Source organism: Mytilus edulis, chromosome 5 (assembly GCF_963676685.1).
Source record: "Mytilus edulis chromosome 5, xbMytEdul2.2, whole genome shotgun sequence".
Lineage (NCBI taxonomy): Eukaryota > Metazoa > Mollusca > Bivalvia > Mytilida > Mytilidae > Mytilus > Mytilus edulis.
The window spans coordinates 14,641,797-14,713,885 of NC_092348.1; the positions used below are offsets into that span (position 1 = coordinate 14,641,797).

The 72,089-nt window shown below is 31.1% G+C and overlaps 2 protein-coding genes across 3 annotated transcripts; one reads left to right on the forward strand and one right to left on the reverse strand.

The window, feature by feature from the left end:
- The first annotated feature begins 4,343 nt into the window (after positions 1-4,343).
- LOC139523045 (putative tyrosinase-like protein tyr-1) lies at positions 4,344-36,068 on the forward strand. Of its 2 annotated transcripts, none has more exons than XM_071316795.1 (4): positions 4,344-4,512; positions 24,210-24,449; positions 32,119-32,231; positions 33,094-36,068. In XM_071316795.1, exons 2-4 carry the CDS (start codon positions 24,213-24,215, stop codon positions 33,851-33,853), a joined length of 1,110 nt encoding a protein of 369 aa, XP_071172896.1. In that variant the 5' UTR covers positions 4,344-4,512; positions 24,210-24,212; the 3' UTR covers positions 33,854-36,068. The 2 variants fall into 2 exon arrangements, with proteins under 2 accessions (XP_071172896.1, XP_071172897.1); XM_071316796.1 differs by lacking the exon at positions 4,344-4,512 and adding an exon at positions 11,446-11,562.
- An 18,913-nt stretch (positions 36,069-54,981) lies between these two features.
- On the reverse strand, positions 54,982-62,947 carry LOC139522301 (IgGFc-binding protein-like). The gene is made up of 5 exons (XM_071315845.1): positions 62,859-62,947; positions 61,224-61,277; positions 59,208-60,470; positions 58,417-58,444; positions 54,982-55,280 (listed from the first exon to the last, which is right to left on the reverse strand). The coding sequence occupies exons 1-5, from the start codon at positions 62,883-62,885 to the stop codon at positions 55,048-55,050; spliced, it is 1,605 nt and encodes a 534-aa protein (XP_071171946.1). The 5' UTR covers positions 62,886-62,947; the 3' UTR covers positions 54,982-55,047.
- Between the last annotated feature and the right edge of the window lie 9,142 nt (positions 62,948-72,089).

The following is a 72,089-nucleotide window of genomic DNA, read 5'->3' on the forward strand; positions in this document are numbered from 1 at the left end:
TCAAAAATAAATTTGACAGAAAAATTGTAAAGTTTATAAAAAAAAAAGATGAAGATCTAATTATGATTTTGTTAGACTAAAGGCAATATCACATGCATGCACCTAATCGTCAAAAGTAGAATATTAAAAAGACATCCATCATTACTTTAACAAGAAGCACATACATGTACTAGTAATATGATTAAATACACAATTATGCCACGCTATGTATTTCATTCATACCGATACAAAAAATGGACAATTTGTCAAAATCCTTGATTTGCCACTGATATGAAATGAATGAAATAGTATGTCGTATATTACTTATAAAACAAACCATTCGTTAATATTCTTTTCAACTTCAAAGCAGATGCACATCAGTCTAAGCATTGTTGTTAAAAAGGGAAATAAAAACAAAACTTCAGGTAAAATTTCAACACATGACTCATTATAATATCTTATCATGTGATTAAATAGTAAAAATATAATTACAATCTGTGACATAAATCTATTAAAAGTACAAAAAACACCAAGAACAAGGCGAGAAAAATTTATATTGTCTGATCCTGTCTGGATATAGGTAGTACATGGATTTACATCTATTTACCTTAAATCAAAATTGTGTCATTCAAATCATCAAACGCACCTTTTAATTGACATGGTTGACAAAATGACACTTTTGGAGCAAATTATGATGGCGAGAAGAATGATTTCTGACAGACAATATAACTAGAGGCTTATTTTCTACACATTCACAGCTAACACAAATTTATTAAACAGGTAGCCCTTTATTAATCTTTAACGCAGAACATAGAAAAAATATTTAGCTACATATAGGGTATAACTTAATAAATGTGTAAACTATTTGATTGCGTATGGAAATTTTCTTCACATTCGGTTGTGTATTGGTTCTGTAGAATGTCTTGCAATACAACAGACATAATTTAGATACAGAAATATCGACAAAAAATTAGATTTTATGATTTCGTAAAAAAAAATGAAAAATACACTATAAATGATACGCAAAAAAATTTAAATAAACGCTAGAACCAATATAATATGCGTATATGACTTGTACTCATTAATACTGGAAAATAGATTATTTTTAAGAAAAAAATGGTATCAATTTTAAATCTAGACATATATATATTCATAATTTAACAAAACACTTTATCATAATTTTGTCACAAGTTGTTGAATTGTCATAATAAGTAATTCTAAACTAAGTACATTTAAAAACATGACGTGTAAGAAAGCACGCAAATTTATCTCGGTTTCAGAAACATTGTACTAAGTTCATTCATCACATGCTTATTCGTAATTTTTTACCCAAAACTTTTTGAGACACCCTTTTCTTTAATTTTTGTCCTATTTTCACATTTCCTGAGCAGTGTGAGAAAACTATTTATCATCACAAATGAAAAATCTGTTCTCCGCAAATAATTGGTCGAAATTTAATTATGACGTTTAATAGGTTTTCTTGATTTCTTCTGAATGTCCTATTATGACGTCCTGAAAAAGGGCGACTTTGCCTGATCACGTCACACAAAAAGAACACAACTGTCTGCAAATGTTTGAAATGAAGGGTAAGAAACACGAGAAAGCATTTCCACCACTATAACTCGTGTATTACGACATTTCTCCACCCATAAAAGTTAAATTTTAATATTTAAAAAGCTTGGCAAGCCTTGAGCTTTAAATTTTTAATTTTAACTGTCTCGAGTGTAGAAATGTCGTGGCACACTTGCTACAGTGATGGAATCTATATTTTGAGCGGGGAACATACTATATTGCATCGAACGTGAAACGACATTTCTCCTCGCGTGATTTTTTTTTTTTTTTTTTTTTTTTTATCTAAAACGCAAAATAAAATGTAGCTATGAAGAGCAGAGAAACATCGTTTCTCACGAAAAATGGTGGTGGAATCCGTTGCTCATTTGATTTTTCACAATGTGAATGACGTCACTGTTGCGAAATTAGAAGAAAGCGAGAATAACGGACAACACACACAACATATTTTGAAAGACTTCAATCAGCCATATTTCAGAAAATATAAGAGATGAATGAATTTGTTATTAATCTGATTTTAATTTGTAGTTCAGCACTAATGCTGCATGCAAAATTTAACAATAACCCATGACAAAATAATTTAATTTTGGATGTAACGCGTCTTCTGATTGGCTGACGTTTAGTTGGTTTATCAGTTCATAGACATAATTTTGTCATGTGACGGTGACGTTATCAACGTGTTTTCACGGTTTACTCCAATTTTAAATGGAATTTATGATTAAATTATAAGAAATGAGTGTCATATGTTTTTCTGTCTATTCGAAATAACATAAAACATGTGGTGCACACTTTAAAATAACCTGTTCCTCGGGTTTTTCAGTGTGCTCCACATTTTTTATGTTATTTCTTCATAGACAGACAAAATATTACAGCCATTCCTTAAATGAATAAAGGATCGATATACAACTGTCACCATGTTGTTGACACAAAAACTTATCATTAAACGATGATGATGAGGATGAGGATTGCACGAGAGAAATATATATGTGGTAGACAGTCTGTTATTTTATTTTTTTGTATCATGTATGAATTAACAAGTGTGCACTGATATGTGTCTCATGCTTTACTGATCTTGATTGAAGGTTTAACTACAAGTATCACAAACTCTAAACTAGCACTGATCCATTTTAAATGAAATGAAGGTCTAATGAACCCTACCAAACAGACTACCTCATGCAATCATTCAATACACGGAATGTGTGTATATCCATTCATTATAGCATATAAGAAACATATATGACGATGAAACATAATCATTAAACAATAAACCACGAAAAAGAGGTCAAGCTCAGATGAAATCTGCAAGACAGCATGTCACAAAATATAAATGACCCATTGATTAAAGTATATATTAATCTGAAAAACCATGAAAACTAACATTAGAAATGAACCATGAAATCAAATCAAAGTTAGATGACACCTTCAAGTCAGCCATGCACACCTTACAATAATTCCTTATAGTACCTAAGATATGGACCCCTTGACCTCGAAAATATGACCTTGACCACTAATCCATCAAATGAGATGGAGGTCAGTTGAACTGTGTCGGAGGGATATGAAGACATCAAAAGGACCTCATATACCAAATATAGTTATCATATAATAACTCATATATACATATATTGTTCAAAGCTTTATATTTCAGAAGGCCTGGATGCTTTATACGTATTCAGATATATTATGTCTCGAAGCTTCCGATTGTCAAATATCCATTGTCCTTGACCCCATTTTCCTGTTTTAGTGACGCGTAAACAAATATGTAGTCTGTTATCATGCAAAATAATGTCTTTATGACTTTTGAACAACGGTATACTACTGTTGCCTTTATATATAGTGATTATTTTGCATGACAAAAGACTAAAAATTTAAACCAGTAAAATGAGGTCCAGGACAATTGACACATTACAGTCGGAAACTTCGTAACATGAGATATCTAAATACGAGGTTAAAAGCATCCAGGCCTTCTGAAATATAAAGCTTTAAACAAATAGTTAACATCGCCGCTCCGGTTGGTACTCCCTATGTATCGTATTATATGACTTTCATTTATTCATAAAATTTCCATTAAAAGCACATTCATCTTAATATCCTTTTAAATTGATGGAATTCTTCTGACCATTTATAAAGTTTTAATTTATTGAATGCACAAATCATAACAAAAAGTATAGAAAAGGATCCGTCGGACAACCTTGTAGTATTCCATGATTCGTAAATAATTCCTCATTTATAGATCTCATCTCTACAATTCAGGGATTTGTTGCTGCAATAACTAGATAACTTTTATAAAAAATAAAAACAACACTGTATATTTAAATTGCATGCGTTCGACGAGTTTTCATAGATTTAGGAACGATCAAAATTGAATATTTGAAAGCCAAAGATTTATTAAAGGGATCAATATTTTTTGGTTAAAATGATAATATTTTTGCACACTCCTGAAAAGTGAAATAAAAGTTAGATGACCAGTGAATATATCCATTTTGTTGTTGCAAGCAGTTGTAATTTCCTACGTCTTAACTATAACATGGAGAAAATAATTGTCATGCTCGTGTATTTCTAGTAACACATATTTGAATAAATAATAGTTACATTCAGATTTCCTTCCGTTGATCAACCCCTTTACCAGACTTATTCAAATATTGTGGTTACACATTTTTATCTGATCAGTGTTTCCCTCTAAAACTAAATACCATACTACTATTATAGTTGTTTGAGAAAGGTAATTTTAGCGTTGACATTCATGTTTATGCATGTAAATAAATCTTGTCCACGGTCTCTACCTTTGACAAGAGTGATGATAGATTAGTTCTTTGTCACAGGTGAGCGCCTGCAACAGTCTTGGTCGATTGTCCCGGTAGAGTGTAGGCATAATGCAATAAGTAGAATTTTTACTTTAAAAAATTCCAAAATACATGGTTTAAAAACAGTTTCAGGAACTTAATTAGTGGAGTTACTGTTTATTAGGTAAGTGTGAATTAGAATAATATATGAAGTATAACATCTTCATAATTACATATTACTAGTTGCGTCCCCTGGATAAGTGTATGGGTTTAAAGAAGAGGAATATTTGTCTGGATACACAAAACAGAATAAATAAGATAAAACGGAATAAATTCATGCATACAAAATGATCATTGTTAAAATAATTTTAAGCAGATATAATTTCCATAAATTTCAGCAGTTTTAGAAATGAAAGTGATATTTTTCATTATGTTCAATATATATTCTAGAACATAACTTTTACATTTTTATGTATCAATTGTATACAAATCAATAGTTTAATTTGAGGTTAAGATAGAAGTATAATAATAGCACTGTGATTTAAAAAAAATCGTGTGTCAATTTAGCATGTGGGAAGCCATAAAAGTAGAAATTATTTTTATTTCTATAGCATATAATTTTATTTATACTTTGGTCAATATTTTGATAGTCTATTGTTTATGTATTGTTTGTATCAACATATTTATATATTGCGGACAAACACATGCATGAGATAAGTACCTCAATAATATCCGAAACAAACAAAAACTTATATACAGATGTATTGTATTTTAAATTGATGGAAATCAAATTGTAAGGAAAAGACTATACAGATTTGTTATCATTATAATATAATTCATCTTATTGAATTAATGCATCTTTCATAGTTGACTACGTGATATGTTAGACTGCATATGTAAATGTTAAACACATAACCACAATAAGTCATTGAAAACCATAAAATCACTTAATGATTTTATTATCTGTTAAATGAATATATAGTCTACAATTTTGACATTGACAATTTAACATGGTAAGCTGTATCGATATTAGTCATTGGTATAGAGTTTAGATCTATAAAAAGTTTTGTTTAACATGAAGGTCGGCTTGTTTTCGAGACCTAACATTAAACATGATTTTAAAGTAGAATACAACAACAGTATTCTGCCGTACAATATTTTAAGCCTAAAACGAGTTCATTTACCAGAAAAGACACAGTTTGATCGCCGGTTTCTACTGGTTTCATATACATTGAGGCATTCATACATATTTGTCGGGTTGTTGTCTTTATGAAACATTCCCCATTTCCGTTCCCAATTATAGTGTATATGTATTTCGTAAATTTTTTTAGTGCATCTGTTATTTGAAAATGAAAAAAAAAAACATTATGTTTAACACATGTAGCAAATCTTGACCCTCTGCCCATCGGAGGGAAAGTTAATATTAACATAATTCCAATTACGAAATAGGCCAGGCCCATATGCATAAAGCTACGTAAGTTCATATTTGTTCCGAACGGACGGATTTTTCTGCATGTCCTACGATAAATTAGTACTACGATTGGATATCTTAACTTAGTAGCTTTAGTATACGTGCTCATATAACTCGAAACTTTAGAAAATCCAACAGAATTGTGTCTTCTGTTTTTTTCCTACTTTTTCGATGGAGAATCTTTTATATTTATTGCAACTTTATTATTTTAATTCTAAACAAACCATGTACATTTAAATAGTATTAATTTAGGCAAAAATAAAATTTTTAAAACACCTTCGCAAATAAAAGGTAGGGGATATCAAATTAAAATCTATTTTTATTTTGCTGATTATCTAGAAAAGAAAGACAATTATTATAGTGCAATATGAACAAGAAATATGCATGTCATTTGTATATCCTTAGGGATAATGTCCACGGTGGTTTGTTAACAATAAGACATTTGTTGCACATGTAATACAGATATGTAAACTTGTCATTCTCTGGTATCAATCAATACAAAATACACATGTGTAAAACTGCCTTTTGTGCTTGTTTAAATTTTTTTATTTTAGTTTGTCACGTAGGTCATAAATAACCCACAAAACAAATCGAATTAACACCTTAAGGACGTAATTAGAATTTTCTGGTTTGAAAATAAAAATACCTCTATTTTTTACACTTTGTCATTAACGATAATTCTATGAACTCCCATCATCACCAATATACCAAAAGGAGAGTACAAAAACAAGTCGGATAATAGGGTAGCACAATTAGTACCCATTGGAATATTGAATGTCTGTTGAAATATCAGTCCACCAAAATCAACAAATAAATTGTCGATAAAAAACTAATATCATCTTGATACAGTTGAGACTGGGTTGTATCTGGTGGTGGGTATTTCAAAATACACATGTTGTGCACGCTTATATTAGCGTTTGTGTTTGTTCATTTGCGGATCCAAGGGGGAGGGGGTGTTCCGAGGGGTTAGAACCCCGTTTTTTTTGGTCGATCAATGCATTTGAATGGGGATATGAAGTTGGAACACACACACACCCTTTTATCCTGGGTTAGGACTCCCCCCCCCCCCCCTTTTGAATGGCTGGATCCACCCCAGTTGTTTTCTACTGGTCGATGCTGTTATACTACTTGTCCCCGATTATTAATCAGTGATTATTTACTAACATGATGATAAATAAAATTCCTTATTTCAATCCTCTGTATATCAATTTAAAAGTTATTCAGAATTCTCTTAACACTATTGACCTTGTTCGGGAACTATTTAGTCAGGCCCTGTCGTTGAGCTCTTAGAGTATTCATGTATGCATACAATCATTGCTTTAAATGTTGAGGGTTGAGTGTTCCTACTGGAGGCAATTCGAGACCATTTTGGACGCACCTTATTTCACAAGTGTATTTTTTTATTTCATATTACATAATTTTAATTTTCATCTTACAAAAATAACCGATATTTCTCTCAATGTTATAGAGACTTTTTGAACGAAGCTACGAATTACATTTACAAATTTGTTTCAATTTCTTCTGATTTTGGGATTGATACCATTTCATTGTTTATAATCTAATGTCTGACTTTTTTGTTCTTCATTTTTCTTTTTCGTCGTTTTGTACTTGTTTCAGCTGATAGCGGTAGATGCTTTCGACGTGGACATATCGGCGACAATATTATGTTCCTTTTTTCTGATAGATTAAATGCTTTCGAATAAAAAAAACATGTTTGAGATATTTGGAAAGATTACAAAATACATGTAGCAAACTTAAACAAATCTTCTCGCATAGTCGATCAAAACCTAATTAAACAAATGACCCAAACTGAAAGCTTACGGTATGTGCTTGGCTTATTAGTTATTTCTTTGTATTTTTCTTTATTTTAACTTTCTATTAACTGATCTTTAACATTGCATTCATTAACGTAACATCAGTCTACAATGACGTGGAAGAGACTCAAGTTCAGAGGTCATATAAACATTATGATCTGATATCCCTGATAACAGGAACAACTACATTTACATGCCAAACATATGTAAGTTGTCGTGTAAAGAATACTTGATCATATTGAAATATATTGCCTTGTTAATAAGCAAAAATCAAACAGCACTTCTCAAGAAGACCGTTTATAACAATTATATTATTAGTTGCAAGATATGTAGCTTTTGTGCTTAACGTTAATGAACTTCCTACAAATGTACATACATGTCAAAATATTAACACCGCCAAACCCCCCGCCCCCCCCCCCCCCCCCCACCCCCCCCCCCCAAACCGTATATACTGAAACTGACTTGTAAAAACTCTGTTTAAATTTATAAAAAAAAAAAAGAAGTTTTAAGACATTATTTTAATGCACATTCGAAAGTGGATGGTACACAAGTAATGATTAATAGTTTTTAAATTTATCATTTTGTCTTTCTCGTTTTGAAATAATAAACGCATACAAAAGATTGTATACTTTAAAAGTTTCAGGCTTATTTTTTATTTCCATGTTATGTTTACATGAAAAGATTTGAAGATGTATATGTAAGATTAACATGTGTTTTCTGATTTATGTCACAAATTAAAAGTCACTTGATGTTTTATGTAAACCATAAATTGTATCTGCACTAAGAAAAGTACGTTTTTCTCCTAAATTTGGCAAGAAAAAAAATGTTTCTGTAATTAGTAAGGTACGTTTTTCTTCTAAACTAGGCAAGAAAATGTTTCTGCACTAAAAAAAGTACGTTTTCTTCTTAACTAGGCAAGAAAAATGTTTCTGCATTAAGTAAAGAACGTTTTTCTCCTCAACTAGGCAACACAGATTGTTTCTGCACTAAGTAAAGAACGTTTTTCTCCTCGACTAGGCAACACAGATTGTTTCTGCACTAAGTAAAGAACGTTTTTCTCTTCAACTAGGCAACACAGATTGTTTCTGCACTAAGTAAAGAACGTTTTTCTCCTCAACTAGGCAACACAGATTGTTTCTGCACTAAGTAAAGAACGTTTTTCTCCTCATCTAGGCAACACAGATTGTTTCTGCACTAAGTAAAGAACGTTTCTCTGCTAAACTAGGCAACACAGATTGTTTCTGCACTAAGTAAAGAACGTTTCTCTGCTAAACTAGGAAAGTAAATCGTTTCTTCAATAAGTAACGCACATTTATCTGCTACACTAGGCAAGAAAAACCTGTTCCTACAATAATAAAAGACATTTCTTTGCTATCTTGACAATAAGAGATGTTTTTTCACTAAGAAAAGAACGTGTGTCTCCTAAACTAGGAAGGGAAAACCATTTTGCACTAAATAAATAACGTTTACTCCTAAACTAGGCAACAAAAATGTGTCTGTTCTAAGTAAAGAACGTTTTTCTCCTAAACTAGGCAGGAATATAAATTTCTGCACTAAGTAAACGTTTTTTCTCCTAAACTAGGCGACATAAATTGTTTCTGCATTTAGTAAAGGACGTTTTTCTCCAAAACTAGGCAGGGGAAAAAATTCTGCACTAAGTAAAGGACGTTTTTTCTCCTAAACTAGGTAGGGAAAACAATTGCTGCACCAAGTAAATTACGTTTTTCTCCTAAACAAGACAACAAAATTGTTTCTGCACTAAAAATAGGGCATTGTTTTGCTAAACTTGGCAACATGACTTTTTTCTGCACTAAGAAAAGAACATTTAATTGCTTAAGTACAAAACAAATATGAAGGCAATGTTAATTGTTTTTGCACTATAAATTAGAGGACATTTTCCTTACAAAACTATGATACAAAACGATTGCTGTAATTCATTGTCAGCACTCAGTTTGGTGGGAATCGTCCATCAGTACATCTTGGATATTTAATGCATGTTTTTCCTAAAACAATATTATAATACATGTATCGTTTATATATTCTTTTTATCGTTGTTTCTATTTTTACTCATTGACGAATATCTCACACTTTCATCTGTTCCTTTTCATATTTATTCATAGGAATTTTGAATAATCTTTAACATTCAATTTCTAATTAGTTTTCCTGTCCAAAATCAGGAAGGGTCATCTGTACTTTAGCTTTAAATATGTCCAAGGCTCACTGCTAGTATCCACGTGGATCAAAGATTACGACAGGATCATAGGCTATAGGGATATTTATGTTTACAAAAAAAATCACACTTCATAAGTATAGTACGGTCGAGCTTTTCTTGATTCTGATTAACTTTCATCGGGAGTGATCAAAAACATTGAAATTTTCGAATGGCAAAATAGATTTAAAGATATGTATATATGAGCAAAAGGGATATAAAATTACAGCCACAGTCATACATGTCAACTTAGACTAAAGCCACAGTCATATAGGGTCAACTTAGACTAAAGCCACAGTCATATATGGTCAACTTAGACTAAAGCCAGTCATACATGTCAACTTAGACTAAAGGAATTGGTTAAAGCCACAGTCATATATGTCAACTTAGACTAAAGGAATTGGTTAAAGCCACAGTCATACATGTCAACTTAGACTAAAGGAATTGGTTAAAGCCACAGTCATATATGTCAACTTAGACTAAAGCCAGTCATACATGTCAACTTAGTCTAAAGGAATTGGTTAAAGCCACAGTCATATATGGTCAACTTAGACTAAAGCCAGTCATACATGTCAACTTAGACTAAAGGAATTGGTTAAAGCCACAGTCATATATGTCAACTTAGACTAAAGGAATTGGTTAAAGCCACAGTCATACATGTCAACTTAGACTAAAGGAATTGGTTAAAGCCACAGTCATATATGTCAACTTAGACTAAAGGAATTGGAACATTATTTTCTTCAGAATATCCGTCTGATCTGTAAAGCTGTGTAATATTGTCCCATTTAGGCTGAGTCGGGATTCGAATGGAAGGGGGTTCATGTGGGTAAAATGAGACTCACCCCCTGTCGACGCACTCGGTCTCGCTCTCATTTGGATTCCATTCTATTTCCTCTGGATTTTTTATCTTGATTTTTACATTCAAAATGGATTAACGAGATTTGAAAATTGTTTAATTCGTCTTTTTACTATTAATGTCTTATTATATATAGCAAACTTATTGGAAGTTTGAAAACGGGAAAATTTTGAAACAATAATGACTGCTTATTGCCATTGGTATTTTTCTTAAAACTTCCCGTTCTTCTTTCTATTATTCCTTAAAAAAAATATAAAAAAGTACATTTTCTTTTTTCTTTTCTTTTTTATTTTTGGGGATGGGTGTCGGGGTTGTGTAAATAACCAGACAATGTACTCTAAAGTTTATAGTGTTACATGTAGCTATAGTTGGTGATTTATAGGGCGTAGATCTTTGTTATAATCGAAAAGAGACTTGGTTTACTATTGAAAGGTCAAAGATAGTTTTGATTTTATCATATCCTGATATATACAAGGTGGTAATTAATTAGCAAATCGTAATTGTACTGGACAACCAGGTACAAAACGTGAGGAGAAAATAGGGGAAATGTCAAAACATTATATTTGATATCTAATTCGTGAGGAGAAAATAGGGGGAATTGTCAAAACACTAAACTTGATATCTAATTCGTGAGAAGAAAATAGGGGGAAATGTCAAAACATTATATTATCTAATTAGACAATAAAAACTGTTCAACTGAAAAACACTTCTTATAAAGATGAAGAAATATGTAATTGTTTGCTTGCTTTTTTTGATTGATCTTGTCTCCTTTTGGTTTTTACACCACGGAAATGCATACATCATTACAATTTAACATGTAATTTAGGTTTCTAAAAGCATGAAATTAAACATCTGACCTGCTATTTCTTCGAGGAATATAAGAGGTAGGAACATTTTTAATCTTTTATTTGTATATTTTAAATATCACATATCGCTCTCAGTATATGAATCTGTTTTACAAACCAACATAGAGAACACAACTTTTTTTATAATCTGTACGAATTTATGAAACTTTGTACGAATTAGAGCTTGACACATATTGTTTAGACATTTGTGTCCTGTTGAAGTGTATATTTGTTAGTTGCACTCTAGACGTGTTTTTGTTCATTATTATGTTGGGTTGCTGTCTCATTGACGTTTACACTATATCTCCATTATATTCATAAACAATAACTCTCTTACTTTAATTTCGTTAAAATAAATATTTCACAAATCACAAGTTGCTATGACTTATTTTAAATCAAGACGAATTAAAGGGAGAATGTACATTTTGCATCGTTTATGGTCTTACAGCATTTTATTTTCTACCGTTTACATTCGTTTGTCTTTTATTTTTATTGCGTTTGGCTCAATAGGCATAAAGCAGTAATAGAACTGAAAAATAATCAATAAAACCAACTAATGAACAATTCAAAGAAAAAGAAAATAAAGAAGAAGCAGTCAAACAAATTATACGTTTATATAGATAAAATCGTTACCCATAAAGTTTCAATAACAGAGATCTGAAATGCATGTCATTTTCACCTTTGAACTATTTAGATTCAAACAAAATTTCACTATAAGATGGATATTTATAAGGAATATGTCGGTATGATGTTGGTACCATAGAATACAGTCGTATTCATAGACTTACGATAAACATCATACATATATTTTCAAACATTTGGATCGAATTTTAAAGGAAAAAACGCGGGAAAAATTATTATGAATTAATTTTATTTTGACATTTAAAAAAACAACTTTTTCCTTCATCAGTTATAATGAGATGATCTTCTTTCGCTTTGTGCAATTATTCCAACAAAAATAACATACGCATGCTAAAAGAACAATGTATATTGAAAGATACAGGATAATACAATAAACATTTCTATTAGAGTGCTCCCTATGGAATCGATAACAATCTTTTAAAAGTAAAATTTTTCGATTTTAACACGGGAAATACACTATACGCGAAAATTTCAATTTTAACTCAACCATTGATAAACAATGCAACCCTGAGTAAAATCCCAAGTAATCTAATGCTTTTATGAATTGTTCCATACAAAAATAGGTTAAGGACTTAAATATAATACTTTTTAATACATTCTAATTTATGGTTATGGTATCAGTTTTTCTCCTTTCTTACGATGGATGATAGATGATTCGAACTGACACAGATGTATAACGCATGATTATGTATAAATTATGCACCATAATAGATGTGATTATGGCATGTTATTTATTAGTTATGCAATGGTTGAACGAATTGGCGGTTTCAACCATCTAAAATGCAACACGAGCTGGTTAAAACCAGATGGGAAAGCGTTCACATGGTGTCGATATGGTGGAAATCGCATTGTGCAATGATGAATTAGCGGTTTCAAACATCAAAAGTGTAGCATGGCCTTGTTAAAACTAAGAAAAGCGTTTGAATGGTGTAGATCTGGGGTTGAAGTCATAAAACTTTGCTGAGTGCTTGGAGCACAAAAATCATGCTCGAAACATGAAATCCAACATTTTGATTGGTTGACTTTCGAGTAAGAATACAAAAAACTAACTCGAAAGTTTTATGACCGCAAGGCTTGGTGTGGAATCGCATTGTGAATTGATAAAATAACGGTTTCAACCATCCGAAAAGCAGTACAAGCTTGTTCAGACCAGCCAAACCGTTTGCATTGTATAGAGATGGTGTGAAAAATTAATGGTTTCAAACACCAAAAATGTGGCATGAGCTTGTTCAAACTAGGAAAAGCGTTTGCATGGTGTAGCTATAGTGTGTCATCGCATTGTATGCAATGATGAAATAACGGTTTCAACCATCCAAAATGCAAGACAAGCTTGTTCATACCAGCCAAGCGTTCGTATGGTGTAGCTATAGTGTGTCATGGAACTGTGCAATGATGCATTAGCAGTTTCAAACATAAAAAATGCAGCATGAGCTTGTTAACTAGGAAAAGTGTTTGCGTGGTCTAGATATGGTGTGACAACGCATTGTGTAATGCTGAAATAACGGTTTCAACCATCCAAATTTCAGTACCAGCTTGTAAGAACCAGCTAAAGCGTGTGCATGTTGTAAACATGGTGTGACATGGTAATAGCTAAGTGAAATGAGTATGGTTTTGTCGTGGTGAATTTTTCCTCCTGGGAAAATCCACATGCAAAACCATTACTTTTGTCTCAGGGAATTAAAAGATAACGCTTTGAGAAAGTTACGTTAATGTACTTCATTGTTCTGTCTGGTCCTTAAAGTCTTGTTACATAAAAAATCCCGGAAACTAGTCAAATGCATGCAAAAAGACTGTAGGAATCATTTAAAAAAACGTATCAAACTGTATTTTATTAACATTATACGAAGGAGATGCAGTAAATTCATAGTCAGAAGAATGTCTTTTGCTTGAATCTGAAAAATCCTCGGTTGCGCTCAATTTTAGTCACGTTTATGTTGTGTTGTCACAAAAAGGTATCAACTCAAATATAAAGCAAAACAATGTATCTTTTGCACTCTTATTTTTCTGCTTATTGACATGAAAAGAAATCGGCCATACATTAAAAGATGCCTATTATTTTTTAATTGTTTCTTAATACATTTAATAAAAGGTGTTGTGTTTTTCAATTTGATTTAAAATGTTTGAATACTCCCTAATCACACTCTATTATGGCTACGGAAGGTACAACAGGGTCTGTGTCCCCGATTGCTATTTAATACAGTTAGTTTGCTTTCATTTACAGAACAATATTGTCTATCGTTCCCTTTTCCACCACAATGCAGTTAAATTTGATAGCGTGTACAGCAAGTTGTAGTCTAACGTTCAATCCCTTTTTTTTTTATTGGAAAGCAATACATGTCTTTTTATCTTGCACGACAGATTATTGTCAGTGAATTCACCAGTCATGTTTGAGTATGTACGTCACATGTTCAATTTAATACTGTTATTCACTATTCCGCTGTAGATGGAAAAAGGAGGAACAAACGATTGCACATTCGTAAAGATAAAGGAGTGTATAATTTGATTCATGATTATCACAAAAAGCTCATATTAAGCATTGTTTTCTTTTTGTATTCTTGAAAACTAAAATTTCCATCATTATCTTTGTTTTGTTTTATCTATGTCTATTTATTAGCCGGACATATGTACCCGTTTTCCAAAATCTTGATACAAACTTCATCGAAGTGGTTTCATGTATTCAAAATATCAATTGTTTGAAATATGAATGGTATCTAATGGTGGTCTTCTTGAACGATTTTATATTCCATTTTCCTTTTATCAAACATCAGATTTAGATCATAAGACTATAAGGAACAAAAAAGATGGATTTGAAAAGAACTCCCCTTTTCGAAAACTTTCATTGTTAAAATTTGAAAATATACAGGAAGGTAGCCGCCAAAATTGTTATAGTATTCAGGACGAAAAAGCTCACATTCTAGAAATCGTAACACTATTTATTTGAACTTTGGTGGATAGTTACCTCATTGGAAATCAAACCACAACTCCTTATTCTATATCAAAATATAAAGCTGGAACCAACTTTTCCGAACAGCTTTTCTCAGGCACACCTAAGTAACACCAGATGGCCACAATTAATTTTCTAAAAAAATATTCTCACACCAATTGATATTTTTCTCATTTGCATTTATAGTCTAAATGACAAAAATATATCAAACTCGTATCATGTGACACACGAAAGACAATTTGATGAGTACTTTATTCTTTGATTTGACTTTAGACATAGAGGAGATCTACCTTCTCGTACGGAATGTAGCAAAAAGTACTGTATCACGTGATATCACATGTCCTTGCTAAATCATCGTTATAAATGTTAGTAGTGTAACACTGTCTACATCGAGTTTTTTGCCATTTTTTTGTCTAGTATTATTGTAAATATATGTGTTTGTATGATTAATAAATTATTTGTTATTGTTTATTTCTTGAAAAATAACAAGATTAATGTAGGCGTTGATCATCGTACACTTTTTCCAAATATTTAAACAAAACGTGCAAGTATAGGAAATGTCCCCTAACTTTAAAACTACATATACATGGAATTTTAAAACAATATGAGTAACATTCAAGGGAACCTTTAAAAAATCAGTATTAAACCATTGCACCAATAATATAAGTAGTTTTCCTCATTATTGAATAACCTGCAACAATTACACTTTGGGTGAAAATTAAGGACGTCGACACATAAAAATCTTCAATAATTTTAGATCATGAAAATTAGAAAAATACATGTAACCTTAAATATTACAAAAAAATGAGGGTTTTGAAACACAAGCATTTGGAAACATCAGTGCAATCTATGCATTGTCATCATCTAATTTCAGTTCTTCTAAAAATGTTTTAAATTTTTTCAAATACTCAGTGGTGTCCTGTTTATCTTAACTTCGGTCTTAAGATTTATTACACTTGGTTGGTTATGACCTACAAATTCTTTAAAACTAAACGTGCGTTTAGCCTTTAATTTACGTCCCAGTAACTTCGGATTAATATCTTCTTACGTTGGAAATAATTGACGAAGGAAAATGAAATGAATATAAAAATGCAAGTAGTTCACATGATACTTAAAAATTGTGATAAATAAGCAATCTTACAGTTATTGACAACAAAAAATGTCTGTACCAATGAAAAGAGTGTAATTAAAAGAAGATTAATCTTTCATCGTGATTGATGGTTATACTTTATCTTGGGGCGTCTTCGTAATGGCATCACACCATTTTGTTTAAGCAGATAAAATGTTAACAATTAAGTACAACCATTTTTCATTATTTTATATTTCCTATTATGATCAATACTAAAATAAGGATATACCATTCTTTAATAATATCATCATGAATATATACATCTTCAATTTACAATATGTGTCTGTTATCAAAGCAAATTACTTATCATTTAGTTCGCATCTCTTTTTGATAATATTTTTTTTTACCTGTAACTTTAAACAATCATGGAGACAGTGGACAACCCTGTATGGAAAAAAATTGATCTGAATGAAAAGTAATGAAAAAAGCGTTTTTCACATTTAATGACAATTTTGTCAAACATTTAGCATAATTTCGAAATGGCAGATTTTATTTATATATATGGTATATACAGGTTGAATTACACGTCAAACGTGCCAAATGCAGTATGTTCGACACTACATTTAAGAAAAATCTTCGCACATCATGCCAGTACTATATAAGTCATATGTAAATGTGTTTTAAATTTTAACTAGTATATCATTAGTATGGTTTAAATAGAAATCGTCAAATAAAAAACGACCCCAAAACAATAACCCCTCAGTGGCTGAATACTAATGATACACTTTATTCCGACATAGGTTTGGCAACATTTTAATTCATAATTCGTAACAAGCACTTGCAGTTATTACTATTCAATGGAATACACATGTCATGTATTCCAGCAAGCTAAAAATTAATGACGCTACAATTACGGCATCCACGTTCAAAAATATATATGAACCTGTATCACATGCGAATACTGAATACATTTAGCTGGTTCGGATCTCAAGTACTATCCTACTTAATAGGGACTCGATCACACTAATACGTTAATAATAAAGTTCGCCAATCCTATTTTCATTGAGTGTGACTTCACCGCATACTTCTTACAGCTTACCTTCTTACGGTGTATCAGAGTACTCGCCATTTACCCCCCCCCCCCCCAAAAAAAAACACCGAGAAAAAAAACGTTTTAAGTGTAGTTAGTGTTTGCACACTCAAAAGTATTCTGTGCTGTGTTTTGAGTTTTGTGGATTGTTGTTTGTTTTTTCATCGTATTTAGTTTGGCGATGATGGTGTCTGTTTTTCATCGTATTTATTTTGGCGATGATGGTGTCTGTTTTTCATCGTATTTATTTTGGCTATGATGGTGTCTGTTTTTCATCGTATTCATTTTGGCGATGATGGTGTCTGTTTTTCATCGTATTTCTTTTGGCGATGATGTTGTCTGTTTTTCATCGTATTCATTTTGGCGATGATGGTGTCTGTTTTTCATCGTATTTATTTTGGCGATGATGGTGTCTGTTTTTCATCGTATTTATTTTGGCGATGATGGTGTCTGTTTTTCGTCGGCTTATGCTTTTACATTACCCTTCTTGTATGTTCTCCCTTTTTCCACATTAATAGTTAAATATAGTTTTACATTTAGTTCATGTCGAATTGTGCAATGAACTTAATGTTGTTACATGTTGTTGGAGAGATCTGTGTAAATCATTTTTCTCTGAATGAAAAATAGTAATAAAAACATAATGTATTGAAATACTAAGCATGCAGATACGTTTCATTCTTGAATATGTTTTTGTCAGTAAAAATTCTCAAAGGTGAACTATAAATATATATGTCATAACTAACTCTTGTTAGCAACGTTTAATTAGTAAAACCTTCACAAGCTTTTTGTAAAATATGACACACAAGGTGTTAAAATTAAATAATACTAAAATTAGACTGAAGTTCAAGGTTTATTTTCAAATTCAAATTTTGCTACATTAATATAAAAAAAAACTTTTAGATTTTTGACACTCTTAAGACAAGTCATCAATGAATCATTAATAAAAAAACATTGTAACACGTAACAAACTAATCGTAACACACTTATCGTCAATATATATCAAAGTCCTTGAAAAGGACAAGTTTGTAAGAAAAATACCGCCACAAAAATAAACAGACCAATTGCAACTAAAATGGAATCCTTCGTTGGCAGTCTATTTCGTTAAAAAATATGCATTTTTGTTCAGGAAGAGCTCCAAACGCATTCCAATATACTAGTACTGTGTAAATATGTTTACTAGTCTTTTGGTTTTGGTTTTGGTTATCCTTCGGTGTCTGTCCGTTTGACCTATTGGTCCTAACTTCTCACTTTTTCATATTTACTGCAAATGAAATTTATATATATTTTAAATATTTGAAAATAAAAAATACTGTGAACCAATCACTTCATCCTTTCCTTAAATAAACAAATTTTTCTAAAATGCGTTTTCTAGTACATGCTATAGTTAACTATGTGAGATTTATCACGATCCCGAAAGGAAATGTATAGTGTCGTATGGTATGTAACGGCAATGTCAAACAACAGCTCACGACATCTTTGTAATATATATGTTATGTTGTAGTTATTCTTCCGATTTTATGAAAAACATATTCCAAGAAACAGAAGAATGTGTGTTCTATTGTGATACATAATTCTTTTCAATTTTGTTTTTTGTTTCCTTTTCATTTATATATATTTTTTAAACCTTTGTTTAAAGAAATATGGTCAGAGAATTTCTGATATTTTATTTGCATATTTGGAAAATCTGAGGTCAATTAGAACACCATTACTCCATATCTAATCAAATGTATAATTCTTCATTCCCTTCAACGTTAATAGAAATGTCACAATTAACAAGATAGGTCAAATAAAGTAAAAATAAGGAGATGTGGTATGATTTTCAATGAGGCAACTTTCCGCCAGAGTTCAAATTTCGAAAATAATAGCAATTATAGGTCAAATTTTGACCTTTAGATTACCAGATTGACATACAACCATGCATGGAACAAACTTATTTATAACTTTATGCTAAATAATATAAAAATAAACGGAAAGAACTTCTAACTTATGAAGTGTTATATAGTTATCTATCAATTATAATTATTATAAATGATGATAAACAATTACGTTCCTTGAATACAAATACAGACATCGTTCTTTTATTTTGGACAGTTTTGATAATCCATCACGATTTTAACAAGAATGTATCTCATTTCTCGAAACTTGAACATCCATTTTACATTGTAATTTGTTTAAGGCTAGACTTGTTAAATATTAAAATTAATATTTTCTGTGTCATACTTAAGTTTATGTTACACTGATTTCTTTTCTTCTAACCTTTGATTAAAGAAGTGTGGCAGGCTTTAATTTAAATTTTAAGTGAATCAGCATAATTTCTTAAACATCTAATCAACCTTGAAGACATATGATTCAATATTAATAAACATCGTCGAGGCGGAAGTGAATAATGTTTGAAATCAAATCAAAAGAAAAGTTTTTAAAAAAATACTTCACAATGAACACGTTAATGCTTTATTTAAAGTTGTAATTTGAGTGGTTTTTTTTCTGTCATATTTTAAAAAATCTGCTTTCCCGTTTTTTCTTTGACTTGCATTGTCTATTTAAGTAAGCTCTATTATTATTTTCACAAAAACAAAAATCGGATATTTTTTAACGACAAATGATTCATATCATATCGTTATATCAAAATAGATGTTCGCAGCTAATAATGTTATTTTGGTGATATTGTATGTCGAAATTAGATAACATAGACGTCACAAACTATTGGAACATGACATTTCTGGTTAATCAATACATAAACGTACGAAGCTTCCATAAAATATTTTTGATAAATAATAACGAAATGCATCATATTTATTGAAAAAGCATGTAGCCGTTAGTAAGGAGACACCATTATATCTTAGAGGACTGCAGATAAAGGTACATGAAATGAATTTAGGTGCTAACTATTGAACTTCGTGCATAAAAAGCTAATTTAAAAGAGTCTGTACCCTTATTGTTACAGAAAACATGAAAACAACATCTCAGTTTTGTGAATATGATGTAGTTCTCAGTATGTCAAATTATTTATGTATTTCAAATTTTGATTCCTTTTTATTCGTGTAAATCGTTATATAATGTTTGTCTAAGTGAATTTACGAAAATAAGCCATAAATTTCAAGTAGAGTTCACCGGTACTTTCAATGCGAATTCTGTTATATGTTTTGTGATTATAAATTTTTAATGTTAAAAACATCTTATATATAACGTATTCGTGTACCTTCGATCTCTGCAATGTATTGTAGATTATTATAAGTCTATTCGGTTTTTTTCATTACTTCGTTCTCAGCAATGTGTTGTAGATTATTGTAAGTCTATTCGGTTTTTTTCATCACGTTTTGGTTTTCGACCTTTCAGTTTTCTTACCACTTGACATCTTCACCAAACTTGTCACTGAAATATATCAATTTATTTTAAGAAATGATGAATATTAAATGATGAAATATTTGTCCAACTGGAACAAAATTCCGGAGAAATTTGTTGATGTGCAAATATAGCTAAATGATGCATTTAAAATAGTAAAAGCAGGAAAAGGTTTCATGTACCCAACACGTGTTTCAAGAATGATCTTTATCAGGTACGCTACAGATAAAAATACTTGCTACCATGTTTATAGTTGGATTAAGCGAGTAAAATCATGAAGAGACAACTTTAAAAATTACTAAAAATACATTTTCTAAAGAATGTGGGATTTTATTATTTTTATAAAGATATGTGAAATCTTCGATGATGTAAACTCATTAAAACATGTGGTTATAACTGAATTTAACCACACTTCAAATCACTTTTTACAAATATGACCTTAGGATATCAATAAATGTGCTAAATCATTAAATTAATCGACTTTAAAATAAGGCTTTGTAATCTTGACGAAAGGTAATTTTTTACATTTTGAATGGTCAATCAGAAAATTTCAACGGAATTTGCCAGGTAGGTTAACATAACAAGAGAAAATTTAACTCATCGATTATGCTTGTCGGTGACAAATATCATAACCTTCTTAAATTTAATTTTTTGTAAAGGATAAATAAAAAAATAGCGAAGAAACATTTAAGCAGTTATAATGTTATCATCAAGTTCAAAGAATTACAATATAAAGTCATTGACGAAATAATGAACTCTTAATAACCCTCATCAACTTTGCGCTTTTTTTCTACATTGTATGTTATGCCCTTGTATGTATAACTGTATTACTTTATTTTGATATTCTGTATACCATTATTAAAACAAAGGTAAATTAAATTAAAGCACATATATTATATACTAGCAGATCTAAATTATAAAAGTACTTTGCATAAACTTGTAAACAATTTCACAGTTTACATGTCTTAAGTTTTTTTTTAATTTATCCTGGGTGAAAAAATGTCTAGTTCATCAGGGTCAACACCAAAAATTAGTACAACTTGTTAAAATATGATTAAATAGCGTATTAACGGACTAACAACATACTTATACAAAATGCTATGAAAGCCAAATTAATTTATTACAGTAGTGATTACACAATTAAAAAAAAAAGATACATTATAACTATTTGTATGTTATACGTAACAAAATTATGTAATTCGAGCAAACATATTTAAATATTCGGTATCTTTTTGTTAATTATAGAAATGTTGGGGTGTTGTTTTTTGTTTGTTTTTTATGTAAAAAGTGTTATCGTCCTTTCTTTATAAATATTTTGTAGTTCTACGAGAAGACAGGTTCCAATAAAGTGTATTTACAATCTTAGAATACAAATAATGCTGACAAAGCATTATTTGATATACAAAAATGCATTCTGAACATTATTTTAATGTGAATTTAGTCACATTTGTGGTTGCAACACCCTAATCTATAATTTCATACAACAGCAATAATACTTAAATAAATTGTTTTGTTTGAATTTTCCTTTCGTACCATTCTTTTTGTAGTCATGTCTACGTATCATCGTAAACATATAATAAATTATATAACATAAACCCAATTTATTATAATTGTTTTGGAAAGTGCACAAAGATTACATTGATATTTCCTATCAGTATGTTTGTATAACTATGTTTATTTGTTTGTATGGTTTTTTTTTCTGTTAAAAAGTATACATCCCAAAAGTTATTCATGTATAATTTATGTTGTATGGTATGACACCCTTCTTTGTAATTAATGTGTGGTATTATGAAAGATCAATGATGTCATCAAAACAAAAGACAATAAATATCCTACAATTATACCTGGTGTAATGATAGATGTCTTAACAGACTATAATACCTGCAGTGCACGTATGCAAAAAGTCAACTTTAAATCGAAACATTTCAAGCAATTGGTTAATTGATGCATGCTGAGCGCCAACTAAGCCCTAAAAGAGATAATAGTTATATAGTACCGTTTTTGATAGTAAGGAAGAATTTTTTTCAACGGTTTAAACGCTTCGCATACGATAGTGAAGGTGTATAATGTTTCCCAGTCTGAGTGTCCGTCCGTCCGTCTGTCTGTCCCATATCAGGTTCAGTATTTCAGCTTTAACGGAAGGTTATAGTTTTGATTTAAGATGTTTTTGTGTCACATCATTTTGAAACTTAGTAAGTAAACAGGCTAAATTTGAATTGTGGCCCAAATTACACGGTTCAGGAACATGTAACTGTACTATTTATAGCGCGAGCGAGGCGTGTCTGTACACAAATTAATTAAATGAGTTGAGAAGTTATTTCGGTAAAGTTGTATTTCATCCCCATTGTTTGTAAACTGAGTTCGCAAAATTAGCACACATTCTGAGGGCGTCATTCCTTAGGCTCAAGCAATGTTGAGGACCAAATTTAACAAAAAAATCATCACTATGGAATAGTTTTAAACATAATTTTTTTTTTTTTTTCAATTTGAAATTACAACCGGTTCGCGTCATGAGACTTAGCTTTATAGAAACGACTAATTAAATGTTGGTGTTTTGATAATAACTGTATTTTACTCTTATAAATTTCAACTTGATTTTTACATCCCAGTGACTCTATTTGGTCTATGTACTTGTCAAATATTTTCCGTTGCATACCAACTGGGTTTTTTTCAATATATAAAGGTTAAGAAATTGACAATTGAAATCAATTATGGAAATGATAGTTTTTTGGATTGAAGAATAATCACAAACCAGGGACTTTCCATATTGTATAGAAAGTTCCTGTATAAATCAATCACTCATACATCTCCTTTCAATGTTTAATTTGCTGTGTCATTACCTTATTCCTGGAGAGTCATAATGACGTGGACGTCTCCTTAAAATTCCCCTTTGAATTGTGGTAAATTTTCCGATACATCTTTACATACCGTTACTTGTCTTCAAGGCGTGTGGTCAGTTTTTGTGCGACGATACAATGTAATTTTCAAAATATTATATAATGCTTTGCAAATTTGCACGATTTATTATTTCGTGTCCGTGGTTAGGTACTATTCAATAATTATTTTCTCATCTCATCTCCCAAGCTTGGAGAGAATCTCTCATTCGATTTGGTGTAGAGTACGTTCAAACTTGTCTTCGTCAATAAACCGCAAATAATTTGTTACAATGACTAGGAAAGTTGGGCTTTGCACTCGCTATGTTGAATGTTCTACAGGACTGCTTGCATTAACTATACGGACAACTTCTTTACACATCCTTTGCAAATTAAAGCTTTGAATACTTCATTAAATTCAGTTAAGACGTAAGCAAAACAAAAGTTGAGACTTGCGTCAAAATCAATGAAGCTATGACGACTTCACACTTTGTTTTGTTCCGTCTTCAGTACACTATATAAAACACAAAACAATCGAAGTTGAGAATCGGCTGTCATTGTTTGCCAAATGCTGGTCTCAAAATTTGAGTTGTGTTTGCTTTAACCGTTAACGTTTTTGGTTGGCACCCACTAAACGACTGACAGTCAATACGAAATTATAAATACTTGTAATTAATTTGTTTGTTTGTTTGTTTGTCACTAATTTTGTTTTGTTTTATTTTACAGACGATGCCTTCACTCTATAAAATCTTATTGTTACTACTGGGACTTTTTCCATTATGTCGACTACAGTTTAGATCTACAAATTCCAATAATAATCTAAATGCTAATTTTGTGCAATGGATGAATGGACTATTTTACCTACCGCCGGATGGACAATTACGTGTACGAAAGGAATATAGAACTTTAACAGACACAGAGCGTAATGATTTTCACAGAGCTCTTGTAATGTTAAAACGAGACAGAGTAAGTATATGATGACAGAGTGATAAAACTAACCATGTACATTTCAAGGTAGGGCATAAAGGGGGAGGGAGGGGCTTCTGCACGGAAGAACGCAAAATAAAATTGCCATTTCACGATGAACGCACTATTAAAAATGTCTTGCACGTTGATCTTTTTACCGATTTCACGAAACTCGGTGAATAACTAACCTTTTTCACGGCTGCACGTGAAATGAAAATGGCAAAACACGCTGCACGAAAATAACCCTTTACCACCCTCTTTAAGAATAACTAAAAACAAAATATCCAAAGGGCAAATATGCAATAAACTATACCAGATGTTCTTTTTCAAGAAAAATAATTTAAGCATATTGTCAGTCATGGGGATAATTAAACTAAATATCAGTGCAAAACAGCAAAAGTTTTCATACATTGTGAAGAAGTGGAGAATTGGTGCTCAATTCATCTTTTAATTTCTGAAAACGATTCATCTTAATAACACCTCCTCAATTTTAAAAGGTCTTTCTATTCCCTGAAGGTGTTAAATCTAAATAAAAAAAATGCCTCCTCCTTTTAACATTTTTTTCTTTCAATTTCATGAAATAGATTGAAATAAATCATTCATTCCCCCCTCCCCCTAAAAAAATCTATTCCTGTAGAGTTGTTTTATATCTATGCCAACGAATGGTTATACGCTGTATAATATAATTAGAATTAGTCAACTCTGAGGTTGTAAGTTCGAAACCCGCTCGTGCTGGTGCACTCGACTCCATTCTTAATTGACTAGGATTATCAGTTTTCCTATCGTAGGTCTGTGGTTTTCTCCGGGCACTACAGCTTCTCCCACCAATGGAAACTGGCCGTCACGAAATAGCCCAGTGGTTTTATCAGGGCACCCAGCTTATTCCACCAATAAAAACTGGCTACCACGAAATAGCCCAGTGGTTTTATCAGGGCATCCAAGCTTATTTCACCAATAAAAACTGGCCACCACGAAATAGCCAAAAAGCGGTGCTTAAAAGTGGCGTTAAAACACTGATAATCAAAAATCAAAAATCTAAATAAAATTGTGAAATTTTACTTCCAAATTTCGCAAATATTCGTATGACCATATCATCTTTTAAGTTAAAATTTGATTTATTAATTCTCTGAGACATCTAAAACATTCAAAATAATATGTTTTTAATTAATCTTTGTGTCTTTCAACTTTAAGGCGCATTAGTTTGCAAATTCATTACCATCGAACTGACTCAAACTCTTTAGTTTTATTAAGATATATAAGAATATCTACCAGAATAAAAAAAAATCATAGGAAACAATAAACAATAAAAAAAATCATAACAATGTAATGAATTATTATCTTATCGTGTGTACATAAGAACAAGACGCAATATATTTATATATCGAAATGACAAACGAAGACTACCGATGGTTATGTGACCCGATATAAACATAAATGTTATAAAATAGGTTGACAGAAAAACACATGCAAAGGTAAACTGTCGATTTTTCTAGGTCTGTTCGAAATAATGTCATGTATTTGAAAATATGTAAATAATCGATTTATTTATATAAGAATGATTCCAACCAAGGGTCAAATGATATGTTGCATGCATAAGGACCCAACTGATGTTGAATTGTTGTCTTGTAAGACAATAATTTAGAAGCGATATTTTAAGCATATTTTAAGGGGGCTCGCGGGTATAAATTTCAAATTTTTCTTTTAAAGATAGGATTTCGATATATTTTCTATAAATGAACCTTATCATATACTAAATAAAAAAAACGAAATAAAAAAAATGGGTCACCGTTCATGTGAGCACATGCCTCCGAAAGAAGCATACATTATTGTTAATGTCCTTTTTTTTTCTGTTGAACTAATATGAGAAATAGAAGTAATATCGAAATAGAAAAAGAACAAAATTACAGAAATCGCTTAAATTTTACAATTATTAAGTTTATGTACAGCTTCTTTGAAAACAAGAATAAAAAATATAGGTCACTGATGAGTTAAAAAAAGATATTTCAATTTCAATGCCAAAAATGGCATTTTTGCACCAAAGGGAGATAATTTGGAGATTTTAATGATATTAATATTTTAAAAGTCACCTGGTGCCAAACCGAATCGATTTTTTTGGTTGATTTTTGTACCATATCATAAAAAAATAACTAATAGTGTTATAGATAAAAATTTGTAATGAAAAAACAAATGATTAATTTTTTGCTGAAATTTTTGTACTTGCGATCCCCCTTAAACTAAACTAAACAAACTGGCTACTAATAACGAACACTTATTTTAATATTTATCTTTTTGATTAATTTTGTAAACAAAAATGAATCCTCCTGTTATTCTTTTCTAAATTGTACCTTACGCCCCTTTAGGTTGAAAGGAATTTAAATCAGGGTTTATATTTCTTCCAACGAACCTTGTATAACTGGCAAGGTTATCATTTAGTTTGATGCCTTGTCAGAAACCATTTTACAAATATTTCAAATATTTCTATTGTGAAAAGAATATAATGATATCGTAAAGAGGATGTGATCAAGTCCGTTAATATTAACATGTTATCTTTAAGCCAACATTCTTTTTTTAAGCGGTTTTAACGACTAAACAGACACATTTAAACTTGTTGGATTTGTCTGGTAAATGCATATCAAACATGTCGGTCAGAATGATTGATCACGTGCAATGTAATAAAACTACGATAGAAAGAAAAATTTATTCTGTTTTAACAAGTTTATATACCGTTTAAATTTATATCATTCGTATATATACCTATAAAAAGGTCTAGACAAAATTGATACAAGGTTAAAGAAGTCAAAAATAAATGTAGGTAAACTCGTCAGTGACACTAGGCTTTAAAAAAATGTACGATAGACGCGCGTTTTGACTACAAATGACCCAATACTGACGCTCGAATAAAAAGTTAAAACAGCTAAATAAAGCACGAAGTTGTAGAAAATTTAAAACCCAAAATTCCGAAATGTTTTTGCATATACATCAAAGGTTATCTATTCTTTGGGTTGCAAATCCTTGGTATATCGAAGAATTCGAAGTTTTGTTACCAATTGACATAACAAAGTTATGACCATATCAAAGTTATGACCATATCAATGGTAATTCATGTCAATACAGAGGTACTCAACTATCGTGATACGTGATCGGCCTACTGACCAAACCTTACAATATTAAAGTCAACATTGGAAGTAAAATTTATTACAATTTGGTAGTTTTTATGTTTCAGATTATTACAATCGTCTGATTAGGACTGATTGTTAATTTCCGTCTAGTAGACTTTAATGTTTCCAAAATGTTTGCTATTTCCGCCAAGTTTTACTGATATATCATAAAATATCAATAATATCATATCAATAATATCTGTGGTTAACATAAAATAGTATATAAAAAGAAATTCCTGTGTCCTATAAATAAAGAGAACGAACAGAAGAAGAGGCATAAGGTCGATCATATTCAAAGAACGGAAAGAAACTTCTGAACTGTTTTGTATCCCGTTTTTAGTTTTATATCCCGAACGAAAGATTGTTAGGGCCTCATGGATACTTGATCTTTACGAGAGAAAAAATTGACAGAAGAACCAAGGGTAAATTTCAAAACTCAAAAGTAGAGACAACCACATAGCAAATAATTTGTCTCACAAAATACCACATAAAAACTAAAGACAAACCCAACACAAACCCCTGGCCAGCAAACAAGTGGGAGTGATCTCATGAATCGTACATATATAATGCCCTACTAGTGAGATCCGTTGTCTTACTCGTGGCTAAAACATGTTCGGTGACGAGTTTTGCTCGAAGATGTCTTAATCTAAGAAAAGAGGAAAGGATCGGTTAAATAAAAACATATCCTTTGCATCTGTGACACAACTATTTTATAACTGTTAACCTAAATACGTTGAATCAAAATCCATAAACTGGAAATAAGATGGACAAAACACGAAAAAGAAGACATGGATATTCTTTCCGAGTAGGTAAAGACTGTTAGGTCAAATTTTCTATCGTTAATTGTCCTTTTAGCAATGCCTGCGCATGCAGAATATTTCTGCCAAGTCGATACGATAGTTCAGAGCTTGTGTTTTCTATCATTGTTTCATTTATAAAGGGCTACCACTTTCAAGAAAGAAATTTTAACAAGAGCTACCCATTTTAACGGACGCCATCATGATTTGGTTCAAGTTTATGGATTATCTGTGTCACAGATGACCACATATATGTGTCGTTACTATAATCTGGCTTTGTCCTACATTATTACCGAATGCGACTAATCACCTGGTTTGTACTTGCATGAGCAACATAACAGGTGTAACATGTTATCCCTAGTTTGGTTTGAACTCGTGTTGTTTTGCTTTAATTTTTAAAAATATACTTTGTGCTGTTATATTATGTAATTCACAAAATCAGTTTTTGCTACAAATAATTAATCTTTATCCTAATTTGTGTGCATATCTAAGAAAAGGTGTTGGTTCATAATACAAGTACATGTAGTTCAATGTCCTGGTTCCTTTAGAAAGACACGTATTGTTGTTAATGACAGACCCAAACATGTCTGAGTAGTTTATGAGTTGAACACTTAATTCCTTTGTATTAATGGCTAATTAATATTTCTATTGATACTTTCAGTTAAAGATTTCTAATTAACACAAATGTCTTCATTTAATTTAGTTGGAGACATGCAAATAACCATGCATTGATAGGTATTGCTATTACAGGGGCTATAGGTTCAAATGAACTTCCCATAATTAATTGTAAACTCATCATTGTTGACTTCATTCGCTACTGGTACGAATTATCTGTTTTTGTTAAAGAAAAGAATGTGACATTTTTATTGATAGTTTCCATCAATAATGTTCAATACTGTGATTGTATCTATATAATGTTTAGTTTACATACTAAAGGAACAACTAATATATCGGGCTAAAATTTTCAATTTTGTCAGTTTCGTAAACAAACTCTCAATAGATTACGGTTTCTAAAAGATTTGATTAGTTATATTTCTAATTATAGTTACATTTTTTCCTAACGCTGTTTAGTTTTTATAGTGTTTACAAATTTTCTGAATGTGAAGTTTTAATACGAATGGGAAAAAGTCTGTTATATATAAAAGGAAAATAATAACTGCATTTAAATAAATAGTATTTGCACAAAAAATATTTTGGAGTAAAAATAAATGAAATTTTCCTTCAATTAAATTTCAGTTAATTTTTAAAATGATATCACAATGATCATGTGATGATGTGCATACACAGTCTCCTCATTCTGAAGATAACCATGTATAAGACACACGTAAATTATATTGATTGACAAGGACAGTGCCTTTGTTAGGTGGTATTTTAGAAGTCCTTCCAATTGGTTGAAATTTGAAGTACTTTTCTTAAGATGAAATGATTTTAAATGCAGGTACACATATCACTATTGTAACCGCATTTGGTGAGATGATTAAAACATGGCTGATTAACATATTTCTTAAACTGTCAATTGACAACCTTTATTACTCTTGCATGACTTGTCAAACAGTTGTATATATATCAATAAAAGATCTTGTCAAAATGACCATTGTAAATGACGGTCTTTCGTGGAATAAAAATGACAAGAATATGTAACCTGTAACCCTTTACATTCTAGAACATTAGTAGACATTGTCTGAATCGTTCGTCCAAATTATGTCCTTCCTTTTAAACTTCCAGGTTGTTGATTTTGATGTTTAATCACATCTTAAATTGTCATGAATTTTTGGTTCTTTAGGTTATCTTGTTGACGCATGTAGCACATTGTTTCTCGTATTTTTGCCAGGGCATTGTCAATTTGTTTTCGACTAATTAGTTTATCCGTTTTGAATTTTCCTCGGAGTTCAGTATCATAATGATTTTACTTTTTAAAATTTCTTTGATGTCTTTCTCTTCTCAGTTATTAATAAGGCTTCTCAGTTATTAATAAGGCTTCTCAGTTATTAATAAGGCTTCTCAGTTATTATTATGGCTTCTCAGGCTTCTCATGTGTTAATTAGGCTTCTCAGTTATTGTTATCTAATAGTTCGTTTCTATGTGTGTTGCATTATTGTTTGTTTGTGTTGCACTTCAGTGTTCTGTTGTTTCGTTGCTTTCCTCTCTAAGTTGATGTGTTTCCCTCTGTTTTAGTTTGTAACCCGGATTTGTTTTCTCTCAATCGATTGATCACTTTTGAACAGCGATATGCTACTGTTGCATTTATTTATTCATATGTACAAGTATATTGCAATTTATGTCCTACTAGTTCTGTTTTTTTTACTTGCCTGCATAACTGATTCGGTTACGCATACCTGTCAGAATTGTTTAGATATATTAGTCTCTTTAAAAAATCTCATCTGTTAAGAAACTGTAATCTGCATATTGCTTTTTGAAATAATAGCCATAAATATTTAACCTAAACAATACGAAAACCATTAATATTTTCAAATGACATTAAAAAAAGAAAAATCTTTATCTAAATACGTTTTCAAATTAAACTTTACCCTATATATTTTGGGCAAAAAAATACTAAAGAGAAACAAAAAATTAGTTTGAGGCTAAGAGATAAATCAGACTATCACAATGTGTACAAAATACTGCTCTGGTTTAATCAAAGAATTGTCTGAAAAAGAGGAGGAAGATACCAAATAAGACTTATTAAACTTAAACTGAAAATGTCATGGTAAATAAAAAAAAACCAAGAAAAGACCATCAAGTTTGACTTTCGAACAGCAGTATACTACTGTTGCCTTTATTTATCACTAGTTCTGTACTTACCAAGATTACCATGACAGGTGACACATGTGGTGCGGGATTTGTCGTGATTCGGGTTTTTTTTCAACTTTTCAGTTGTCAGTTTGTTTTCATCTTTTAAAAGAGCTTAAAATTTCCTTTTAGATCATCCGTCTATTTTTGTAGAACTGGAAAACTTGATATTGGCGCAGGCAGTCACAAAAAGCAGTACCAGAGTCACCCCAAACTGGCTGTGCTAAGATAATTTAGCACCTTTTTTAAAACTACTTTGTATTGTTAACTATTTTTAAGCTGTGTAATACTGTTTATCTCAGTCAATTTTAAACAGTTTTCAAATTACATTCATTGCGTTGAAATTGTTATACTAGTACAATGTAGTAAATAAGAATTTCAACGACAGACACAAACAGATCTTTATTGAATTTACAATATTGATGTTGAATCAAAGTGGAGGACACTTATGTCTGGACTATTATATCAGGGTTACAATCAAAGTGGAGGACACTTATGTCTGGACTATTATATCAGGGTTAAAGATCTTTCTTACTTTTTATCAATCAAAGTGGAGGACACTTATGTCTGGACTATTATATCAGGGTTACAAACTTAAACATCTTTCTTACTTTTTATCAATTTTGAATATTTAAGTAATCAATTAATCATAAAATAAAGCCATGATGGATTACGGGCTTAAAATTGTGTACACCAGTACCGCGTTTCGTTTACCAAAGACTCATCATATGACATAAGATATTCGATAACCAAGCTAACATTACTTCGTGTTGAAATATTTTCAATCATAATATCAAACAATAGTATCATCAGCGAAATATATGCTCTCAGACAAGTGTTGCAACGTAAATTATGTGAATACACAATATCATATGTAAAAAGTATTATTAAAATTGACATTATTCTCTTGTTCCTTCGTTTCAGAGCATTGCACCAAATAAATATGACGCCTTAGCTTCACTTCATCATCTTAATACTGCTGCTGGGGCTCACGGAGGACCAAATTTTCCTGGATGGCATAGAGTTTATCTTGTCTTGTAAGTTTTATAAATGTTATACTATTCAAAAATAAATACAAGAAGTTTATTCAACTGTTTTTTTTAATTAAAAGAGAGCTTTCAAAATTTACAAACCGGTTATCAGTATGTACCTAAGAAACGTTAACGTGTTTATCATAGTAATTTCCCGTGTACATTAATTTCATGAGCGCATTGTTTGGGATAAAAAAATTAACTAACATCGACAAATTAGTACTCCTATCACTTGATTGCTTTCACAGGCTGTCAGAGATTCTTGCAGATAATATTGCGGTGAACACCTGAACTTACTCCATAAAATAATTCAATAAATATTACTTCGGATCTGGTTTTGTGTGCTTATGAGTATATTTATACACTAGAAAAACTCGTCAAACAATACACTACTGCATTACGGAATGGAATTTAATTTGAACCTTTTAAGATTATTTAAATAACATTTTCCTGCTGCACTGCAAATAAATCTATATCACATAAAATGGGACTTCTGAAAACTGCGCCAGCCTCATGAATTACTTTGTTTATCTCTTCCAATATTTCGGATTCCGTAAATCTTGAATAACTATCATCCTTGTAACCCTTAAAATATGATGACGATAGTAAATATCTAAATACCTTTAAACTATAACGTATGCATAAACTAACGTACATTATGGCTATGTGTTTCTTGATATTATTTAGTGTCTTGAAAATAGAAATCGCCAATTTGAATAGAAAATGGAAATGGGGTTTGTGTCAAAGAGACAACAACCCGACCAGAGTAGATAGAATATGTGACTGTGCAGAACTTTTTGTTGATTCAACTGCGCTTAGTCAACATGCATTTTGATATTTCATCAACAAATATATTTTCTATTTTTAGGATTGAAAATGCACTGAGAGAAAAGGTACCAAACGTTACATTGCCATACTGGGATAATACTCTGGATGCCAACTTACCTGACCCAAGACTAAGCATTACGTGGTCCCCTCTATTTTTGGGATCCTCGAGAGGAGTTGTACGAACAGGACCGTTTGCAGGATGGAATACACCCTATGGAGCTCTTCGTAGAAACGTCGGTACAGACAGAAGATTGATGTCCTCCACAGATTTAGGCTTGATATTGTCACGACGTTGGTTATGGGAAATCACCAATCCAAGTGCCTCGGATCAGTATAACCTGGAATTGCTCCACAATCATGTTCACGTTTACGTAGGCGAACAAATGAGCAGAATAGAATCGGCATCATATGATCCGGCGTTTTTTACCCATCATACATTTATCGACTGTCTATGGGAAGAATTTAGGGAAAGACAACGAGCAAGAGGTATTAACCCTGGGAGAGATTATCCTCGTATTGTAGGTGACAATCAACATCAGCCTCTTGTACCTATGGGACTTGGAAGACTTCTTGTAATTGATGGAATCAATGATATCTTTACACGCCGTATATACAAATGTGAGAAAAGACCAACGTGCGTACAGGGCACCAATCATTGTGGATCACAGTATCTCAGATGCAACTGGTCCACCCGCCAGTGTTTGCCTTTGATTATGGGAAGATCTGTAGCCCCGCAACGAACAGCACGTCCGCAATGGTGGCAACGAAATGGTATGGCGAACCAAGTATTTGGCAAATAATCAGCATATTATTTTAAAGGAAATGGTGCCATTTAATTTTTAACTTTTGGAAACAAAACGATTTTTTTCGTTTAAAATGGAATAAACAGAAATATTTTTACAGGAGATTCAAGTTTTCCATGAAATGGCAAAAATTGACATTAAGAACAGAATTAAATTACAAAAGTTGTCGGTGCGAAAAAGGCATATGAAAGCAGCCAATGCATTAAAAGACAAATGGAAAGTGCTATTTAATTGTTAAAATGTCAACCCCGTAAGAAGGAGTATCATGTTAACATTTTAATACGTGGTATGCTCATCGACTATATTTTTTATTGTGTTTTGTTTACCATGAGATGGTTAAAGCAAATACAAATTGTAACAGCTTTTTTCCATATTGTTGAACACTTTTTAATTGTGACAAGAAACGTAAGGGATGCTTGTATATTATCATTTCTTTTTTTTTTTTTTTTTTGGCAAAACGGTGTTGTAAAGAACAGATATACAAATGCCGTTGAATGAAAGTAAAACATTGTCATGATTGCTGTTCAAATACATACTTATTCCTTGACAGTTGAATAGTTTTATTATACATGAACAGGAACAATACCTTACATACAGATTTTATATCGTGTTGTGAACTCCCAAGTATTTTTTATCTCTTTTCCGTTTGTTTTTTTGGTTTTGTGAAATGATGATAAAATAAGCTATCAAATATTCACCATATATCCCTTATTGATAACCGGAAGACCTGTACAGATCTTCCAAATTGAAAATATGCCTTTATTTCAAAATTTAGAAAGACGATACCTAAAGATAATATTAAAGTTGAAAGGTTGTCTATTGGGCTCACTATACAATAGTAAGAATGTCCTATTGGGAATGGAGGGTAAAACAGAAATAAGAATATTTTGAGAGCAGACACATTGTTAAATCGAATCGCTATGTTTATTAAACTTTGGCAACCGATTTAAAATTGCCTCTATTTGGTGGCCATTACACTTGTGTGTGTTATTTTATTGTTTTATTTTTTTTATTAGCTCAGTTTTTTTATCATTGGTCTGAAACTTTATATTCCGAATCTTGATTATTTCAACGTTTAGAATATCGAAGTTCTCATTACCTATCTCAAAAGCACTCTCTCATAGCTTTAACAACTTTCAAACTTTCAGACTTACGTTCTTAAAGTTATTACACGCTAAAGCCAGATCCAAATTGCTTGTTTAGCTTACTTGGTAAAGCTTATATCCAAACATGTATGAAGATATCCTCAGTCTTTATTTTACACATTACTTGATCCAAAAAGGAAGTCCCATTTCTTCATCTTTTTTGGATTTTTCTTTTTCAATATTTCAATACATAGATAGTTAATAAAAATCAATATACGAAAGATATTTAATTGTATAAACAATTAAATATTTTGATATATGTGCTGGTTTTATTATCTATATACTATGAACTTTTAAGAATTTCCCAGTCATCAGTTGTTTAAACAAACCAACGTATAAGTATATGTATCCCTTTATTTCAAATCTAAATTCTGTTGAATTAAACAAAAATGATTTTCTATAATTTGCAAGATCATCTATTAAAATGTAAAAAATAATTAAATATTTGAATTATGATACATTGATACACTTCTATTTAGCTATTAGTTTGCCTGTTTTAACAGACAATTATCAAAAAAGTGTACCTGTTAATGTATGAATTCACAGAATTCTCGAGTAGAAGTCACTGTCAGAATATTGATTTTGACTGGGAAATCGGGATAAATACGTATTGGTCTTTTCTATAAAATGATTTTAAACAAACAAAATAATAACCATATCATTGCTTATGTTTTTAAACATTGAACTTTAAAAGTATTTCAATTGCAATACTTTCAAAAGACTGCAAAGCTCATTGACTATCATTGTTAAACACTTTAATACCTTATTTTAAACAAATTGTAATTTTTAAAACTATTTTATGCAATCACAGACATTTGAAATATATAGAAAAACTAGTAAACATCTGATTAACAAATTTGTTATTTGGTGACAAAGGATAATCACGTATCTGCATTTAACAAATTGAAAATTCTGGTTCAAATTTCTAAAAATCCGTGATGATATATTAAAATGCAGATTTTTTTTTTGATGTGATATCATGATTTATTTGTATGAAATTGATGCATTAGTAGTTGTAAAAAGTATCTACACAAGTTATTGATTTAATTAAAGATATAAAATATTGATTTTAGTTTGGTAATTTATAACTAAAAACAAAGAACTTACAAGGACTTCAAAGTGAAGAGAAAAAACTAGTTTTGATGTTGTGAAGTTTCAATGATTCATATTTATATACACAGCTACTTTTGCATAGGTATTATTTCTTTACTAAAAATATGTAGTACTGGAAATTTACTTTTAATATTTAGTATTATTTCTTTACTTTAGAATTATTGTAATATTTAGGTACTTGTATTTTACAGTACTTGATTTGTACTAAATATTTTGGTACAGAAATAATACAATATTCCATGTTTGAAAATCATAATTTTAAGAGATTTTTAATAGAAAAACTTTTAAAATGCTGAAAATATAACGGTAGTAACCAAAAATCTGTAGTACCTAAATTTCAAATACAAATTAAGTACTGTAAAATACAGGTACCTAAATATTACAATAATTTTAAAGTAACAAAATAGTACTGAATATTAAAAGTAAATTTCAGATTTTTAGTACAGAAATAGTACCTATGCAAAAGTAGCTGTGTAGAACCCTTACAATGCTACAGTTAAATATGTAATGGTCTAAGCAGTACAGTTTTAAAACATACAAGGACAAAAAGAACATTATAACAAGTAATAAAGATGATAAACAATGTCCGTACCTAGGACTTTCAAGACCATAATGTATTATTTGTTAAGTTGATTCGGAATATTTATCAACGAGGTCTTGGTGTCTTCTGGTGAACTTTTTAAGAAAAAAAGACGACATGTTCTTTGACACAACCCTGTTTCATTAACTTTCTGCTCATATACTGGTGATGTTTATAAAGTCAGAATATTTACTATAAGCTTTTAAATACTGAATGAACTGGGAAATATCTATTGAATGGTGAAGTTGGTATACTGATGCCTAGGTGGCGGAAATTGATAATTGTCTGGTTTGTCATTGATTTAACGTATTAAATAAAGGCAACAGTAGTATACCGCTGTTCAAAAATCGTAAATCTATGGACAAAAACCAAATTGGGGTAACAAACTAAAACTGAGGGAAACGCAATAAATATAAGAGGAGAACAACGACACAACATTAAAATGTAACATACACAGATACGGACTAAGCATTAGACAAAATCCGATGAGAATAACAAATATAACATCAAAACCAAATACATGAATTTGGGATAGAAAAATACCGTGACACGTTTTATGGTAATGTGAATTCACACTCAAATATAAGAGAAAACAAGCGACACAACGGAAACACAACGTTAAAATGTTACACACACAGAAACGAACTATAATATAACAATGGCCAGTTTCCTGACTTGGTACAGGACATTTTTAAAGATAATCTTGGGTTTATCTTGGTTTTGTGGCATGCCAAACCTCGTACTTTAATGACAATGTTAATTATAACATTGCAATGACAACATAATATTACAGGACTACAATACAATAAATAGGAGAACGTATTAGAAAAGAAACACATGATTAATAGATAACAAAAGGCATCAGGTTTAAAATTCAATACGCCAAAACGCGCCTCGTCCACATAAGACTCACCAGTGACGCCCAGATATAAAAGATCGAAAGTGAAAAAAAAGTACAAAGTTGTACAGCACTGAAGATCAAAAGTTGAAAAATGTTGTGTCAAATACGTCTATGTTTTAATGTTTGAGATAAGAACATCCTTATTATTTAGAACAATTTATGCTATGCAAACAGTAAATTTTATCAAATGAATATAAAAGATATACATAATAAAGCTGAAGTATTAACTAATTACAGAAAACAAAACCCGAATACATAATGCAAAGACCAACACAGAAAAATAGACACACCCGACTTAGTCCAGGCCTCAACGCAAAAAATCATAAAAATGACGTCACATACGAAGTGGTGAAAAGGCACAAAAATCACGTCACATTTGCATCTTTGAAACATCACAAAAATGACGTCACATTGAAAAACTATATCTCAAAAGTAAGATAGAATTGGGATTGATTTAAGATTATAATAGAACTAAATACTGATTTTACATTTAAACACAATGCACATTGCAATACTTATTAATAGCAATTAACTATAATATATATGTCCAGTTTGTTTTGAATTAAACTTCAAACGTAAATTATCGTAGATTACGTTGAACAAAATCAAATCAATAAATGAAGGCGGATTAATTTTCTTTACCATAACACATGAATATAATAGAAAAGACGTCATCAAATTTGACAAAATCCCACGAGAACCACAAATACAACATCAAACTAAACACATGAATTTGGGATAGACAAGTACCGTAACACGTCTTAAAGTAATGCGAATTCACACTCAGCAAAACAGTCACAATCGGGAATAAGTCACGTTAGGTAATTAAAAGATAAGACGACGTAATGACAAACCACAATCTATCATGTGGTAAAAATGTCCTTAGCTAGTTTGGTCAAAGACACATCGTATGGATCAACTAATTCGTGATGGTGTCCATAAAATTTACGGAGTGTCAATTTTAATCTGTCCTCCTCATAACTTTGTTGAAGCAGTTTCTATGTAAGGAGCACACTCCTGTATATGAAGTCTGTATAGTGTGAACAAGCACGAGCATCTGATTAACAATTAAGATATAGCAAACGTTTCATTTAAATCAGAAAAGTGATACGTACTTAATAGTCAATATTATGAATGTAGAATAACCAAGTTAGTTAGGGCAAAGATTTATATGCAAACAGATATGTGGTACGCACTCAGCCGGTGTAGTTATTCGGTTGCCTTGTTCGCATAAATTTTAAATTTCTTAAGTTAGTTGATGTGCGCGTGTTTTTGTTGTCTTTATAATGGTTTGTGTCTCACTCAATTTATCTTTGATTAACATATACCCCCACATTATTTTTCTACATAATCGATCATCATCATATTCTAGCTCGGTGAATTTGGGCACTTTTTCTCTATCTTGGTTGATGAATTCTGATCAACATACAAAGAGAGGAAGTCGTTAACTTATTATCTATATACTCTCCCGGTTAAACTATATACCTTCCCGGGATAAACTATATACCTTCCCGGGATAAACTATATACCTTCCCGGGATATACTATATACCTTTCTGGGATAAACTTCATTTTCATCTTTATCCGCCTTGTATTGTTACATCGCTTTGTTTTCTTATGCTATATTTTGTGGAACAATTGATTGTGGGTTACGTTTTGTCTTTTTCATTTGTGTCCGTTATCTCAACAAACATTGTATTGCTTGAAATACTAAATGGCTTGAAAATACCATGATGTCGAGGATTTCAAAAGAAGAAAACCGACCAAGTGTTAATATCCGGTTGTCTTTATTATATTTAATACAATTATTTGTGAAATTATGATTGGGAACTTTATGCTGGGTATATCATACAATATCAGAACGTGAAGATAAAGTATTGAGCTGTAATATGATTTCCAATGAAAGATTTATCTAACAAACCAACTGACGTGATTTATATAACTATCTGTTACCGTTCGATATGATATCAGCCCCGATATTACATAATGTAAATATTTTTCTCTTTCTTTAATACCTAGGTTTTATTTGTTTATCTTTTAAATCAACATATAATGCTTAACATCGTTGCACGTTTGACAATATTTTATAATAGAAAACCATTCCAATGATGTTCCGTTCTCCGTCACGTTATATAGTACCATTAGCCGACAGGAACAAAACAAAGCAATCTTCATTTATTTGTTTTATTGTTTGTTTTACTTTGCTGTATGCATGTTTTATCATCGTACTTGAACATAGTTGTGAATAAGATTTCGAATTCATACTCCTGGAAAACAATTTGTTCTCATGTGGTCCTCTTGCTAATTGTGAATGTTTCATCTAAATCAATCAATCCATTCTTCGGACTGAAATTAAATAGACATATGAATACAGAGAAGGAGAACCATTGTGATTCCTTTATATTCTCAACTTTTATTAGTATTAAGCATATTTAAAATTATTGTTCTTTCCGTTACTGTAAGTACCATAAGCAGGGTGGGAGAAGAAGCTATAAGTACAATGCAGAACAGAAAAACACAAATTAATTTATTTGTCTTTACTTCTTGTTTGTGTGTTTTACAATGTGATTTACGGTTCTGGATAGTAATGTGTTCCTAGTTGAATCTTTTGAAGTTTTGCATTCTGCACTTTTACAAACAAAACAGTGTGCTATACTGGAAACGTCCATATATGAACCTTCAACTGTTGTAGGTGAATTTTGGTTTCCAATTACACATGAAATGTCTTCTGCTGTGGTCGGTTGTTTATTGCTTTCTATCACAATAATAACTGCTCCTGTTGGTAACGGTGGATTTTGGTTTTTAATAACACCAGTAATATTTTCTATTGATGTAGGCTTTTTTATTTTCTGTAACAATTGTAATTTCTACTGTTGATGGTGATTTCTGATTTTCTTCTTCACTAGGAATACCTTCTAGTTTAAAGGATAGCACCCTTTGAACTTTAAAGTCAAGAGATACATTCTGATCTTCAATTCAGTCACTGTTAGTATTCTTTGATACGGTATTTTTCCTTATGTCGTAACTACAATGCACTTCTCTATTCACGAATGTGACCTTCCGAGTTAGACTTTTTACCGGATTTGTAATAACATAAGCAACACGACGGGTGCAACATGTGGAGCAGGATCTGCTTACCCTTCCGGAAAACCTGAGATCACCCGAAGTTTTTGGTGGGGTTCGTGTTGCTTAGTCTTTACTGTTCTTTGTTGTGTCTTCTTTACTATTATTTGTCTGTATGTCTTTTTATTTTTAAGCCATGGTGTTGTCAGTTTATTTTCGATCTATGAGTTTGACTCTCCCTCTGGTATCTTTCATCTTTCTATTAAACATTTTTGAATTGTAGTTGTCAATAAAACTTTTGATTCTAATGATTTTGGCACGCCTGAAGCTTCTTTCTAGATTTACTTCATGCACTTGGTAAACCGTTATCCAAGGCTTTTCCTGTAAGAACTTTAGTTATGTTCTGTCAATGCAATCATTTAAGCAACTGGGTGAAAGGCTGATATCTCAATAAAAATAGTTTAACCCATCAACATGTGTATGTGTCTTCCATAAATCAGGAACCTTGTTAGTGACTGACTCTATTTAAATCTAAATGATTTTTGTTTTGCAGATTGAAGTTTTGATGGAAGATTTTGTTGGACTTACGTACTTTTATTCAAAACTTTTATACACGAAGCGATTTAGAACTTGATATTCTGTATAGATACCTATCTAATGTTGAATTTTGACCTAAACATGTCTTTCAATGAAGGATTCTTAGTATTGAATTTTCTTTAGAGTTCGGTATTTTTTGTTATCTTTTCTTTGTCATTTGGTTGTTGTCTGATTGCCATTAACCTTACATTACCTTTCATTGACCCTCATCTTCATATTCCATGTCAGTTGATTTGTGAACTTCCCCCTATCAAAGATTAAAGTTGTCTTTCTGGTATTGTTTTACATCTCCACCTTTTTTGTTTTATCAACATTGTATTTACAGAATAATACATCGAATTTTAGGCACCAATGAACTTCTCCTTAAAATAAAAATTAAAGATACAAATATTTGTAGTTTTGGGTGCGGAGGGGTCGAAACAATAGAACATATATTCTGGACTTGTCCATATATATCAAAATTATGGGAAGACCTTGACTCCTGGATATTTGAGAAGACAGAAATAGAACTAACTTTAAATATTGATTTGGTTTTATTTGGTATTTTAACAAAAACCGATAAAAATGACATAAGAAACATAATACTTCTGTTAACAAAATTCTACATTTATAGAAGCAAATTAGCTATGGAACAAACCAATATAATAGCACTTAAAAATTATTTAAAGGAAAACTTATTAATAGAAAAAAATATATTCTATAAAAATAAATTACTCAGTAGGGCAGAAAACTGCTGGAACCCCTGGACTCCTTTATTATTATAAAAACAAAAAACAAAAACCAAATAGACTCCACATATAATGTATATATTTCATATCCAAACAACCTCTGTCTTAAAATCATTATCTGCAATGTATCAAACTAAAACTGCTGTGTCTATTAAATAATATATTATATATCTTCTTTTTAGTGTATATAACTATTATGCATACAAAAGTGTGTAACTTATTTTGTTTATGTGCAAATAAGAAAAAAAGAAATTTAATACAAAAAACAATATATATATATATTTTTTCTAAACCTGTGCATTTGTTATACAGATAATTATGTTTGAAAATCTTAATAGTAAACTTCTTTCTTTTTGAAATTACTGACATGGTATATTTTTTTATTTTTTTCCAAATATTGAAAATTGAATGTATAATACTAACAAATACTAACAACTGTATAAATATGATGTTTACTAATGTTAACGAGGCCGGGATAAGGTACCGGTACTTGATGTTTTAAACTAACAAATGTACAGATTTCAATAAAATATGATAAATTTAAAAAAAAAAAAAAAAACATTGTATTTATGTGTTCTTGATTGAGCCATTTGAGTTTATATCTCATAGTGGTCTTTCTTTATTGTAATGTCATACCACTACTTAAGTTTAGGGTGAAGGTTGGCGCCAGTTAAAATGTTTAAACTCGCGGCATTTGTTTGTACCTGTCGTATGTCAAGAACCTGTTGTTCAGTTGTTGTCGTTTGTTGATGTGGCACGTAAGTGTTTCTTGTTTCTCGATTTTTATACAGATTAGACCGTTGATTATCCTGTGTATAACCATCTATTTTATAATTACTGTTTATAACTTATATAACTTCTCCAAAATAACAAACACATTTTTTTTCTCGTGAACGAATAAAAATTGACCAAAAATCTTAGAATGATGGATTCAAGAGAAAACAAACATTTACATAACTCTGCACTTAAACTAATAGAATCAGAAAATAAAACTGATCTACAGCTTTGAACTGTTTCTCCAAACCTAGATAAACACATGATGTACTTTGTAAAATGATCTTTACAACTTAGATAGATCATTCAACAATGAGGAAGTGTTTTGCAAATCAAATGTAATGAAAACATTCTGAAAGATTTGATAAAAGCACTTGCGACCAGGATTATAATTTAGTACGCCAGACGCGCGTTTCGTCTACATAAGACTCATCAGTGACGCTCATATCGAAATATCGAAAAGAACAAAGTTGAAGAGCATTTAAAATCCAAAATTCCAAAAAGTTGTGCCAAATACGTCTAAGGTAATCTATGCCTGGGATAAGAAAATCCTTAGTTTTTCGAAAAATTCAAAGTTTTATAAACAGGAAATTTATAAAAATGACCACATTATTGATATTCATGTCAACACAGAAGTGTTGACTACTGGGCTGGTGATACCCTCGGGGACGAAACGTCCACCAGCAGTGGCATCGACCCAGTGGTGTAAATAGTTATCAAAGGTACCAGGATTATAATTTAGTACGCCAGACGCGCGTTTCGTCTACACAAGACTTATCAGTGACGCTCATATCGAAATATTTATAAAGCCAAACAAGAACAAAGTTGAAGAGCATTTCAAATCCAAAATTCCAAAAAGTTGTGCCAAATACGTCTAAGGTAATCTATGCCTTGGATAAGAAAAATTCAAAGTTTATAAAAGCTAGAAATAGCTGAAATATTAAATTAACTTTGAAAAGATTTCTCGGCCAAATCATATGCCACTTTAGAAAAGGTTATTAATAATAGAAGATCCGAAGTAACCCATCAACCCTAAACCGTTTAACAAGTTTAGGTAGCGGTATATTTGCTAAAATAAATAGAAACTTCATAGTCAGCCAGACAGACCACGCCGTTGTCATCATGTACAAACGTAGGGCATGATAATATTGTTTGATTGTTGTTGCTAGAATAAAACAAAACAACAACAGCAATGTGATAAAGGAAATGTTTTTCCATACAGAATTATCCTTGTATCATAAAACATAACTACAACAGGTTTTCTCTAAACAATTCAGTGCGAAATGAATGTAAAATTATTCGGAATCTGAATTAGAAACTACAAAACCTCATGGAAATAAAACAAACAAAATAACGTGAATTCGATAATTGACTAATATGAAGTTTACTGTAGGTTAAAGTTAAATGTATATATTAAGTCGGAGGGATTGCAAAATATCAAGGAAAAGGCTTATATTCATCATTTGAGCCTCGGCGGATATGCAACAAAGAAAATATCGCTACTGAAGAAGTGAGAGAAGGGTAATCAGCTTACAGGGTTATTTCAATAAAAAAAATTCTAAATGCACGAATGTGTTAAAAAAAAAACCTGTGCAGCCATTTATCGTACCAATTCTGGTGATTTATTGGGGTTTTTTTTGCGTTTCTCGCAAAAAAACATTTTGGTGTTTTGTCACTCTGACTCATTATTTTGGTTCAAACTTCTAATAAAAGCAATTTACTTACCAACAGAGCCCAAATGACGTACACATTAGCAAAATATTAGTCATCGCACGCCCTTCAACAATAGGCAAACCCATAACCCGTGCTATAGGAAGACATAAAAGGTCCGACATGACATATAATGACCATTTTTTGGTACAAACAATAACAGAAAACCAAATATGATATGCAGCAACAAACGACACCCACTAAATACCGGCTTCTGACTTGGGACAGGCAAATACAGGTACTGACAGTTTTAAACATTTTGCGGGTGCTCATCCATCTATTACGCGAGAGAAAGTGATGTTAATCATACTTTTATTGTTTCATGACTGTTACATCACGTCGAAATACTTCTAATTAAAACTCTTTACATGCTTATACAATATTCTATTCTTTAGCATTACTCGTTAAATCCTTTTTCAATCAAAAGGAAAAATACATGTATACTGGAATTTTATTGTCTAGATGTTTCAATAGGTTTTCTTTTTGTTTGTTTTTATCAAAAACACTTTATTTATTGTCCTAAAATACGTCATCTGACTAAAGGCATACACTGGAACTACAAATCAATTCATAGTTTAGTTGTTGATTAAAAAGTAAATACAACTCGATATGAATAGAGATGTCACTATTATCGTTAAATGTTATTTATGTTTTAGTTCATTGACAGCTTTATCTGTACATATACATTGATGCTACATACTTTTAACAAATTTTCATAGAATAAACCTTCATATACATAAAAACTGGGTAATTGAATTGTAGTTGACGTCACCACTCCCTTATTCCCTCTTCGCTTTCATTTAGACTAACATGTATCATATAAATAAAAAAAAAAGGCAACCGAGGTTCGTATTTGGTAAAACTTTCAGAATTGTTTGCCCTCTATCCTCTTCACATAGTGATTTATTAGGCTTTTTGACTTTTTTATTAGCGCATCACGGATGGTTTTGTTTTATAGACGTAATGCGCATTTGGTGTACCAAATAATCAGCCTGATATCTTTGTTGATTTTCAATAAGAGCTTTTAAACAAATCAGGGTTGATTTCAGATGTCCTAGATGTGTAAACTGTTCTTACTATTGTATTTGAACCTGTCATGATGATCATGACAAGAACATGTCACCTCTTGCAACCCTAAGATCACTGGATGCAAAATTACTAGTTTTTTTTAACGTTTTGTAACAATTTTCCTTTTCTAGATTTTGTTATTTCCATCCAACAAGAGAAACTAAATGTAAAAATTTACGGCAAGGATTCTCGTTTCCCTTTTTGGCACTCTCCTATGATGTTTATAAATCTCAACTTAAATGTGCCTGCAGGCGCATGTCGATTATAATGGACGTAATTCATATACAACTGGTAAATTAATTATTAACAACAGTGTATATAAGTGCGAATCCAGCTAGTTCATTATCACTATCATATGCGAGTATGTCTATTGTAGAATAAAGGATCATGGGAAAACTGTATTTGTTAACGTTTCGAAAATATCAAAATAATTGATTTGAAAGCAAGTTTCAATATATTTTCATTGTGATATGTCTTTTTAATGTACAAAAACAGCATTAAAGTTCAAATAATTGTTATAAAAGCAACACAATATAGCATATCGATTATTGAAAGCGATCCATTTTAACTATAGATGCGATGAATTATCACTATTAGTGATATCATTTCTGATGTAGAATTTTCGAAGATGCGAGGAATTTTTATTGTAGGTTTATGTGATAAAAAAACTTAATTGATGACTTTAGTATTTATGACATTTTCAAATTAAAATACAAACTCCTTGTTCATTCTTTATCAAATATATAGCTATTCAAACTTGTTACATAAAAGCTTTTCAAAATGTCATATTGTATTCTTAAAATTACGTTTTTCCTTAATTATAACAAAAATGCAAAAGACATCTTATTTCATCAAGTAAAGTGTGGAACTTATTTTATAGAGCTGGAACAAATTATATAGTAATTGTCTGTGAAAAAAGTTCTCCCAGAACATATATTCTGCGATTGTTCACAGGAGCAAATATTGGCTCATACTATCAGCTTGGGGCAAGATCTCAAGTAAACATGAGTAGTATAAATGTTTTTTAAACAGTCACTCTGAATCAGTAATCCGATTACATTTTAGGATTTACTTCATTATTCTATTTTTGATCTAATATTGCGCAGACCTACAACTGAATGTTCAAGGCTTTGTCATACTTTAAACGAAATGTCAACTCAAAAACAATGTACCAAAATCAAGATGAATTTAATCATTTTAATTCGACGAGATCAAGAAGGATTTTTATTTTTTCAAAATGAAGATATTACAAACTCCATAGCATATACGGTGGTATATGATTATTAAAAGTCAAACTTCGCCAGTATTCCTCACAGACAATCCTTATAACATGTATACTGTAAAAGGACAAACATCATTGAAGACTCATTGGTGGCCTTCGGCTGTTATCTGCTCTTTGGTTTGGTTGTTGTCTTTTTGACATATTCCCTATTTCCATTCTCTATTTTTTTTTTAATTCATCGTATTATAGAAACGAACATTTGTAGTGTATTCTAATATGACGTAATTTTTTCGCTTTTTTAATAAATCCATGCTTTAATCCAATAAAATTTGTTTGCACATGCGTATATTGACTACTGCAGAATAATGAATTTTATCAAATTGTCATGCAAGTTATATATTTCATTAAATGAAAATACTTCATAATTTCTAAACGATGTACATGTTGTAACTAATTCATTTATTATGACTGTAATGCGTTGCAATTCGAAATTGACATTTTTGACCTAGAAACGACAACTTTTCATTCTGGCTGTTAAAATCTCTTCCATCTGAATAATCACATTGCCAGTCGTTTACTTGTTTACAAACAAAAAAGGGAGGTTCATTGAAGAGCCTACACAAACGTGCTACACTTATACACTTCGGACATAGAAATTATCCTAATCAGAATCGAAATAATTGATGCAAGCTATACTTTGTTGTAGTTTTAACATGGGTAGGCATTATATTTGTGTTATTTTAGCCCTCACTATCATTTGGGAAAAAATAATCTCGAATATAATGCCTACCCATGTTAAAACTACAATTAAGTATAGCTTGCATCAATTATTTCTTAACTATAGGTAAGGCTCTCAAACATGAACTAAAACTATCGGTAAATCGGTCGAACGACTATCCGAGTAATCGGTTAGGCAAAATTGTACGATTTGACAACACTCATATTAAGCCCATTGTAAATATATTAGAAAAGTAGTGTGTTTTTTTTTATCCCTTTTTATTCCCTCCCGTTTCGGTTTGAGCCATAGATGTATGTAAAAAGATGTCATATGTGACAATGAGACAACTCTCCATCCGAGTCACAATTTATAAAAGTAGACCATTATAGGTCAAAATACGGTCTTCAACATAGGGTCCTGGCTCACACCGAACAGCAAATTATTAAGGTCCCAGTGTAAAACCTTTCAACCGGGAAAACCAAAGGTTTAATCTATATCAAGATATACGTAATAAGTGATGAAGTGTCATGGAAATGGATAAATAAAACCAAAGATAAAGATCCCTACGATTTATAAGAAATTAAATGGAATACATTTGAAAAAAATATTATTTCTAATGAATTTATTAGAGTGTTTAATCAAACTTTCCTCCGCAAGATAAACTTTATCATATCCTTCGATTACTTTATCTATTGTTTGAGCAAGTCGGCTAAATTAAGATTTTAATAGATAAAAAAAACATCATATAGTGAAAATGCACCGCATATACAATACTAACGAATCGCTCTACAGTGAAAATGAAAGAATAGTATCATTATTCGACAGTAAACATGACTCGCATAAAGAAAGCATCATAGTGGAATTTAGTTCAATATGAAGAAACTGAATGACAAAACCTATTCTACGTTATACAACTTTAATAATTGTGTTGAAATGAATATTTTCCTGCAACAACATTTTGCCTGCTAGTTTTATATCATGTGCACGATCTGTTCGTGAAATGTCCTGAATATTCACCTATTTCGGTATATTTTTCACAGCTGGATGGCTTTAGGCGCGATAAAACCCTGTTCACATCTCTTAAATTGTCTTAGTTAGTAGTATTATTTATTTCTAAACATATACATTTTAACAAAAATAAAAAATAAATCGTCTGTTTATTTATCATTGCACATTAGAAATTTATGGCATATACAGTGAAAATTATATTTTAGGATCCGCACTTTACATACACTGAACAAGATAAAGTTTATTATATGTAATTGGATTTAACTAGCTATAACCTTCTGTTAATACGATTTTTCTTATATTGGTACTTTTTGTTTTTAATTTTTGTTATACATGCGACAAGAACTTCTCATGCTCCTGCATTGCAAAACTCCTAAAGTGTAATGTAATTTTCTTTTGTCATATATGTACATGTAATTAAAGTAGGTATCGAAAATGTTGTTAGAGGGAGAGCTTTAAAGTGTATACTGTATATAGAAAATCGATTTGACTCTTAAGGTAAGAATGTTTTATTGCATAGAACTAAAACTTAATATACTTCTTTTAGATTGGTTGATGATGTCCTTGAATATAACACATAAAAAAAATGATACTATGCGTTTAAGCTAAAATCCATCAAATTCAATGAATATTCGTATTAAACATGTATATTTTTCATTGTTTGTCTAAATGTAGTCTTCGTTGGCAATTTTGAATCCTTGAACTTTCAACAAAATAATGTATTGCGCATATGGACATACGGGGAAATCTCATTGTAAAATTCCTAAAACAAAACTCCCCTAGGTTTCAACAACTTTCGAGATTCATCCCATAACTGAATGGAATACATTCAGTTGAACGACCGGCTGTCGGACAGGGCACTCGCTTTTTTTTGTTTCTGTGTCTGTTTTCTTTTATGGAAAAATATAATAAAAAAAAGTATGGATAACCGGACTTAATTTCATGCTACAGGTTGGTTGTGCAAAATTGTCAGATTGTGTATACATGTTGCATAGAAAATCCAATTTTGTGTGATAAAAAGAGCCATCTTAATTGTCCAAAATACGTCATTTGAATAAATGTATACACTCAGTGTATGTACAGTGCGGATCCTAAAATATCATTTTCACTGTATATGCCATACCTTTCTGATGTAGAATGATAAATAAACAGACAATTTATTTTTTTATTTTTGAAAAAAAATGATGAAAATTAGTTCAAATGTATATGTTTAGAAATAAATAATACTAGTAAGACAATATAAGAGATGCGACTGGGGTTTTATCGCGCCTAAAGCCATCCAGCTTTGAAAAATATACCGAAATAGGTGAATATTCAGGACATTTCACGAACAGATCGTGCACATGATATAAAACTAGCAGGCAAAATGTTGTTGCAGGAAAATATTCATTTCAACACAATTATTAAAGTTGTATAACGTAGAATAGGTTTTGTCATTCAGTTTCTTCATATTGAACTAAATTCCACTATGATGCTTTCTTTATGCGAGTCATGTTTACTGTCGAATAATGATACTATTCTTTCATTTTCACTGTAGAGCGATTCGTTAGTATTGTATATGCGGTGCATTTTCACTATATGATGGTTTTTTTATCTATTAAAATCTTAATTTAGCCGACTTGCTCAAACAATAGATAAAGTAATAGAAGGATATGATAAAGTTTATCTTGCGGAGGAAAGTTTGATTAAACACTCTAATAAATTCATTAGAAATAATATTTTTTTCAAATGTATTCCATTTAATTTCTTATAAATTGAAGGGACCTTTATGCTTTGTTTTATTTATTGTCTTTTCCATGACACTTCATCACTAATTACGTACATCTTGATAAAGATAAAACCGTTGGTTTCCCGTTTGAAAGGTTTTACACTGGGGCCCTTTATAACTTGCTGTTCGGTGTGATCTAAGACTCCATGTTGAAGACCGTATTTTGACCTATAATGGTTCTCCTTTTTAAATTGTGACTCGGATGGAGAGTTGTCTCATTGTCACATATGACATCTTATATCTCAGTATCTATGGCTCAAACCGAAACGGAACGGGATAAACAAAAACACACTACTTTTCTAATACATTTATCATGGGCTTAATATGAGTGTTGTCAAATCGTACAATTTTGCCTTACCGGTTACTCGGATAGTCGTTCGACCAATTAACCAGTTAATCCGTAGTTTTAGTTTATGTTTAAGAGTCTTACCTATAGTACACTACAAATGTTCGTTTTCATAATACCGGATGAATTTTAAAAAAAAAGAGGACGGAAATGGGAAATATGTCCAAGAGACAACAACCCAACCAAAGAGCCGATAACAGCCACCCCAGGTGCGGATCTAGCCATTTAAAAAAGGGGGGTCCTAACCCATAACAAAAGGGGAGAGGGTTCAAACTATATGTCCCCATTCAAATGCATTGATCGTCTAAAAATGGGGTTCCAATCCCCGGAACCCTCCCCCTGGATCCGCCACTGCACCCATGAGTCTTCAATGACGTTTGTCCTTTACACATTATACATGTTATAAGGATTGTCTGTGAGGAATACTGGCGAAGTTAGAATTTAAATAATCCAATACCTCCGTTGATATATGCTATGGCGTTTGTTATATCTTCACATTGAAAAAATCCAAAAAAAATATCTTGATATCGTCGAATTAAAATGATTCTTTCTCTTTCTCTTGATGTCTCAGAAAATAATGTGGGGTGTTTCAGTTTTAAACTATTAAGCCAGTTGCATCCAAGTATACATTAATTACATTCACCTTGATTTTAGTCCATTTTTTTAGTTGGCATTTCGTTCATAGTATGACAAAGCCTTGCACATTCAGATATAGGTCTATGCTACATGGGAAATTATATGATAAAATTTAAGATATATAAATAATTCTCAACTGGAACGCTTTGCTCGTATCTGTAGCCGCGTTTTAGAAATAACAATGGACATAATTCATATAATTTTTTTTTAGTTTTTTAGATGTAATTGGCTTTCAACTAGCTATAATTTTCTATAAATACAAGTACCCATATATTGGTATTTTTGTTTTTAAATTTTGTTATACATGCGACAAGTAATTCCAAGCTCCTTCATTACAAACCACTTACAACTCCTAAAGAGGAATGTAATTTTCTTATGTCATACATGTGCATGTAGATAAAGTAGGTCTCGAAAAAGTTGTTTGAAGAAGCGCTGTAAAATGTTTACTGTATATAGAAAATCGATTTGACTCATAAGGTAAGAATGTTATATTGCATAGAACGCAAACTTAATATACTTCTTTTAGATTGGTTGCCGCTGGCCTTGAATATAACACATGAACAAATTGAAATGTTATGCGCATTTGACATACGAAGAAATCTTATTGCAAAAATTACCAAAGCAAAACTCCACTTGGTTTTCAACAACTTTCGGAATTCATCCTATGACTGAATGTAGTTGAACGACCGCCTGTCGGACAGGACACTCGCCTTTACTGTTCAAAAGATTGAGTAATGTTGAAATATTGCTTTTACAAATTCAATGTTTCACGAAATCGTTTACCATTAAAAGTCAGTAACATGATTGTTGAATTCCACTAATTTGATATGTTTGAGATTTTAATTTTGCAAATTGATAAGGGATGTCCGATTTTAATTTATCCTGGAGTTTCGTATTTTTGTCATTTTACTATTTACCAATTTAGTTTTGAGGTTAATGTTTTGTTTGGGTTCGCTGTAATTTGGAAAATTCTTTCTTGAAAGAATTGATAAAAAATGTAATTATGACAAGTGATCATAGCAAATTTTCGTAAACTATAAAATTTTAGAGAAAATGCATGTTTTAAACGAATGTATGAATGATTAATATCTTTTAATTTTTAAATGATTTTTTTTTCAGGTGTCCGTTGTTAGAACAGATTTTCAACTGCCTTTTCCAGTGTGTTCTTATGTTGTGCTATTACACCACTGTCCTTGATTAAAGTCGGACTAAGTGCCCATAAGTATGATTATTTCCGCCACATTCCTAATGTGCCTGCCTCATGTCAGGAGCTAGTAATTCCATGGTTGTCGTTAGTTAATGTGTGTCAAAAAAAATATTTGCGAAATTAAATTATTACAAAATATGCACTTTCTTTCTTGTTTGAATTGTTTCACATTTTCATGTCAGGGCCTCTTATAGCTGACTTTACGGTATGAGGTTTTCTAATTGTCGAATATCATACGCTGACAAATAATTGCTTATTTCCAGGTCATTTAAATCTGCTGAAAGTGGTCTCACATAACATCTAAAATTATTGGGTCTTAATTTGACAAATTATTTGTTTAAAATGAAATATTATTTCAAACTCCAACTTTTTTTGAATATTTCAAAAATTGTATTTTAAATGTGTGTCTAAATCGTAGCTAATACCCCTTTAAGCTTTAATTAAAAGGACTTAGTGACTATTTACGATCATCAATCATCGAATAATTAAAAATATAATACATTGTATTAGCAAACAAATAAATGAATTATCTATTCTCAATTCTTGATAAGCCGATTCATAGACATGTATTATTTTTTTTATCAATTCGTGTCAAACCATTGACCACAAAGTTAGTTAACATCAATTCAATCTGTATTTTACTTTTAAAGTTTTAATCTATTTGAATTGTTCTAATGCGATGTCTACGTTTTTAACATTGTACTGTAAACAGTGTGAATATAGAATTATTATGAATGTAATGGATGGTTATTGATTTTGACTTAATTAATAGTATAAACACGCGTATCAATATACCATTACAACTTTATAATTGATGCTTTTAAAATTCTGTTTGTTCTTCTCAGTCACAAAAACAAACCAATCCAAAGTCATGAAGCAACTCAGTGCAGTAAAGTCTGGTCATCCTATGGTCTTTACTCATGGTCGAAGGCCTTTCGATGAATTGTACTTGGTATCACCATCCTTGTCATCTGATCTTTGATATATTCTCATTTCTGATCATTTCAAATCAGACTATCTCCTTATTTTAAATGGACATAATCATGAATTTAACTTCCTATGTCGTACCTTTATGATCATTCGGCAAAACATTGTATTTGTTTATATCTGGGAAGTTTGTCATTATCAGTAAATGTTTTATATATGAATGGAAATTTCATGCCTTCAAAAAAAACAACATTATGTTATATCCACCATACAAACACACATTATTGAAAACATTATTTTTCTTTGTTCAATCATTATTGAAAGTGAAAAAGTAAAATAATAAGTCAATGTTAACAGCTAGTTTGGTTCAATTTTGTTTCAAAAGAATCTATGAATTATTCTGATGAATTATTCACGTGCAAATATATAATTATTTAAATGGCGTTAAGACTAAAATACACAATCAAGGATAATATTTTTTATCGAGTATTTGCATCGTACATTGTCTATCTTATACTTTGTATCATTTGAATAAACGTTTTTGTATGTTATTAATCAAGTATGAGAGTTTGAGTCAATTGTTGAATATGAATTTGACAGCTAATGTTCCTTTAACTTGTCATAGTTTATCTAACCTGTAAAAACAATTATTTATTGTATCTTATTCATAATGTTTAATTTTTACTAAATTGTCCTCTAGCCTGTTACAATACAAAAAGAAATAACATGTAAGAAATAAGAATTTTCTTTATGTATGATTATCACTAACGTAATTATGATGAACTACTTTAACATGTTTAAAACATTATCTACTTGTCATTTTTTAAAATGGGTAGAATCATGGCTATAGCAATACACAGTTTAAAAAAATCTATTTCTATAAGTTCGTGTGTTTCTCTAATAGCTCTTTGCATCCGTGACAGCTGTTTATTCGATACAATTATATAATTTTTAAAGTAAACTTTGTTGTACGAAGGTACATGACTTTTAGAACGAACCTACGCATGTGAAATTTCCGAGGGGTTTTGGTGAATGTAAACAGAAAGATACGAGGACCGAGAATATTGAACACAAACAGAGAAAACGTTATTTAAATGGTATCTTTGTGCTTCTGAAGGTTATCAAAATGATAGTTTTAAACATATACTCAAATTTAAATACGTCGGATATCTTTTTTATATGTTACATATCACTTCTGTTTGAAAATAGTTCATACTCTTGTAGGAGGGAACGTACTGTGGAAGCAACTAAGTTAAGAAACCTCCTACCATCAATAGTTTTATCCAAATCTGCGAATTTCACACTCATAAATAAGCTACCTTACAAATTTAGAACAAGATCCAGTTAATACTATTGATTTATTGTTGGTGTTAAACGCTGTTCAGAAATGTAATATCGTGGTGGACAGATCTTTTTTTTGGAGGAAGCCATAGTGGCCGAGAGAACCACCGAATGTCTGTGGGAAACTAGCAATCCTAATGAAGTAATATTGGAGTCGAAAATTTGATAGCTGTAATGCTTTGTTTATCTTTGTTCAATAAACATTGTTTTAACTCAGTGAAAATATAGATGATTTTAATAAAATACTACGACAAAACAAACAATGAAGACTATTAAATCAATTTACATTAAGCAACCAGTCAATCAAGTCAATTTACAAAATAAAATTGTTTCTCATTTTTTAATTCCGAATAAAATACAGTTTGAAACCAGTAGAAAGTTTTATTGAACTGCATTTGTCTTCATCTGTGTATAATAAGCATGATCCATCAGCTGACCGGAAGGAAACAATAGCACAAAAATATAGTCTGCACATTTTTATACAACCAACCAGTGACCTTGACACTGTGTTAAAAATAGGTGTGGCAAAAAGTATTCCATTATCTTTAAACTCCAATACAGAACTCTTTATTTCTAAAAAGAAAACATGTTTAAAAAATATATATGTAGGTAAAATGTGATGAGAACAACTATAATCAAAGAATGGACGATAACAAACTATTTAACATCTGATATGAAGCCACAATATCGTGCGTACACAAAAACATACTGTCAAATTTTAAAATGTCTGCTTACAGCAATAACCTACATCTTAGCTTAAGTTAAAGTTGGGTTTTTTTTTATTGTTGTTGTTGTTTTTGGTATTTTGGTATTTCACTTATGTTAAACTTTAAACAACACTTGAATGATGTCCTCCTCTATTAAATTAATATGTATATACATTTATGTAAGTGAAGATGATTTTATTACTGTGGATTCAATTTTTTTCTTGGTATCAATTTTCGCGGATTAAGGAAAACTTGAATTTTCGTCGATTTTTTATTTCTTGGTTTTGCTAAAGTCTGCATAAATTCCTATAGAAAATTAAAATTCGTTCCCCTGTATTCACGAAATACATGAAAGTAGGTATCTAACAAAACAAATCGTTGATCCATAGTATTTTTCTTTTGCGGAAATTGAAAACATGTCATTTTCAGCACGAAATGTATGTCTAAGTGATCTATTTTGTGCTTGGAAGTTATTTGCTCACAAAAAAAAATCTTTTCAAAAATGATAAGTTGAAATACGTCTTTAGTGAACGTGGACTCAGAATTATGAATTTTATGATGAACTGATCAATAACACAATATTTAGCAGTTGCAATTGAGCAATTTTATTTTGAAAGTATTCGTTACAACGCTAGCTAATATATAAATAACTAATGAAACCCATTAAATTAAATCTAAAATCTGATAAATTAACAAGCTGTATCGTTATGCTCATAACATTTTACAATATCTATAATTCAAACGTTATTTACAATTAGACTGGAAATTGTTGTTGAAAACGATATTGATCATTATGTTGCAGTTTCATATGTATTATAATATTTTGCAAATGTAGAAATACGAAATCTTGTTCTTAAAGGAACTTTTCAATTGAGAAAAAATACTCTTATTTGTCAATGCTTTCTTTTAATTCACTTATATCAATTATAGTTGCAGTTTTGAGATATATTGTATTCATAAGGGTTTTGAATTCAGTGATAGCTAAAAAAAGAAATGAATCAAGTTATACTTACTGTTTATTCGTTCAGTGTATAATCATTTGTTTGTTTACATATAATGTCTTTTTAATGAGTTTAGCCATTTCAATTGATATTTTATAGTGTGTCTTTCTATGTTGTGATGTTACACTTTTGTTTCAGGTAAGGGTTGAGGGTGGTACCCACTAAAACGTTTAAACCCACTGCATTTGTTTGCACCTGTCCTAAGTCAGGAACCTGTTGTTCAGTGGTTGTCGTGAGTTGAAGTGATTCATAAATGTTTCTCGTTTCTCGTCTTTTATATAGAGAAGACCGCTGGTTTTCCCGTTTGAATGGTTTTACACTAGACAATTTGGGGGCCCTTTATAGCTTGCTGTTCAGTGTTGAAGACCGTACTTTGACCTATAGTGGTTTACTTTTACAAATTATGACTCGGATGAAGAGATGTCTCATTGGCACTCATACCGCCTCTTCTATATCTATATACATACTGTTAATAAAAATACCAAGTTTAACGAATAGTTTTTTTTTATACAGCGAATAACTTTAAAAGATTAAGACCCGTCTAATATTACAAAGGTATTAAAAAAATAAATATGAGATAAACTCATCATAGATACCAGGACTAAATTTAGTATATACGCCAGACGCGCGTTTCGTCTACAAAAGACTCATCAGTGACGCTCGAATCCAAAAAGTTAAAAAGGCCAAATAAAGTACGAAGTTGAAGAGCATTGAGTACCAAAATTCCTAAAATTTTTGCCAAATACAGCTAAGGTTATCTATGCCTGAGGTAGAAAAGCCTTAGTATTTCAATAATTCAAAATTTTGTGAACAGTAAATTTATAAATATAACCATATCAATTATAATTCATATCAGCACGAGTGCTGACTACTGGCCTGGTGATACCTTCGGGGAAATAAATCTCCACCAGCAGTGGCATCGACCCAGTGGTAGTAAATAAACTCATCATAGATACCAGGACTAAATTTAGTATATACGCCAGGATAAACCCTACTCTGTAAAATCTGTAAAATCGATGTCAAACAAAAGGAAAGTAAACTTCAAAATCTGATTAATTATTCAACACCTATAGATAGTTTGAAATCAGAAATTTCATCATTTCACAAATAGTCCTACCAACAATTTTGATTCTCATTTTACCAAATCATGAGAATCATAACAAAAAGGTCATCTGATCATTTAAAAGAAGGGCGAACTATATCAGAGGGACATTCAAACTCATAGACCGAAAATAAACTGACAACGCCATGGCTAAAATAAAAAAAAATACAAGCAGAGAAACAATAGTACTGATAAAACACAACATAAAATACTAAAGAAAAAGTAACATGAACCCCACCAAAAACTGGGGGTTACCTCAGGGGCCACGGAAGGGTAAGCAGATCTTGCTCCACGTGTGGCAACTGTCGTGTTGCTCATGTTATTAAAAACCCGGCAAATAATCTAATTCGGTAGGTCACATTCTTAAAAAGGGAACGTAATTGTAGTTACAACAAAAGGAACATATCCGATATCATTTGTGAAACGGATAAATCATAACGGGCAACCAACTCTAAGTTTTCAGTCGATGGTCATATTTATAAATTAACTGTTTACAAATGTTATGAATTTTGAAATACTAAGGCTTTTCTTCCTCACGAACAGATTATCTTAGCTGTATTTGGCAAAACTTTTATGAATTTTGGTCCTCAATGCTGTTCAACTTCGTACTTTATTTGGCCTTTTTAACTGGGTACGAGCGTCGTTGATGAGTCTTTTGTATAGATGTAAATAAGTCTAACATTAATGACGATGGTCATGTATATATCACAGAAGGATATTTACTTGACCAAGTGCAAAGTATGCATGGCATCAAATTTTAATGTTGAATTTTGAAAAAAATGAATTAAGTTCACAACACTCATGTGCAGTTTTGACATTGAATAATGATATTTTGTTAAGAATAATAGATACATAAAAAGCACATACGTATTAAATCATTTTTTAAAGTTAACACTTACGATTAAAGTTCAAATTATCTTCAGTTTTCTAAAATAAAACATATGCTAGTATACTAAGTTTGTTTCACGTATACTTGTATAATGTGCAATTTGACATGCGTTGTATTGAACTAAAGATCATCAAATATCGTTTATATGAATGGCAAATACGAGTATGAAAGTAATAATTTAATCTCAATATTAAATATAAAAGGCTACAAACCCAAATGTTCACAAGGAATATCGTCTGTTTTCTATTTTTGCTTACCATAAACAATAGAGAATTAAACCATAAGTTTAAACAAACCAACTAACTAAAAGAGTACATGGACTTGTGTTACGAATTACAAAAGATATACTTGACCGGTATTCGAGTATAAGTATCAACTATAGAATAAACACCATAAAACATAACAAAAATAATCAACATGGTCCAACAAAAAATAAACACAAAAACGTATAAGTTGTATTACCACCTCCTTGGCCTTTATTTAGTACATGCGAGTAGAAAATACCATTTGAGTGTACTGAAAAAACCAGCCAGTCAATTTGTTCCTAGGAATTCATTTTTAATATAAATAAGGCCGTTAGTTTTCTTGTTTGAATTGTTTTACATTGTCATATTTTATGGCTGACTATGCGGTTTGGGCTTTTCTCATTGTTTAGGCCGTACGGTGACCTATAGTTGTTAATGTCTGTGTCATTTTGGTCTCTTGTGGACAGTTGTCTTATTGTCAATCATACCACATCTTCTTTTTTTTATTAGCACATTAATTTGAAATTAAATAACTAAATCTTAATCAAGAGTTTACCTGACTAAAACTGCGACCAATAGATGTACCATATTCTTCTAAACTGTGAATTCCGTATACATATCCCCAACATTTTGAAGCAGCAGATAAACAAGTCAAAGTGTGTGCACCCTCAGACAGTTCTATAGATGTATATATGAAATTTGTTCCTTCGATTTTCTTCCATTGAAGGGACGAATTGAGACTCTTTTCGTTTAGAGTGATATTAATCAAAGAAATACTGTTGGCAAAAAGGACAAGCCCATTATACATATTTTCGCCTGGTGTGTTGAAACTGTATTCACTTAACCATGCATTCACTGGGCTAGGTAGAAGCAATCTAGCATCACCTGTATAACTTCCAGCAAGTTGTTTAGAGGCTGATATTTGAGAAACTAAAACTGGTTTATCAGCGGTTATAACTGCTGCCTCGGATAAAGGTAAGTCAAACTGGTGGTATGACGCCTTTGTGCCAACACTTATTTGGTCAAGAGTTCCGGATGTGTTAATCATAATATTAGTATTGTCCTCGGACGTGAAGACTTGGATAAGGTCTCCTTCTCCTGAATCAAACACGGGGTTACTGATTGCAATATAGTACATGGACCAATATATAGTAGGAACAAGCATTTCATATATCATATCGATTGAAGTTTCACTGCTTATTTCTGGATTTCCAAGTTCATGACCACTAAAAGCAGCAATAGGGTAATTTGACGTCAGAATTGTTCCCGATAAATCGTCAGATGAAGTAAACTGAAAAACTTCATATTTATTCAGACTCACAGATAACGTACTTCCAGAAGTATATGTGGTACCATCAAACACTACAACGGAACCTGTAGATAAAGAAATATCTACTACAGTTTGATCTGCTACAGCTATCACAGAAGTAACTGAATGATAACTGCCTGACTTTGATTTTAAATTGACAGATACGTGCTCAGTACTTAGAACTGAAATTGGATAAATTATATAGGAGTCACCTCCATTATTCTGCATGTTTGAAGCAAACAATACAATGAAGTTTTGAGCTGTGACCAGTATTGTTTTGTTACTTTTTGTTGTTCTTAAAATTGCAAGGTCTATTGGAAATTCAATAAATAACTCCGATCCATTTGTTACGACATAATCTTGATTTATTTGACTCAGCAATGGTGTTTCTACATGTACAGTAACGCTTTCATTTAAAGGTGTTGTAATATAGAGACGGAGTAAATTGTTGTGTCTGCTGTTGTCTGTAAATATGAGAACAAATTCTTTCCCCATGTGTGATCGACATTCCTGAAAATAGTGTTAAGATGACATGAAGTATTTTGTGAAATTGTGAGAATTGTTTCATAATTTTGATACAATTCGCTTTTATTTATTTATTACTAATCATAAGAAAAACAAGAAATGCATTCACACAAAAAACATCATGGTTTTAGAGAACGACCTAGAATGGCTACGATCAAAAGAAATGTTAAGAAATTTACACAACTATTTACAATTAAAAACATGACAGAGCTTAATATTTAAATGTTATTTTCCTACGATTTAACCAATCAAGAATTAAGCTGATCATTTAATAATTAAAAAAAGACAGACACGAAAAATAAACAGTAATTTTCAGACGATAAAACCTATCAAGAATTAAACTCAACAATTATTAATCAAAGAAAAGACAGAACACAAAATCTTAACATTTATTTTCAGACGATAAAACCTACCAAGAATTACACTCAACAACTCATAATTAAAGAAAATATATAGAACACAAAATCTTGAGAGTTAGTTTCCGACGATTTAACCCCATCAAGATTTCAGCACGACCAGTTAAAATTTTTTAAAAAAGACGGGACATGAAATGGTATCTGTTAATTTCCAACGATAACATCCACCAAGTAATCAGGTCTATGAAATTGCGTGTTTTGTAATATAATTGTTTACATAAAACAACCTTCAAAAGAGGAAGTTTTCTAATTTTGTAAAATATTTCTATATTTGTAAAACTAATGTTTGAACATATCTAAGACACTAAAACAGTTTACTCACCTCATACAATAATTTCCCACTGACGGTTATCTGCACGAGGAGTATCAGCAACAGCTGGAAAATATTAGTAGTGTTACTTATTTAGGGGATACATTGGTGGTATCATTTTGTTTAGTTATTCTTTGACATCGGAAAAAGTTGCATCAAGCGGCAGTCGGCAGTGTCATTTGTGTATTTATTCTCTAATCATTCACCTTATTATTATACCTTTATAGTTATGAAATAAAAAAACCACAATTGGTAGGTTCGTCCAAACAATAGATACTTTAAAAAAGAATTTAAACATTTTTCAATAATATCAATAACAAAAAGGATTGTAAAACCCAATGTAGCTCCTAATTACAAATATGAGCCTCTTTAAAGATTGAATACATTGTTAAATGAGAAAAGATCGTTACATACTAATTGAACAACTTGTTCTATGGTCATCAGTAACTCTATGGAATATGACGCACTGACCAGATCAAATTACCAGTCATTGATTACATGAGAAAGATACCAAAGGGACATTCATGCTCATTAGTCGAATCAGCTTAATATCGAAATTATTGTCATCTACTAAAATTTTAATTTCATGTCAGTGATTATATCCTATCATAAAGGTTTAACTGAGAATTATATGTTAACATATCTGCAGGCTAATTATAATTATTAAATACATTTGATGTTTTGGGCTGAAAAGTTGTTGTAAAATTGCCGTACACTCAATGTAATCTCTCTGTAAAAACAAATGTAAACCGAATTTCCGAGTTAACTAAAAAACTGTTATAAATGATTTGCTGTATCTCATTTAAAAGATGATGATATATATTGACTTTTCGACAAAAGGAGAAAATAATATATAATATATACTGTCATGTATTCAGCGCAAAAATATCTTTAGTATCACTTTTCTCAAATTCCATGTGATCTTAATGTCCTACAACTAACAACGACTCATTCTCTGTTTTACTATTTTGTATAAAACATCAAAAATATCAAGAAGTAGGACCCTTTTATAATAAGCTAATTTCACATTAGAAGAATTTTTCAAAACATATTACAATCTTTACGAAAATTCACAGTCAAACAGATTCATGTATTATGAACTTCTAACAGTATCATTCGGTATGTTCACGTGGCATGTTGTAAGGCATAATTTCTGTCTCGTCAGATTTTATATAATAATAACATAATAAATTTTGATTATTTTCATACAAATTATAAATGTCGATTTTATTGTCATTTAAATACAAATGATTTTATTCTAAAAAAAAAGATATGAAATTCGTTTCGAAATTTTACAAATATAGAAAACATTTCGATTATAGGTACTTGACGTAAAATATCTGAGAAAATAAATGTTTTACATCTACCAAAAGACTCTTTAATATTCAAATGACAGTATTTCAATATCTTTAAGATTTTAGCCCAAGAGGTGAAACAAATACATGGTAAATTAAACTTCCTCTCTCAGATTCATCTGATTCGTGTAAAAATTTTCCCAGTTTTTTGGTTGGTTTTTTTTCAATTAACTAATAACAAATAATTGTGAAGGTAGATTTACCGTTGGACCTGATTTTTGTATAAACATTTTAAAACGAATTATTTTTGTGAACAAATTTAATAGTTCAGAAATTAAATAAATAAACTTACCGCAACTATTATCCTTAGCAAAAACATGTCTACATCCAAGCATGAACATAACAGTTATCATCATATGATAGCGTGATTGGCGATATTGAATATACTATTTGATTTTCAGTCAAGCTTTTCAATTATACTAATTTGTAATAATTAACATCACATATTAACAAATTGAATGCTTCAATATAAATAGATGATTATCTTGTTTTATTTGATGGTTTAATTCAAATATTGAGGTAAACAGTTTTTATTTGTTTTTCCTCTTACATTCGTTTGATGCGACAACTGATATCAGGTAATGACTGATATCTCCGATTCTAATCTAAGGCATTGTATTTGTGTCATATAAAAAACAATTCATTTTATTGATGAAGCTAGAATATTTATCATGATGGTCATTTACAATAATAAAATACTTCAATTTCTTTATCATTGTATTAAATTCTGCACATCACTTTTCTAGAAATATAATCCCATAAAATTTAATGGATATGTTTAATTTCTAATCAATGTATTTATTTAAACTGAAAGGAGTCTCAGTCAGGAGTCGTTTCAGTCAAATGACATAGTATTGAAAATACAATTTCTAGTGAGTAGTTTGATTTTACAGTAACAAATCAGATTGTTGATGATTAAAAATGGAAAATTGTGTTTGAATATAACAGTTAAAAAGATTGTTTCGATAATGACAGTACTAGAGAACGATAATTCAAGTCTGATATTGTTTCCTATTATATTAAATATAAATAATGATATGATTTGATTTTGTTATTCGCTTAACCTTGAAGGAATGATCATTTGATATTTTATGGATGGGTGTGGGGGTACATTTTTGAAATAAATATAAATGGGAGAAATACACTTATCAAAGACAGGATGAACAGGCATATTCTAACCGACATAGTACAGGAAAATAAAGGAAAATAAAATAAATATTCGAGCGCTCTGCCCTTAACAACAACGACAAATATTTTGGCTTTGGACAATGGGAAAGTCAACGAAGTGTCTAGAAAAAAGTGACTGGTTAACACAACGTCCAATTAATATAATTAACACTCTTAGTTCTGAATAGCATCAAATAGATGCACCCATCTTACACAATGGTTAAAGCAAAGAAGACATCAAAAGGCGTCGGTCCTGTTCTTTTAACTCATTTTGCCATCAGTGTTCGAAAAAAAAAAATCATGCCGACCTATGAAATCTGATATGATTTTTTTTTAATATAGCAAAGGCATTGAAAACAAAGTGAGATGTTACAGCAACATGATTGCAAGTGAAAAAAAGAAAGAACGTTTGCGTTCCAGCAGAAAAAGCCTCCAATAATATTGTCTTCATATGTAAAAACCATTATTTTGAATGTCTCACAAAAACGCAAAATTGGTAATCTTACATATTCTTTAACACCATTTTCAAAGGATGAAATTTTAGAAAATCACAAATCTGTCCTGCTTTCCTATGGGATTATAATCAAAGAAATCGGAGAAAATTGACCGCTTTTATTTATACTGGATACCAAAATTTCACACAACGCATTGTCAAGAACGATACATATAGTACGGTGACCAAGTAAGGAAAAGTCGCTTATTTAAGGAGTTAAATCGTCATTCGGACTATACGGCTATAAATCACAGCATTGGTAGTTCAAAGGTTACACTTCACATTTTGACTTGTCGTCAAAAAATCGTACGGTGCAATTTTTGTAAAATGGGCTTTGAAGTTCGTTCCCTTATTTTAAAGAAAAAAATACTTTTAAAAGATTTTAGGCCTACATTCTTAAAGTACATTCGTAATATGCTTTTTGTTATTATATACATTGTTGTTACACCTTATTTTAACAATTTCAAACAAAGTTTAGCAAATTAATCCGTTATTGAAGAGTTTTTGTAAATATTGAACACTACGAGTATTTTTCATTTAATTAATAGAGTACGTTTCAATTCATTTCATCATTTATTTTTTTCGCAAAATGTAAAATAATCAACATTTATATGATATTTCAAACCTTTATTAAACAACAATTTCAAAATCCTTTATCTCAGAATCATTATTTTGACTTTTGCATTGAAACAAAATATACACTACAAAACGAAGATACAGGTTTTCCTCTTGAAACTCGACTTTCCAAAATTACTGAACCGGACCGATACTATTATTTTAATCTAGTATAATAAATGATATTTCGTATCAAAGATTTTTCATGGCTAAAATTGGTTAAATTCGATCTTTTTTGTTAGTTCATGGTCATATTTCGTGTTTGTTGTCGTGTTTTTATGTATTTTTTAAAAGATTTTTTATTTTCGTATGTTTATTTGATATGGTTTTTTTTCTTTTTATTTATTTCAAAAATTAAGAACCAAGTCAGAATTTGGACATGTAGTTATCTGGAAAAGGTTTGAATTAGGAAGTCCTGTACGATTAGATCCTAGTAGTTCAAAGTAATAGCTATCAAAGGATTATAATTCACTACGCCAGACGCGCGTTTCGTCTACATAAGAATCATCAATGATGCTCAGATCAGAATAGTTATAAAGCCAAACAAGTACAAAGTTGAAGAGTATTGAGGACCAAAATTCCAAAAAGTTGTGCCAAATACGGCTAAGGTAATCTATTCCTGGGATAGGAAAATCCTTAGTTTTTTTAATATTTCAAAGTTTTGTAACAGGAAATTTATAAAAATGACCATATAAAAAAGGCAACACATGTGTTTTAATTTTGAAAAGTGTATCGTGTGCAAGAGAAGAAGTACTGAATCACTTCCTTTACTGTAAAGAGTAAACGTCACTTTTTAAGTTCTGTTGAAAGACTTAATGATGGAATCTGCCAGCAATATGTTGAAACGTATGGGTCTTTTTGGCCCATCACTCACAACTTACACCAGTCTGAGAGGTGGTATCGCATTGCTTTTTAAAAATGTATTGATGATAACAAAAAAGTAAACAAATTGGTGACCTTGCAGCTGACTATTATAAAAATGTGATCCTATGCTTTTCTCTAGCGCACACAGTAGCAGACATTTTTTTACCGCTACGATATAAAAAACTCTACAAAGTTGTCTGCTGAAAGGGAAAGCCGCACAAAGACTACAGCTTCCACCAAGTTGTATCAGATTATTGAATGGAGAAGGATTCCTGACTGGAAGAAGTTTTTTTCTGTTAAAGAAAATCAACAGGCTCTCCGTAATTTCTTTGGTAGTTTTTCTTCTTCAAAACTATGACAAATCTCTTTCTACCTTATAGTGGGTTTTACTTAGCCGGAACGTTTATAAATTAGAAATTGTAGAAGTTATTTCAGACAATAATGTTAATTGAAATGACTGTCGTAACTTGGTTAGCACTCAACAAGGGCCAATACTCGTATGATAATTAATGCCTAATACTTTGACATTAAGTTAACAGAAATGGGAAAGAGCGACAGAATAATCATTCGGACCTCTGATACGGGTGTGACTGTTCTGTGTGTTCACTACTACAAACAGATGACACATGCATGCGAGTTGTAAGTGCAGATTGGGAACATTAGCAGTATAAAAAATAGTTAAAGATTTTTTCCCATTCACCAACTATGTGCTTGCTTTTCCCCAACTGTAACATCTAGAAATTGACAATGAGGGTCGGTTGAAAATAAAAATTTACGACAAAAGAGATGATTTCAGCTTTCCAAGTGAACTTTCCATTTCTAAGTAGCAACATTCCAGCAGCACCTGCATACGGGGAATATATATCCCAATTGATATGATATTCCCGTGCATGCATTTCCTATCATGATTTTCATGATAAGCTATTAAACCAAGAGTTGAAAATAGTTAAGTTGAATTCATCCCTTCGTAAATTTTACGGACGCCATCACGAGTTGGTTGACCGTTATGGAATAACCGTTTCACAAATGATATCGGATATGTTCCTTACTTCGTAAATACAATCCTCTTCCCTTTCATGAATGTAACCTACCGAATTAAACTATTTACCGGATTTGTAATAATATAATCAACACGACGGGTGCCACATGTGGAACAGGATCTGCTTACCCTTCCGAAGCACCTGAGATCATCCCCAGTTTTTGGTGGGGTTAGTGTTGCTTATTCTTTAGTTTTCAATGTTGTGTCATGTGTTCTATTGTTTGTCTGTTTGTCTTTTTTCCTTTTAAGCCAGAAGTTGACAGTTTATTTTCGATTTATGAGTTTGACTGTCCCTCTGGTATCTTTCGTCCCTCTTTTACATGCATGAGCTTTTGCAAAATAAACATTCGGGATAGAAGGCTTTAATTGAAAACAACATTTATCATTTATTGCTGAGGTTGGATGTCACCCGGCAAGGTAACTACTGTAACTTTAACGGAATTTGTATTGATCTTGTATTATAATAATAGAACAAGTGTTTGAAAAACGCCAATTTTCAGAATTAATCAATTAATAAGTAATAAGTTCCTTTTTTTTTTACATTTTCGAGATAATTCAAAATCAATTGATTTAAAATTAACACAAAATGCTGCTGGTATCTTTCAATTTTGAAAATATAGAAAGAAAAAGAGAAAACAATTTGTTGATCTTTGACCTTAATTTATGCAAAACTGTTACCACATTTCTTTTTGACGACATCGATATTCCAAAAGTACTCATTTTTCCGAATCCAATGATATATAATATAGCCATATAGTATGTTTGACGATTAAATTTTTAAAAAATATTGGGTCTGGTCACCGTACTAATAGCTGTATAATCAAGATGTTCGGCTAAATACTTTCTTTTTTAAGTGTTGACAACTAATAATTCGACAGTAAAAGATGACCTTCAAAAATGTTGAGATGATATGTATTTAACCAGTGGTGTCAACCAGTTGTGGACTCTTAAAAAACTCTAAAGATTTGCTGCTAAATCTTAGATCACAATGTCTGCCATTTTTCAATAACATATAAACCTTTGAATTTCCTTTGCCTTTCCTTACTATTCCCCATGCTCAATTGAAAGATCGACTTCTCCATTTCATTAAACAGAGCGTTTTCTATAAAAAAAAATAATCGTAGAAATAAAATTTCATGTTGTGTATTGATATTGTATTAGAACCACACTAATTATATACTGAAGATGATTTTATCAAAATGCTGGAATTTTTTATTGACAATATATTTGTTGAGTTTGGAGGACTGATATTTCAACAGGCAGTCGGTATTCGAATGGGTACTATTAGTACACCTCTATCGGTCGATTTTATTTGTATTAATCATCATTCATTCAGAACCTTCTAAAATACAAAAAGAAAGCACCTTGCGAAATTATTTCCGATATTATATATGTGAACCCCGACTGGCCGATTTGTTTTTGTACTCGTATGAAGCAGAAATTATTCAGAACCATATAAAAGACAAAAAGAAAAAGCACCTTGCGAAATTTAATTATACTTTCCAATATATTGATGATGTTCTGTCATTGAATTACCCATATTTCAGCCAATACTTACATCTCATATATCCCAGTGAAACTGAAATTAAGGATACTATTTGTACTAGAATGACCATTGTATACCATAATCTTTTCCTCAGTATTGACACAGATGGACGACTTCATACTAAAATCTATGTCAAACGGGATGATTTCAACTATGCAATAGTCATTTTCCAATTTCTGTGCAAAAACCCTCTGCCTCGTCGTATGGTGTTTACATATCTATAATATTAAACGAGAAGACCTCATTTTGTATGTCGCTTATCTTTCTTCAACAACAAATTAATCATTCTGCCTCTGTGTCCTATATGTACAGAACATAGTCGCATTTGTCATCCATTCTTAAGAAAATTCAGATTCAGTTATTTTGGGAGAAAAACGAGAAAAAAGGCATCCGGATATTGTTTCCGACATTGGACGAAATTTAAAGTCAGACTAAACTTCCGGTTTGCGTTTTTCTGTATAGGTGGCACAGTAGTATTTGCATTCCAGACTTTAGGTTGCTCTTTTGTGTACCCTACTTAGGTTAATGTATCTAAACAGTGCGATTGGACAAAAAATACAGTATCAACTGAACTTACTTTCCCAAACTGAGGGATGAATCAGGTGTAGAAAAATATGAAATAATTTTACATACAGATGAAAATGAATTTTTGAGAATTTTTTGAAATTTTGTATTCACTGCACCATAAAAGACCTAAAAGTACTAGTGGCCTTAGGTTTTTAAAAAAAGCAAAAAAAGTAAACGGTCATGATACATATTCAAATTCATTTGTGAATAGTAAAATGAAAGTACTTCAGATAACTGTGAATGTAGAATTTTTTGCAGTGTTAGAAAGTGGTGAAAATTCTAAAAAGGCTATCATTTTCCCTTATGGGCCAGGAAATACTACCGTGCCACCTATATGTTGAGTACAGTGAACATACATATACTACGAATAAAGTGTATTTTCTATCTGCTATCATTTTCAAGTTAAATATCAACGGCGATTACATAATTCATTCGTAGAGAGGGTCTGTATAATATATGAATGACCGCCGTGGATCGATTAGTAAACTGAGAATTGAAAGTCAAATAATTGTACCGCAATAACGGTGAAGTCTAGCGGGACATGGGAAATTACAAAAAATGAGAATGGCTTACGTACATGATAGTGAAAGCGAGAGGCGGGAATCTGGTAAAACAGTAAGCGGGATCCGGTATCAAAACCCCCTCCCCAATGAGACCCCCTTTATTGGAATGAATGAACATAATATATAATAAAATTATTCATGTGTTATTAAAATTAATAGAAAAAAAATGGGAACATTTGAAAAGAAGGAGAAGCCGGGCAAAAAACCCAATTGTCCTGTCCCAAAGTACCTTTGACTTTTGATACCTTTTCTCCAGTCAAAAAATCTTTTTAATACATACATTCATTGATTGATAAACTGAGAATTGATAGTAAAGAGCAAAAACCCTTTATATATAGTAATGAATGTTCATAATATACTAAATGTATGTTCATATTGAAATTAATAGAAAACAAAACATTTGAAAAATTTGAAAAAAAGGAGGAAAGCTAGGGGGAGAGCAATTGTCCTAGCCCAAGTACCTATGAATTTTGATACATTCGCTGAAATTTTCTATTCACTAAATCTTTTAAAACATTTTACCTATAAAAAAGAAGATGTTGTATGATTGCCAATGAGACAACTATCCACAAGAGACCAAAATGACACAGACATTAACTACTATAGGTCACCGTACGGCCTTCAACAATGAGCTAAGCCCATACCGCATATAGTCAGCTTTAAAAGGCCCCGATATGACAATGTTAAACAATTCAAACGAGAAAACTAACGGCTGTATTTGTATAAAAAAATGAACGAAAAACAAATATGAAACACATAAACAAGCAACAACCACTGAATAACAGGCTCCTGACTTGAGACAAGAACATACATAAATAATGTGGCGGTGTTAAAACTACACTTTACATACTTTGAACCACGATCTGAATGCCCGCGGTCTCAATTGATAATTTATGCTCGTGCATGTTCATACTATCCGGACTTCATATACAAGAGTCTGTGCCTTACGCAGAAAATGCTCCAACAGAGTTATGCGAAAGAAAAGTTTAGTAATGACACCCCGTAAATTTTATGAAACCATCACGACTTGGTTGATCTGAACAATGTATCTATGTCTAAATGAACTAAGTAACAACATTGAACAATCTTTGTCGTCTGCTATACCAAGTACCAAACGTGACGTATTCCTGAATATGACCATTTTGCCAAGTTTGAATTTGCATTGTTATACAACGTGTTTATATGTATTTATACATCCAACTTTTATGTATTTAGTTATGTTGTCATCTCGGTACATTTCACACATTTTTTGTCAGTATAGTCGAGTTACTCGTTGTTCGTCTACAATGTTGGGGTTTTTTTTTTTATTATTTATGTTGATTGTTTACAAGTCTGTTTACTGTTGCGTCTTACTTTTATTTTCTATATGTTCGTAAAAGTTAAGATACAAAAATCAGCTATTGCATTTATATCATTTTTAGTTTAAAGCAACTACATGCACAGAAATTTTGATAATACACAGCTTTAATTCAGGAGAAATACCGAAATAGTCAGAAAATACAAATAATAACATCTCTTAAAAAAATAAAGTTCCATAATAATATTCGTGTCATACTTAAATAACCATTTAAACTTAATACCAATTAAATACTTGTGTACGCGTCGATGCCTCTTCTGTTGTAGATAGTCCCCGGGAATATCACCATCCCAGTAGACAGTACTGCGGTACTGGAATGAAATTACGGATTTTGTGTTGTTAAATTTGTTGTTACAAAATTTGTGCAATTGTTTAAAATTAAGAAATGTATCTCCATCATGCCAAGCTTTTATTTCGTGCCGGCTTTTGCATACGTATTTGTTCTTTTAGCGGGTTAGCTCTTCATCCTCTTAAATAAACTTTGAATTATTAAATATTTTGGCCTCGGGCATCACTGAAGAGACGTTGATTGTCGAAATGCGCATCTGCTTCAGAAAAAATGCTTCGTTTGTGGTGTCCTTGTGTGGTGTTGTAAATTCCTAGCAGGTGTTCGTTGTAATGCTGTACCTTACATGCTGTAATGTACTATAATTTTATCTATTATTTTTTAATCAACAATACATTGTTTGTTGTTAACAAATTACTTCCCTAGTTCAGCATTCTAGTGAAGAGCTCCTTTATCTACTTTACCAGAAATCCAGGAATATTCTCTGATAATCATTCGTATATTACATTAAATCTAAACTAAATCATGATATATCAATCAGGAAATAAACAAGTATATTATGAAAATTCTTCATTATCGATATGTATCTAGTTGTTTGGTAAAAAAAGATTCTAGAAATAGTGTTTACTTACAGTTATCAATTTACTAGTATAGTTTGAAATCTTTATAGAAAACTGGGAGATCTGCATTATTTCAAATTTTCATTATTACAACAGCCCTAAGGATTACTATCATATGTTTCCAAAATGTCATTTTCTTGATAATTTCTGGAGTAAAAAAAGAGGGACGAAAGATACAAAAGGGACAGCCAAACTCATAAATCTAAAACAAACTGACAACGCCATGGCTAAAAATTAAAAAGACAGAAGAACAATAGTACACATGACACAACATAGAAAACTAAAGAATAAACAACACGAACCCCACCAAAAACTAGGGGTGATCTCAGGTGCTCCGAAATGGGTAAGCAGATCCTGCTCCACATGTGGCACCCGTCGCGTTGCTTATGTAATTACAAATCCGGTA

Bases quoted from the DNA above. Each gene is read 5' to 3' on its own strand.
- LOC139522301 (XM_071315845.1), bottom strand. From the start codon at position 62,885: ATGTTTTTGCTAAGGATAATAGTTGCG. The intron at 60,471-61,223 runs GTGAGTAAACTG...CACTATTTTCAG, and splicing joins GTGGGAAATTATTGTATGAG to GAATGTCGATCACACATGGG. The intron at 58,445-59,207 runs GTAAACTCTTGA...GTTTTATTTTAG, and splicing joins TTGGTCGCAGTTTTAGTCAG to AAAACTGAAGATAATTTGAA.
- LOC139523045 (XM_071316795.1), top strand. From the start codon at position 24,213: ATGCCTTCACTCTATAAAATCTTATTGTTACTACTGGGACTTTTTCCA. The intron at 24,450-32,118 runs GTAAGTATATGA...CCTTCGTTTCAG, and splicing joins TAATGTTAAAACGAGACAGA to AGCATTGCACCAAATAAATA. The intron at 32,232-33,093 runs GTAAGTTTTATA...TTCTATTTTTAG, and splicing joins CATAGAGTTTATCTTGTCTT to GATTGAAAATGCACTGAGAG.